This window comes from Nelumbo lutea, chromosome 2, assembly GCF_056320005.1.
Source record: "Nelumbo lutea isolate HS-2025 chromosome 2, American lotus-T2T, whole genome shotgun sequence".
NCBI lineage: Eukaryota > Viridiplantae > Streptophyta > Magnoliopsida > Proteales > Nelumbonaceae > Nelumbo > Nelumbo lutea.
In genome coordinates this window covers 20,190,357-20,262,445 of record NC_142685.1, presented here as the reverse complement: position 1 = coordinate 20,262,445, position 72,089 = coordinate 20,190,357, and the positions used below count along the sequence as shown (strand labels likewise).

Below are 72,089 nucleotides of genomic sequence, written 5' to 3'. Positions count from 1 at the left end.
AAAAGTTTGATTTCTAGGTTGACATTAAATTTTGTATTACATTTCCATTATTGATAAAATTATATCTTATGTATAATACTTATTTTTGTTCAATATAATAAATGCATAATATTATAGATGTATCCCATATTTTATTTTTTATAAATATGTAACATTATATCTTATGTACAAAATTTATTTTTGTAATTCTTTGTGTTTTTTAGTTTTCAAAATTTTATTATTTGACAATGACATCATTTCATTTATAGGTTGATTTTAAGTTTAGCATTCCATTTTCTTCATTTATAAAAATATTTCTTACATTTCACACTTATTTTTATTTAGTATAATGAATATACAATATTAGTGACGTGCCCAATTCTTTTTATTTTTTATAATATATAATTTATTTTTTATTATTTAATTATGGAATTATTTATTAACGCGTTTGACCCCAAATGGTTGAATTGCTTACCCACTATCGAGAGGGAAGAAAATTGTTTTGTTTTCAAAATATTTATTTTTGTATTATTAAAATTAATGTTGTGGATTTAATTAGTAGAATTTAATAATGAGAATTTAAATTTTACATTCCATTTCCATCATTAATAAAAAACATTTCTTATTTTTCATCAATGTTTTCAACACGTTGTTGACCTGGATGATTGAACCGTTCGAATCGTCACTCGGCCTTGATCTTAGGTTTGATTTTGTTGCACCCCTCCTCCCAGTTAAAAATTCTCTAACCCAGGCAGTTCAACCATTTCCCTGTTCGACACAATAACCAAGTTGCAGGTTGCGCACTTAATTATGTTATAACATTTGAAAGCCATAATTTTGCACTCCATGTTTGATTGGGATTATCTTTTTTATTTTATTTTGAGTAACGTTTCATGATCTATACGTTCCAAGGGTCTTAGGCGCCTTGCCTTGTTATTTTCATGAAAAAAACTCATTTTTTGACCCCAAATTGCAATTTTAGTATTTTTTTATAAATAAAAATTTTAAATCTAATTAAAAAAACATAAATAAATGTTATATAATACATATATTATATGTAATATATGTAAAACATAATTATATTTATTGATAAAATATGTATTTTTACACACAAACACATATAGAGTTAACGTAAAGCAGTTTGACTCATTTGACCTTTATAGTCGAACCAATGACTTCTGCCCCGAAGGCAAAAGCGGGTCTACTTCCTAGTTGGCTTTTAAAATATTTTTTTTATCATACTTATTATTGTTTAGTATGTCAAACATATGATGTTAAAAATGTTCATATTTTTTAAATTTTTAAATTTTTTGCATTTTATATATTTTTAAATTTTATTATTTAATTGTGGCAACATGGATTGGCCCATTTGACCCAAATGGTTTAAAAGTATAAGTTTTACCACCATCTAGACGAAAACACTATTTTTTTTTTCCAGGTAGATATTAAAAGTATAAGTTTTATGTTATTGAAACTATTAATTTATTGTGTATGGATTTAATTATAGAATTTAATGATGAGAAAAAACAAAAAAAAAGCCTTAAATATATGATTCAATGAAAGTGAATGCAAATTAATACCTTAAATGTTAGATTTAATGAGGGAGAATTGAATGCATTGAAAATCTTAAAATTACCTCTTTTCAATTCATTTAATATCAATAAACAACTATCCTATTTGCCCACATTTTTTATCATTAAATTTAAATATAGAGGGGTAAGTTTTGTCTTCAAAAAATTCCAGAAATATTTATTCGTACTTTCTAAAGTAGTATATATATGTAAATATGTGTGCAAAATATGTATATAAGTAAACATGTATACAAATGTGTGTGTGCGTGTGTATATACACATGTATACACTATGTATATATGTTAATTTTGCATACATATTTACATATATATACATACATAGTTGGGTCGGGCTTGGACCGGGTTCGGGTTACCTAAGGGCTAGGCTCGAGCCCAACCTGAATAATAAAAAAAGCCCAAATTCTTGGGCTTGAGTCCAACTCAAAGACCGAAAATCCAAGCCTAGGCCCGTATAAAAATTCGGATTGGGCCCGCCCAAGTTGCACCCCTACTATTTATTGACTAATTTAATACATTTTTATAAATAGTTTATTTATTGTATTCTTATTAATTATTTATTATATTTTCATTATCAATATATTTTCAATAATTGTGTATTTTTGCTATAAATTTCTAATAGTTATTAGAGATTAAACAATTGTGTTTTATTAGAGATTAGATTACTAATTTAGTTGAAATTAGGAGTGCTCACGAGTTGGTTTGGCTTAGTTATAGGATGTTTGGCCAACCAAATCAACCTGGTTAGGTTGGGGAGTTGGTCACCCAAAATCAACCATTAGTGAAAACTGGCCAACTCGAATTGTTTCAGTTTGGTCAGTCAATTAAAATGATTTAAACTTTAAATTTAAATTTAAATTAAAAAAAAATTATAGTGTCATTATTAAAAATAAATGTAAAAATTAAAGTTATGATATAAAATATGTTAGACTAAGAAGGAATTCTACTATTTTCCTATATTAAAAATTATATATATAGGTTAGGTTATTGGATTTTGGTCGATTTACCAATGGCCAAATCAAAACTGATCCAACCTGATCAAATTGGAAAATTATTGAAGCAAAGCCAATCAAAAATACTAGAAAACTGACCAACTGGGTCAAGTTTGTCGGGTTGGTCAATTTCATCAATTTTATGAACAACCCTAGCTGAAATTAATTATTGTTGTTTTTGTATTGTAAAAAAGTGATTAAAATAGTATACAAAATATAAAAAATTATTAATTATTTAAAAAAATTAAAATATAAAACAATTATATACTCTTCTATGTTTCTATTGTTTAGATTTCGCTTAACAAATCCTGTGCATTGCACAGATCTCCACTAGTTAGAGATACTGAAATACTGATGCCTTTGTATTTTCTCCCAATCTTAAAAGAACATCTAATCACCCACTTGATGACCCCAAGAACCAATGCGGTGGTATTCAACAAAGTTTTTTGTTTCATAAATAGCCATGCATGTGCATTTTAGAGTTAAATGCTATTTGGCTGAATTTGCAGTAGTTTTAATGGGTCCACCATGTATTCTTATTCGGCTGACTATGCATGTATTTAAAGATTCGGCTGACTATGCATGTATTCTTATCCCGTTGAGAATGCTCTCTTTGAAAATACTTCTCGTGTAATTTTAAGGAAGTGTTGTTGAATGTGTGACACCTAATTTAAATAGAATTAAAGCAATTTAAGTATGTGGGTTTTTTCTTTGAAAATGGGAAGAGCCCAAATACTTTTTCATGAACACTATATGGTATAGGGGCATGCATATATGATATTATATTAATCTGTTTTTCTATAACTATGAACATAAAGTTAAATTAAAATTTTAAAATTTAGGGAAATTTATAATTTGCTTCTCCTTTAAAATTTATATTGGTCTTCTGAATGTATTGTTTTACACCCTCATATGTTATAGATTTTTCCATTTGTCATTGTTCACAGTTGTATAAGACCTATAAAAATTTATGAGGTTGAAGAATCTATAAAACCCCTTAATTTCAATTTATATGGGCCAGGATGTCCGGTTCAGCTTAAGATTGGGCCAGACATGTAATATCAAGCTCTGCGTGTGGGCTAGGCCAGACTTGGGCAAGCCTTAATGCTGTTGATACCCTATAAAAACCTGGCCCATGATGATTCCTATTTGCAACCCTATTTGGCCTCGAACCTTTGCATTAGATCCATTTAAATTTTGACAAAAACCCAAGCAAGTCTGTACAAATTGCACTTTTAATTTACGATTGAAAATCAAGGGTTATGGGTTGGGGATGGGCTACCCCTGTTATGTAGCCCTTAAAAAAAACAGTTAAAAAGATAATGAAGTTCATTTAAATAATAATAATAATAATAATAAAAAAGGATTCAACTACAAGACTTGATATTTGAAAAACTTGTGATCAATCAACCGATATAATGAAATGGTATTTATCAAAATTCACGAGTGGATTTTGATTGATCAAAAACTCCTTCGTACCGTGTCCTTCTGGCATTATAGATCTTTCCCAATCAGAGAAGATTGTTCGATCTGGAAATGGACAGAGGACAATAAACTATCATCACTAAAATCAAATACAAATTATACGAGTCGTACGTCCTCTTCTCACATGATTGGTCTTTGTATTGTTACGAGCTATCACCATCTAAATCATCAATTGTCTTTGGTGATATTTATGTCCCTATTCACCTAATCAAATAGCAAATTGCTTTCAAGGGACGACAGCATACATCTCCCCACAAACATGAAGATAAAATCATGCCAAGATGCCTTTCTTTTGGCAATGGTTAAATCTGTGATAGATGGTTACAACTAAAGGGAAACCAAGTTGAAGCGTTTGGCAGAGGCTGGTGAACGTCTGGCATAAGATTCTTCAACAGCATCCTTTCATCTCTGACATAAGATAAACACCAATGGGATTATAATGCTCTGTTTGCAAGATTTTGATTTAAATTTAAATGGTAGATCCAAGTTGTCATCTTTCATCTAAAAAGCTAAATTTGGGAATGCTTATTAATTCGAAAAACAAGTGCTTATAAGCATTTTGTAAGAAAGCATTTATTTTCAACAGGGGTAGTATAGGTGTTTTCAAAATTATGGAACGGATCAAAATCGGTCAGAAAGGAAATAAACACTAAAAATTAAGCTCAAAATTTGAGCTTTTTAAAATAAATACTTATTTTTTAAACACAAATAAATGCTTATTGATATAATCCCGACCCAAAATAAATGCTTATTTTAAACACTCCAATCCCCAGCCCAACTATATGGGGTTGATTACATGAACTCCATTTTGCTATTTTGCTAAGTATGAATGATTGAATCATTTATTATTACTTCCACATGCGAAATGATAGGTCTAAATATGTTTTTTTCTCTTCATCGTTATCTTTTAGAGATAGGTTCCTCCTCATCAATTCGTCTATATGATTTGCCCCTTATCTTTTAGAGATAGGTTCCTCCTCAAGCGAATCTGTAGGCTCCACTACACTGAAATTCTATTCTATTTATTTATATGATGGAAACGACTTATAGTTATCCAACTAAGCAAGTTTTTGTTTGTTATCTCTCAAAAAAAAAGTGTCCTACAATTCAGCTACCTTTTCCACTAGTTATTATCACATAAAAGAATAAAGTGCACCATTTCCATTTTAAAGGGTAAAATACAAAAACCTCCCCTCAAGTTTCTAATAATCATAAAAACCTCTCTTATAGTTTCATTTTAGTAAAAACCTCCCTTCTATTTTTTAAAAATTCAATAAATGCCTCCCTTCCGTTAATGACCAAGACAGAAAATGTTAAAGAGATGATATTTTTTTCAAAATACCTATTTTACCCTTTTAGTAATTAATGTGCATCTGGAATACTATTCATTTTCTTCCTCACGATGCATAATGGCAGAATGGCAGTGCACTCCCCCCTCAAACCTTCCATCTTCTTTAATTTCCCTATGATTCTCTCTCTCTCTCTCTCTCTCTCTCTCTCCACCAACACGGAATAACACTATTCATCATTCCCCTCTCTCTCTCTATCATTATTCAGTCCTCATCAATGGCACCTCTATGTCTCCTCTTGCTCTCCCTCTTCTTCTTCTTCTTCTTCTTCTTTTCTTTGTTTGAGGCTTCCCCACCAGCCACTTTGTTCCTCCCCATCACGAAAGATAGTGCAATCCACCAATATCTGACAACGTCCTACTACTGGTAATGGAGATAGTCCAAGGAGATGATATGGGACTATCGCTTAAACTCAATGGCTTCTTGGATGGAATACGTTTGGGTGGAGCAGCCATCCTTGAACTAATGTTCGTCGACAATGGCGAACCAGGGTCTTGTAAGCACCGCAACCGACTATTTGCTTCCTGCCAAAACCTAGCAGGGACACTAATTCCACAAGGCCCAATTCGAGCTTGAGAAACCCTGTTGCACTCCTGTACTCCAGAAGTTCTACTAGAGGAGACACTCTCAATATCAGATGCAATGAGATCGGAGGGAACTGATGACCCATTTGTGGAATTGGCATCCATTGCAAACTAGTTCCTGTAAGCCAAAGTAGTGGTAAGGAGATTAACAGAATTTGAATCGGCAAAGAGAAATGAAGAAATAGAAAGCGACATGAAGAACTATAAAAATGGCAAGAGCGAGATCGAACACTGTTACTGTCTTCAATTTTTCTTACGTCCTTTACCTGAGGACTCGTACAAGATAAGAAACTCATTTGTATAATAAAAACTTTGCAAGGAAAAAAAAGGGGGATGCAAGGACCCTAGATCAAACTCTCAAAAAAAAAAACAAAATCTGCTAGACAAATCAAAAGAGAAAATTCAAGACGAAGAATGCAGTTTTGTTCTCCTCCCAGAAAGAGAAATCAAATCAAGGTCTTAAAGGACCAGATTTAGCTGGAAATAGAATATTGGAATGAAAACAAAAGGAGAGAGTTAGAGAGATTGCCGAGAAAAGAATTAATTGTGATTTTAATTTAACAAACCCCCTTGTAATTTTGAAAAAAAAAAAAAACTTGCGGTTACAAACCTCAGCAGGAGGTTTGTGGAATTGGCATCCATTGCATGTTGAACAGTCTTTACAAAGTTGGCAATGCTTGAATCCCGATGTAATCTACCATCAAATGATGCCCTCCTACCTTCATCAACCATTGATTGCTGCATTGCATGAACCACGGTTCCAGATCCAATGAGTTTTTTCTTGTCAACAGTGTAATATGAACTTCTTGTTAAAGGATTTACCATTCTAGTTCTACTCGGTCAATGTGTTGATCAATGAGTTTTATGTTCTCCATCTGATCTATTCCTCTAGGACCATCAATCTTCCCTCTCAATGGTGTCGTCCTCTTCTTCTCTGGTGTAGCCTTTCTCATATTACTCAAATTGAGTGTTGGAGAGGTCTTCATCTTACTAATTGGAAGTGAGAACGATTCCCCTTGAAACAAAACTGATAAACTCCGCATAGAAGTGAGCAACATTTTTGAAGCTACTGAAACTTTGGCAATATTTCTTGTCCTCGTCAAATCAGGCAAGTGACGTGGTGGGTCAAGGGGTGACTATATGCTTTCACTTGATAGACTGAGACCGTTTGATCAAAGAAGACAATGGTGCTGAAGCGGTTGTCGAGGTAGTGGGCCTCGAAACAAGAGGAGGTGGGCATCATCTAGAAGAAGAGGAGGAAATAGAAGAGGTGGAAGTGGAAGGGTACATGTACTTAGAAGTGATTTCTCTGGATTTTGATAGTTGAGAACCAACAACGCCATTTGTCCTTTTTAGAAGGTAATAAGGGAGGCCTTTTTTGGATTTCGATGAATATCTTCTTGTTATGAGGAGGTAAGCAGAGTGCCTTGATGGAGAGGTCTACTGCAATCTTCTAGAGGAGGGGGGGGGGGGGCGGGGAATGCATCCCCATTCTGCCACAGTGCGTGTGAGGAAGAAGATGAGCAGTGTTTGTTGAAAAATATAATCTTTTTGAAAAAATATAATCTCTTTAACATTTTCTGTCTTGGTCATTGACGGAAGGGGGTATTTGTTGAATTTTTAAAAAATAGAGGGGAGGTTCTTGCTAAAATGAAACTATAGGGGAGACTTTTATGATTGTCTAAACTTCAAGGGAGGGTTTTGTATTTTACCCTATTTTAAAATGCAGTTATCCACATCAGACTTCTCATCTTGCTTCTTAATCTTTCTTAAAATTTTGTACTTTAATGAAATTTTTAGAAATAAAAAATACATGGGCCTATTTAAACTGAGTATGGATATCTTGCCCGCAAAAACTCTGCCCATGTCTATCCACATAACACCACAACTACACATGAAGAACATCTCATCCTCCTACATAGTATTATGCAGGGAAGATGCTCCCAATTCACGAGGGATAGTGTGTTGTGGGTAGACATGGACAGAATTCTCATAGGGAGGAGATCTAGAATCGTTTAAACTCGCCGGCAATGGCAACCATTCAATTAAGAAACTGAATATAAAATAAGCAGTTTTATCTAACAAATTTATAACAAAGCAATGACTCTCATAAATAAAATGTTTGGTTTCAAAAATGTTTTAATCACTATATATAGGAGGTAAAATTCATTGCCCATATTTTAATTGACAAATATGAAAGGATATGATATGGCCGTTGGCCAAATCTAGGCTATTCCTAAAATAGGAGAAAATTGAATCCTGTCACAATCTGTATTTTGTAAGGCTTAGCTTAGAATCACCATGTACCCAACCCAGCTGGGGTGTGAGCAAAAATAGGGTTTTAAACGTAAAGAGCACTTTTGTTAATTAGGAGAAATTAAGATGGGGGTTTATTCAATGGTCATTTCATTATTGAATATTGATGACTGGGTACTGACTGTGGTGGTACAAAGACAAACAGCAGGTAGAGATGGATGTTCCATTGTTATTTTAATTTGCTTTAATGAATGTTTCAGTGTTAATTTTCGAGGCGTCGCTTCACGGAAGTTGAAACTTGAAACCGTCCATCCAGGACCAGACCATAAGAAGGCACAGTCCACAACATATCGTCTGTTCAGTTGGTCGGATTTTTAATTGATAAACCTCCGACCATTGGTCGGACAGGTGGCATTCGTCCGGTATTCATATTAATTATTTCTCTCTCTCATATTATTTTTATCTGTCTAACTGTACATGGCTCACGGGAACACAACTTGTCCGCCTAATGGTACTAGAACTTGTTCAATAATGAGGCCTTGTTCATTGCAGCCCTATTCATCCAAAGTACCTGGTCCACATTGTCTCCTTCATTCAATTCTCATTTATTCATCTATTTAACCCATATATAAATGATTTTTTTAGTTAACTATCTTTATGTCTATAATAATAATAATAATAATAATAATAATAATAATAATAATAATATGAAGATAAGAACAAGACCACATGAATCAATTATTGATAAGAAGATCACATAAAATAATTAGTCCACCTAGTCCCATCTACAATGCAATTCATAATGCCCTCACACACATTGTGGCCGGCTAAGATATGTTTCGCTTGTTTTATATAAATCAAAAAATTTAAATATGTGGCTTGCCTATTTGAACAATTCTATTTCTGCCATGTGGAGGGTTGACGTGGCCGATTGAAGTCATCACCAAATAGGTGGCATTTCAAATAGGGGTGGATTCGAGTTGAGCTGAGCTGAATATTTGCTTATTCGAGCTTAGTTCACAGTCAGGCTTGAGCTCGAGTTCAGGCCATAATTCGCAAGTTCAAGTTTGGCTCAGTTCAATCTCGACTATAAGTTAAGTTTTTATTTTGAAAAATAAAAATTATATGTATAAATTTATTTTTTTATTTTTCAGACAAAAAATTAAGAATATACATGTATATATCTATATATGTATAATAAAAATTATTTATTTAATATTAAGCTCATGAGCCGAGTTTCACTGGGCTTGAGCTCGTCTCGATTAGCAAACGAACTTATATATCAGGCTCGATGTTTGGTTTAAACTGAGCCGAGCCAAGCTTTCAACAAGTTGGGCCCGAATAACTCTTGAAAACTCAACTCGTGGCCACCCCTAATTTCAAAGGAGTGTTCAATAGTATGGTTTCTATAAGGTGTGGTGTGTTTGAGTTGAATTTATTGGGCCCTATTGGGGTTTCTATAAGGTGTGGTCTTGGTGCGAAAGTGAAATCACAATATATTTATTTCAAATACCACGCCCTTGTGAGAATACCTCAATGGGTGTGGTGTGTTTCAAAAGCAAACAATCACAAGAAAGAAAAAACGCCACAGTTCAGAACACCCCAAACCATCTGTTGAATCTCCATTCCACATCTCTGCTGCTATTGCTAACATGGTTTCAAAATCCATTATCATCATATGATCTGTTTTTTTTTTTTTTATTTCCATTGTCACTGGCATGTCGTTGCAACTCCCAATACATGTTGAAATACCAACAATTAAGCAGAACGATTAAATTCAAAACATCATATGAACTATTTTTAATTTCCGTCGTTGGGGTACGTGTCCATGTTTGATTGGGGCTGCAAGATTGCAGCAGATGTGAACTATATACAAGGAAAAGTCATCAAGTCAATCGGCCGGGTTGAGAAATTTGTTTCGTTCAAGCACACTAGGCTACACTAGGTTAGGCTGGAGTCTGGACGATAGAAACCAACTTATATAGCACTTAGTAGCAGCCAGCAGCTTCCTTTATTATTAATATATAAGCAACCTAGCTATAATATTATTAGTTTCATCACGTGTATGATCACTTGGATCTAAAAGACGAGCAACGTGGTCACTTGTTTGTCCATTAATGTAAGATCATATTGATCTAGCAACTGCACGACAAAAGTGATAAGATCATCTACCTAGATCTGACCTGTACCTATCCTTATCAACCAATTTCAAACAGTTTTTTTTTTTGTATGAATGGGTGGTTTTAATTAATATATTAGCGGGGACCAGTGCAATGTATGAGATTTATTAATTAAAGATATATAATATAAATATATAAGAGTATACTATTTATATAATAATTAATAATTATTTATATTTTGTATACCATTTTTACTAATTTTTTTATAATACGATAATAATAATTAATTTTAAATAGAGTTGTTTATTAAACTTAAGGATAGCAATTTTTCTCATTTTTTCGATTCCCGTGAAAATTTACCCTGAATGGAGCAGGGATATGGGATGGTTTTCCCTCTGCGGGGACGACGATGAGAAATTTTCATCCCCATTGGCAGGGACGGTGGGAGACGGGGAGATCACTCCCTGCCCCACGCGGACCCCGACCCCTGCTAATATACATGTGTATATATGTATACGTTTTTATATGTATATATGTACACATACATTTATATGTTAATATTTTTAAAAATATGGTTGAATATATTTGAATCTTTTCTAATAGGATTGTAAATTTTAATTATTTTATTTTTATTTTTAAATAAAATAAAAAACAAAAACATAATGGCAAGCATTATAAAGAATCATGGGGAGTAGGGATCCTCGCGGAATGTAGATCCAAATGGAAACAGGGATGGGGATAATTTTGTCCCCATTAGCAGGATGTGGATGAGGTCATGGATCGCGATTTTCATGGGGACAGGGATAGGGAGAGGCTCCTCATCCCCGCCCTGCACCATTGCCATTCCGAATCAAACTAATCAAACTGACCAACCAAGTCAGCTTTTGTTTAACAATTTCCCAACCCAATTAGGTCGGATCTGTTTCGCTTTGGCCATTTGTAAATTGACTAAAATCGAATGACCCAATCATAGATATATATTAATATTTTACATTTTAAATATATTTTTAAATACAAGAGAGTGGAAAATACTAATATTTCTTAGGTTAAAACAATTTATATCATAAATTTAATATTTAAATTTATTTTTTTAATAATGATATTATAACTTCTTTAAATTTATTTTTTTTAGTTTAAATCTTTTAAATTGACCAACCAAACCAAAAATGGACCGAAACCAATACAACCTTAGTAACCAACCCCCCAACCTGACCCAGTTGATTTGATTGGCCAAACAACCTACAACTGAACCGAACCAACCCGTGAACAATATCTTAATCTCCAATAATTATTAAAAATTTATAGCAAAAATACACAATAAATTAAATTTAAAAATCTAAATAACAATAAATTAATTCTATTAAATAACAAAACAAAATTAGATTTATACATAAATTATTGAAACTATATTTATCAAAAAATAATAAATAACTACTTTAATACAATAAGTATTAATTTTAGTATATATAAATATATAATAAATAAATATTAAGTTTTTAAATTTATTATTAATAAACAATAAGTTTTTGAAAGTTATTTTCTAGAATTATTAATTGGTATAAATGAAATTAGCTATTTACAATATTATTTATTTTTTGAAATAATATCATTATTTAAATTTTAAAATATTAATTACATGTTGAATTTAATAATCCATACAATTATAGTACTATTAATACATAATTTTGTAATTTTAACTATTTAAAATATATTTATGTTAAACATTCCATTATTTAAAATATTTAGTTATTTAAATAAATATTTAAAATATAAATCTATTTATTATAATTAAATTTTATTCAGTAACTATTTAAAATATATTATTAATTGATTTAAAATACTAATTTTAATATTTTGTTATTTAATATATTTAGTTATTGAAATATTTAAATAATAGTTCATTTTTAAAGTTAGATTTTATTATTTGAATAACATTTAGATTGAATAATACAGAAAATCATAATTTATATTGTTTGTACATAATTTCGTGATAAATTTTGTAAAAATATATAATTATTAATAATATGAATATTATTAAATTGATTATAGTTATTTTTGTTTTTTTAATAAATATTTTAAAGTTATTATATAATTTTGTTAGAATAATTAAATAATTCTTAAATTTTTTTAATTCAACCTTTTTTAGATAGATGTAGATAAAAAGTGAGGTGAAGATAAATAAGAATTAGAGATAATTTAAGAGAGAAACTCTTTACTAAATTGGAGATAACTTAGGAGAAAGTTAAGGATAGTGGGGGAGGTTGTCTGGGAGTAATTTTACGATATTAGATTATTTAGGTTATTGGAACGTGTGGGAGAGAGAGAGAGAGAGAGAGAGAGAGAGAGAGAGAGAGAGAGCGAGAGAGAGATTTTAGGTAAAAGTCAAACCAGAGTTGAAAAAGTCAAACCCTATACTTAAAGAAAAATGTCTAGCGTTAATAAAGGGGTATGGCAATGATATTGGAAAGACGGTATAAAAAAAAAATTATGACCAATCAACCGATATCATAAATATGTTAACCAATCGGCTGAAATTTATTACAATTTACAGGTGGGTTTTGATTGGTCAAAACTCTTCTGATACCATGTCTTTCTAGCATCATGGATTTTCCTTTAAGATTAATAAAGAAATAAAACCAGCTAAAGCAAGTGGGTAGGAGAAACCCTAATTCAAATGTTCAATGACATAAAAAACAATAACCATAGCTAAGGTTTGTAACAGTTGATTGACAAATAGTGAAAAATTGGCAAGGATCTTCCTTAAATGTCGACTCAATACATCAAAACATGTAAATTTTGTGTGCTTGATAAAAGGCTACGTTTGTTTAATTACTTTTTGACAACAAGCTATCTATTTTGCTTTTTGACTGGTTTTTACTTTGGATTCTACATATAAGCCATTATAATTTGTGAACTTGTCATCCTCCAAAACAAGAGGCATATATAAGAATAAGATGAAACCTAGGGCCGTAGGTTTTCTGTGGTGTGCAAGTGGGCCTCAGATGCCACTCTGGATCTGTTACCCATTATTTGTTCCCACATTTATACCCACAGAACACTACTGCCATGTAGTGAGAATATCTCCCTATATTCTCAATGCACAGCTGCTTATCACGTGGATAAAGATGTAGGAACAACTAGTGGGTAGCAGATCTGAGCCCCTCACATGCACCCTGTTCTCAGCACTGTCCGCCCCCGATATTCGTGTATATATTGTAGAATCATGTTTTATCTCTAAGTGAATTTAGACTTTTTTTTTTATAATAATAACAAATAGCGGGGAACCGTGCGGTGCACGAGATTTATTAAGCAAAAGCTAAATAATAGAAATGGTCATTTATTGAAATAGCCCTTAGAGTTTTATGGATTGATTAAAATCTACCCTATAGTTAGCATTTTACTAAAACACCACTTATAATTTGCAATGGATTTAATCAATCTTCCATTAGATGGCAATAAAAAATAACAGATCATAATGTTCATTAAAATAAATTTAATCAAAAGAAAAAAAATAAAAATAACATATTTGCCTTTAATAAGACACATACAACCACTCTATTGGCTATACTTAGTCAATTTTGTTTTCTATACAAAGAAAAAAAAGTGTCAAGGGTATTTTTTGAATAAAAAAATATGGGCCTAATGGCAAAATGAACACTCCTTAATGAAAGGTTGATTAAGTAAATAAGTTGTAAAATATATGGGATGTTTTAGTAAAATGAAAACTATAAAGTAGGTTTAAGTAAATATGGAAAACTATAAGGTGTGTATGAATGACAATGGGCAGGTTCGGGGGTGGGGATCAAGTTCCCCATCCCCGACGCCAATTCTGAAATTAACCCCCTTCCCCGATCCCCAACGGGGATGGGTTCCTTGTGGGGACCCGAATCCCCAAAATATTTTTAGATAATAGTATTTTTCAAATAAATTTATTTAAAAAAAACAAATTATAAATAATGTTTTAAATATGTTTTGATATATATATATATAATATAAATATAATAGTGTATTTAATATAAATAACATTTAATATATATATATATATATATATATATATATATATATATATATATATATATATATATATATATATATATATATATATATATATATATAATTGGGGTTAGGGTAGGGCAGGACCTCAATCCCCATCCCCAACCCTGACCCCGACCGAGGATTCCTATTAAATCCTGCCCCCACCCCTCCAAATAGGGGTGAACAAAAAACCAAAAAACCGAACTGACTGAAAGTGAACCAGAAAATCGGTTAACCGAACATTTCGGTCGACATTTTCAAAAAACCGACAGTTTCGGTTTGGTTTCAGTTAACCATTTAAAAAAAATGGTGGTTAACCGAACCAACCAATATATATACAATAATGTATATTTATATAGTATTATGTATTATATTTTATTTTGTTTTTGAAAATCTAATAAATGCCCAACAGCGAACTGAGATTTTTTAGTTCGCCAGTCTGGCGAAGCCGAATAGCCAGACTTTTTTGGCTTTTCCCTTTCTTCCCCTCTCTCTCTCTCTCTCTCTCTCTCTCTCTCTCTCTCTCTCTCTGAATCCTACTCTCCCAGTCCCAGTTCTTCCCCAACAGACCAATGGGCGACGGCCTTCGGCAGTCCGCCCTTCGATTGAATCATTGATGCCCTCCGGTGATCCCTCTTGCTTCGGCGACACTAGCGATCCTTCTTGCTTCCACAACAGCCTAACACCTTTCCCTCTCTCTCTAAGCTCTCTCTCTTTCGGACTCTCACTCTCTCAAACTCCCACTCTCCCAGTTTTCTTCATTCTTCCCCAACGGACCGACGCCCACGGCCTTCGGCGCTTCACCCTCCGACATAGGAGGCGATCCCTCCTGCTTTGGCGACACTCTCTTAGACTCCAAATCTCCCTGTCTCGCAACTCCCTTTTTTTTTTTTAATTTTGAGGGCAGAAAAAAACCAAAAAATTAATCGTGGTTAATCGGTCCACCGATTAATTGGTTGCATCAGTTTGGTTAATTGGTTGCATCAATTTAATTTTGAGGGCAGAAAAAAACCGAATAAATCGGTTCAGCCCAGAAAATCACCCAACGACTCGGTTAACTGAACCGTGAGCACCCCTACTGCCAAAACAATCCCAATTCTTGGCCCTATCGAGTCGAGGAAGTCGGGTCCCTGTCGGGGATGGGGAAACCGACCAGCCCGATTAACTTGACCCAAGTTGGCTGGTTTTCTAGTATTTTAGGTTGGCTTTGGTTAAAAAAATTCCCAATTTGGCCATTTGTAAACCGACCAAAATCGAATGGCCTAACCGTGGATATATATTAAAATTTTATATTTTAAATATAACTTTTAGTATAAAAAGTGGAAAATTTCCCATATTTCTTAGTCTAAAATGCTTTATATCATAAATATATTTTTTAATAATTGCACTGAAATTTTTAAAATTAAATTAAATTTTTAAGTTTAAATCTTTTGAACTGACTCACCAAACCAAGAAAATCAACTAAAAAAGAAACAAATAATAGTTTAATCTCTAATAAATATTACTCAATAAGTTATAACAAAAATATAATAAATACAATAAGTACAAAAAATTAAATTTAAAAATTTCAATAATAGTAGTTTAATCTCGAATAATTCTTGAAAGTTTTTTGTTACATAAAAAACAAAATAAATCTATACTTAATCATTTAAAATACATTTATCACAAAAAACAATTAATCATTACTGAAATACAATAAATATTAATTTTAGTAAATATATATATATAATAAATACATATTAAGAGTTTAAAATTATTATTAATAAATATTCATTTTATTAAGTTATTTTCTCAAATTATTACTTGATATAACTGAAATTAGGTATTTACAATATTATGCAAAAATATTAAATTATTATTAATTTCAATATTATGTTATAAATATTTTTTCTAGTTTTTAGATTTTTTTAATTTATTATATAATTTACTTATTTTAACTATTTAAAATCTAGTTATGTTAAATATTTTGTTATTTAAATATATAAATAATATGTAAAATATTTAAATTTTAAAATATTAATTATTTATCGAATTCAATTATCCATAAAATCATAATTTATACTATTATTACATAATTTCATCATTAATTTTGTAATATATTAAATTATTATTAATTTCAATATTATGTTATAATTATTTTTCTACTTTGAAGAAAATTTTTAAATTTATTACATAATTTCGTTATTTTAATTATTTAAAATCTGGTTATGATAAATATTTAGTTATTTAAATATTTAAATTTTTTTTGTTTTTTGAATTTTATTTATTTAAAGCTATTACATATTCTTATATATTTGAAAAAATTTTAAATTGAAAATCTGGAAAAACATAATTTAAATTGTTAGTACATAATTTTGTGATATATTTTGTAAAAACATAAAATTATTTTTTGTGTTTTTAATAAATATTTTAAATTTATTATATAATTTTGTTAGAATATTTAAATAATTCTTAAATTTTTTAATCCAAACTTTATTTAGATAGATATAGATAAAAAGTAGGGGAGAGGATAAATGGGAATTAGAGATAATTTAGGAGAGAAACTCCCTACTAAATTAGAGATAATTTTGGAGATAAATAGGAATTAGAGATAATTTTGGAGAAAGTGGGGGAGGTAGTTTAGGAGAATAGATTAATTAGGTTATTGGAAAAGTGCATATCATTGGTTGTCTTAAAAATGACATGGAATAAAAAAATTCAAAAATAGAAGAAAATTTCTTCATCGGTTTGTTTCATATCAACCACATGCCCAAATTGTATGTATCTTGGATGGTAACTGATCAATTTTTTGTTGTTAGAAATCACGAATGCTTGAGCCTGGTCCCATAGAATTTTGTCCATTTATCATGCAATACTATGCATCACCACTGATGAATATAGTTTTTCATTGTTCTTTGAAATTATATCCAACTTCTGGTTATGGGTTTAATCCATGAAACAAGTGCTTTAGGTGGTGTTATGAAATATGACAAAGATCAAGATTTGGTGTACTCGGTTGCAGGGGCGGAGCTAGGATTTTATGTCAAATACTAATGAATATAGTTTGGGTGATTGGGGGCCAAAAGTATAAGTGAATATAGTTTGAACCTTGAATGATACCGATTTCAGTGATTTTTTAGATGAAAATCGTTCAGGCTCAATGAAATTGAAACACATTCTCTAAAATGTGATCTCTAGACTATGCTTTAAATTATACCACTCCCAAAATGAAATATTTCTCCGATTTTGAAATCAACACTTTGATGCTTTCTAAGTCAGCAACTGATTTCACTGTGGACCAATATCACTCTCTTGCCGACCTTTTGCTGATATAATGTGTGGGATAAATTAAAACCATTCTTTGGGCCCAATCTCAGGAAAATCACACCATAGAAATTGTTTATGTTGGCAAAAAAGCCAAAACCCCCCATTGCAATCTTGCTAGGGTTTATTCAGATTAGCATTGTGGTAGATGGTAGGATCCATACAGACGAATATGATATAAGTTAATAATATAGTTTAATTAATAGTAAATGCTTGTCTCCTCGCCCAAAGTGGTTTGAATGCCAGTTCATCAATTATGAATCTAGTCAATTGATGATAATTGTGTCTTTTCTCCAATTTAAAAGGTCCTAAGATTTTTTTTTTTTTTATTTAATATTGGTTTCTTATCTATGATGAGGGCTCATTTTCAAATTAGTGGATTGAATATGCTTTTGTTAGTTCTTTTGTGCCAAGAGCATCTACTAAATGAGTAGTACTTATTAATTATTTGACTACAACATGAATTTTGCATGCAACTAATTGCCAAAAAAAATTAATAAATTTTCCCCACTTGCAGTTAAAGTCTAAATTTGATTATCCATGGAAAGAGTTAGTGAAAGGAGTTTCAATGTAAACTGATATTATGTATAAAACTTTATCAAAGTTGTAAAACTGTGATCATTAGCAACAATTCTACAACAGTCTTTATTATAACCATCCATGTTATTGTTAATTTAATAAATCAAAACCCTACTTTAAAACCTATTGAAATTATTTGTAGCAAACTACACAATTAGACAGGATAAAACCAGTGGAAGGGATACTAGTTTAATGGGGTAGTCTTCTACTTTAAGATCTTTCTATGTAGCTAGGGTGGTATAGAATGGTCAGTAAGTTGTATTATGCATTAATGTTTGTACTATTATTTGATTTTTGAGCCATTAAAATTGTGCAAAATTATGAAAAATGAGAGAAAAGGGTAAACATATTAAGATTGCCATGTAATGGTGGGAAATTTGCAAATTTAGGTTGCTTTTCCTATCTTTCTTTGTTAGATAGTTTTGTATGCCCTTAGCTTCAATCAGAATGATGTACTTTATGAGTTTATTGTAAATGAATAAAAGCACATATTTGGTTCATGTTCCCTTGGTATGTTTCTGTGTAATACCCTTAAACTGGACCCTTAATGAGACTCGTGTTAGTTTAGAATGCTCACAGTCAGTGGGTTGATCTGGGGAGACCTATCCTGATAAGGCTGACACTGTGGTGGCCTGTCTCAGCTACTAGGGTGAGACCCTAGGCACATACAGTGTAGGATAAATTGAAATTTTGAACTGGACCAGATTTCCAGTATTGCCATGGACCTTGGAGATTAATGGGCAAAACTGGAATGTTACACCCGACCCGTAGACTCGATTATGATACTGCACTGGGTGTCGGATTGGGCTGTCTTTGATGTACCAATCAGTGAGATCCTTAACGGGGTCAAAACTTGGGTACGTTGGGACAGTCTGAGAATTCATCTGAGTGGATGATCGTAGTGACAGGATCAGCCCATTTGTCAGACCAAGGTAATGATCGGGGATGCACTCTCACTGATGGAAGCCAAGACTGCCGACAGCCGATTTCAATCGTTGATATTTGTTTTGCAAAGTATATTTTATATGAGAAATAAAAGTATATATATTATGGTTTCTAAAATGTTTCCAATAAGGTTTTAATTCCTGGGATCCATATAAGTAGAAAGTGCAACACTGTTCCTTGCAGCCGAGGGAGAGGCCATCTCTTGTCGGGCAGTGTATGATCATTATGGGCTAAGAGGTTATGTGTAAGACCATTGAGGGTAATACCTGATGGGCTAATCTTGCATCTACCCATAGTCCCTGGGTGTTACAAGGTGGCTTGGCCTAGGGACCACTTAGGGTAAGTGTTGGGCCCATAAAGCCCATTTGATGGGTTTCAGGGGGTGCACTATCCATAACAGTGTATTCGGCTAGGCCTTGTAACAAAGGTTGGGTGAACCCATGTAGCTGATGTGTAGATCAATACTTGGGTTCCACGCCATACAAGGAAGCCCAACTGGGCAGCAGTTAGGAGGGTTAAGTGAGCACATAAGCTTAATGGGCCTAAAGCCCATTTCGAACTGGGCTATTTAATTAGTTAATTATGGGGCGAATTCTGAGATGGATTAGCAGATAGGATAGGGTCTTGACCCTATCCACTCAAAGAGTTCATATCTGAATGTGATTTAGATCTAGAAACCTCCTAATGAGATTAGGAGAAAGCTAATCTAATCTACAAATAAGATAAGGGTTTATCCTTATCACCTAAAGAGAGGGCTGATCCAAATATGATTTGGATAAGCAGCTCCTAATTGGATTAGGAGCTGATCTTTTAGGTTAACAAAAGAAGGAGGGGGCGGCAGCCTTTAGAAGACACACATAATCAAATCCTCTTCAGAGCTGAAATCACAGAAGAAAGAATTAAGCAACCCTGCAGAATTCTTTCTTGCCGCCTCCTTGTTCTTGCTGCCCTGTTTGCCAGTTCGATCTCCAGTTGTGGGAGAAGTCAAGATTCGATCTTGACATCAGTTCTTTGAGAAAGAATTGATAGGAAGCTGTGCTCACGTGTCATCCTGTTGTTTCTTGCGAAGGACAGAATTCTTGGAGAAGAATACTACTGATTCTGCTCCATCCTGCACTGCGCCATCTTCTTGGGGGATACTATTTCTCTGTATCAGGTATAATTCTCTCCTACTCCTTTTGGTTTAGATCTGGTTCAGTTTATGGTTCAAGAATGATCATTGAAAATATGATTTTCTAAATAGGGAATGCGATTCCCAGTTGAAGGGAGAGAAATTTTTTTGAAATTCACCCCCTTTATTCTGCAAGATTTGGGCATCCATACGATGGATCTTTCATGCCTTCATTCTTTTCCTTGTTTGGGGTTTATTGGGAGTGAAGAAGGGTCAAGGTTTAAAGATCAAAATCAATATTGAAGAAGAACAAAAGGCAATTTATATAACAAAATTGCTCAGAACCCGCATAGAGAATATATAATAGGTTGTAAAGAGAAGCCATCAATTGTGAAGGTGTTTGAAGTGGCTGCTGTTTTTGCCTTCTTGGTGTTGTCATTTTGCCTTGATAAGCAGCACAACACCAATAAAGTTGTAGCCACATACATTTCTAGTAGAAACCTGTTTGGAAAAGGCAATGTTGATGTAGCATTAAAGTGTTTGTCCTTTTTAAGAGAACCATAAAGTTGTGTTTGGAAAGCATTGCAAAACGTTATCAATGTAAAAATTTATGTCGGTTCAGTATTGTCGACATTTTGATGGAGTGTAAATCAAGATCGATGTAAAACTCCACTCCAGTTTACATTTGTCAGTGTTTGGATGGAATGGAGTTTTACGTTGTAAATCGATGTAAAACCTCAACAAAAGTAAAAATTTACATTGATTATTGATGTAAAACTACATGATAAAATTGATGTAAAAACTCTACGCTTTTCTTCATGCTTTTCGAAGCTCAATGGTAACTTTTTTACGGTTCGGAACCTCATCAATGCACTTTTGCATCGATGACGTTTTGCATCACTTATAAACGTAGCTTAAGGGTTGGAGTAGAGAGGTGAAGGCAGGAATTGATCCCAAGCCAATGGGAATTACGTACACACACCAATTACAAGGTGAGCCAGCATCTACAGTATTCTGGTTTTTCTACAATTAGGTTGTTGACAACTCAATGAAGTCATTGTTTGGTGGTTCAGTACTTGCTCATTAAACCAAGTTAGAAGAGATTGTCAAAAGACTCAAAACAACAGAAAGTTGTTTCCTTCAACATCCCTAGCACTTAGAGCATTTGGTGAAAAAACACTTATTTTAAATAGGGGTTTAGCACCTATTTTTTGCCCGGTCCCTTCACTCCACCTCTTGGTACCCTCCTCTTAGACTCCAGATACTTAGAAACATAACCAGATCAGCACGAGACTTCCCAAAATCCAAAATACCCTCCTCTGACACAACCCACAAGACAAATAAGAGCCTTGAGATCAATATCAACATCCAATCAGACATCATCCCTAGACTTTGAAAAGTACAACCTAGTTACACATCAATTTTCATGACTAAACTCTAAAGATCCACTATTCATCACACCAAATTCCCTTCTAATGGCCCTGATCTATGCGATATCCAAATCCCAACTCCTCCAAAATCAAATCCAACATATCCATCACCCCAAGATCATTAGGAAGTAACCAACTAGCGAATCCCACCACAAATCTACCAAGATCCCATGACCCTGAATGATGACCAAGATTGACCTTATCCTTTTCAGATCAGAACCATCCAGTTGAATCCTCCCCTTAATCCATGCCTACCCACTAAATTGTAGCTCAAGATTCCCTCATTTAACCCCCCATCGAGCCTAAATCCTATTCCAACAAATCTCATTAATTAGAGCCTACCAACCATAATCCCAACTTCACATGAAAAATCAGACCTTACCTTTGCGTTCAAAAACCCAAACACTTTCATTTGACCATTAAAAAAATAAGATTCCACTTCGAACCCTCTCGTTGATTGGAAAACCATAAGCTAAGACCATGATCTGAACTAAATCAATCAATCTACATCTCTGATTAAAGATCCATCACTTTCATTAGATTCAGGATGATCAAAAGTGCCAACCCACCAAATTTCATCCCAAAATTCCCCCATTTGACCTTTCATCAAACAATGATTCTGTTTCAACAAATCTCATTAATCCAAACTTTTTAGCCATAGATCTCAATCATCCCAACCCCATTTGTCCAATCAGACCTCACCACTGTGTTCAGACCAGGACGCCAAATTTCTTGACCAGACTCATTCGTTTGACCTTTAAACTAAAAAGATGTTGTTTCGACGCACCAGATTAAATCGCCATGTCATCTAGCACAACCTGAAGACTTATATGGGTGATGGCTGACGTCAGACCCATTCTTGACCCATTATAACACTTGGACCAATGAAATAGAGCCTAATCGGCTTAAAAAACCCAAAATACTAAATAGGCCCCTACTTAAAACCAAGAAAAGACAAAATCACTTTAAAAAGTTCATCAAATTTATATTTTCTACCACTAACAGTTAGGGGTGTAAACGGATCGAATTCGAATTGGATCAGGCAATATCCAAATTCGAATCCAATTAGAAAATCCGATATCCGAATTTGATTCAATATCCGACGGATATTGAAAATTAATATCTGAATTCGAATCTGATTAAATATTCGAATATTCAATTCGATTCGAATTTGATTAATTAATTAATTATTTTAGATAATTAATACATATATAAAATAAATATTTTATTGATATAAAGTATATAAATTATTTATATAACTTAATTATTATATATTATACATAAGAATTAAATAATCAATCGAATTCGAATATTAAAGTTGTTCATAACAAGACCCAAACCGACCAACCCGATCTGATCCAACCCAAGTTGGCCAGTTTTTCTTTAGCACCGGTCAGTTTTAGGTTACAAAAAAACATAAATCGATGGTTCAGTTCGGTTTCAGTTTTCATGTGTGAAAACTGAAACCGAACCGACCCAAACTGACAGATATTATATATATATATAAATATTTCAGTTTTAATATATATTTGTGGAAATATATATATTTCAGCTTTATTTCAGAAATATACATATTGTATATAAAATTTCTTATATATAAAATATCAGTTTTAATCCATCAAATCATTTTTAATTTCCAGGCATCCAGCCTTTGCTTTCTTAGACTTGAATCCTTTACCGTTCACACCAAGAGAATCATTCACGAAATCGACCCATACTGATTCAAACCGACTAGGTCGGTTTCGGTTTCATTTCTAGGTAACCCGACCAGGTCGGGTCGATTGGAAAAATGCCAGTAAACCGACCCAACCCGACCCGTGAACAACCCTATCGGATATTTATCGAATTGAATCAGGTCATATCCGAATTCAAATCCGATTAACTATTCGGTAAGAATAGGATATCCGAATTTGACCGATTAGATATTCGAATTATCCGAATTCGATTCAATTATGTCGAATATCAAATTCGAAATCGGATTTTCAAATACCGTTGACACCCTTATTGACAGCCCCAAATATGAGACTGTAGCGTCTAGTACACCCTCAGCTCCCATTGGCTACACAAAACCCAGGAAAACCACCTCCAAATCAAAGAAAATGTTTCACCAAATAAGAAAGCTTGACTGGGCACCCATTTCTTTGAAAGAATCTTGCCTATTTCAATGAAAGAACTCTGCTCAACCATAGACATTGTACTGTAGCTGAGCGAATTTCATACCATTTTCTCTATAAATAGAGACCCAACTCGAGATTGAGAAGGGGGGGGGACCGAGGAGGTAACCTGAGGAAGGGACAGAAGAGAGAAAACCTGAGGGAGTTCCCTAGAGAGAGAGAGAGAGAGAGAGAGAGAGAGAGAGGAGATTTCTTCCAACCCATATTTCCTCTTGTTCACCCGAAACTCGGAAGTAATCTAAACCCCATATTCCAAATTTGTCTCATCCATTTTCAAGCAGAAGTTGTCGCAACCGAAAACACTCCCTAGTTCAAGAACCCATTCAAGCTTCATTCTACCTCATTTCGAGTTGTTGGAAAACTCCCGTCAAGGCACATACGAAAGGTAAGTCTTTTTTAGTTTTTCTGCGTTGCTTGAGGTTCTGAAATGTTGGAGAACCATTACTTACAATTTCTTCTTAACTGAGAGTAGAGGCCAAGAGGCGAGGGTCTTAAGGAAATCAGTACCTTAGACCCAATAACATTACCTCAAAATCGGTCTTAGGAGGAGTTGAAAGCATGTTCCTCCAGATTTAAGAAACTCTTGCAACCAATTTTGTTTTCTCTAAAAAGAAACTGAGCCTGGACAACTCCCATTTTGGGCTACAAACAACAGTTTGGAGAGAGGGGTGCATAGCACCTTCCCTCTCCCAATTCTTGGGATTCGAATCTCTTGGCTGTGTGCCTTTCCCATGAAAAACGGAATCACTATCAAAGACTTAGATCGATTTTTCACAACTAAAAATGAGGGCCCATTTCCTCTAAAAAATGGGTGGTGACTCTAAATCCTCTGAGTCACAAGGGATAATATAGGTATTTTTGAAATGGCGTGGCAGACCAAGACAGATTAGAAAGGAAATAAGTGCTTATTGAATAAGGACTTAAAAAATAAGGCTGAATTTTGAGCTTTTCAAATAATCACTTATTCTTATTTAGGACTTATTTCCCAAATGCCAATAAATGATTATTGGTGTGGTCCTGGCCCAAAATAAGTGCTTGTTTGAGTAAACACTTATTTTTAAGCACTCCCAGGCCAGCATACTAAAAGTAGTTAACTCTTGCAATGCTATAATTCAAAAACACATTTGGCATAGTGTGGATTCTAGTGGCAATTAATATTATCTCCTCCAATCATGTGTTTAGGGATGTTAATAAGCTTGCTCATTTTTGGCAAATTTGGACAATGTCTCGAATTCTATATAAGGTTTAGAAATAGAAGTATGGACCATATAAAAGAATTTGTAATGAATATTTTTGCATTTTCTCTCTTCCCAAATAGAGTCTTGATGCTTCAATCATCTTTGCATACTTTTGCCAATTTGTCCTTGGCTCAATTTGAAAAGAGTATAAATACAAATATATACAAGATAATACAAAATACAAGGTTTTATATTCTATATATTTGTATTCATACTCCTTCCAAACTGAGCTTTAACAATCCTTAATAGTAGATCCAATTCCGGCATCATGTAGAATTAAGATCTTATGTACCTGACTACCTTAAAACTTTGTCAAAGAGACCTTGGGGAGGAAACCCAACGAAAGAAAATCTATCAATTACTAACATGACACATGCCACGATCCCACTAGAAAAGATAAAAAGAAGAAAAAGGCCTCCGCGGACTTTGATTTTAATTTTAGGTGGTGATTGGTTGGAAGTTTTTCCCGATATCATGTGGATTCAATAAAAATAAAAATAAAAAAAGTTAAAAAACACAATTTTGCCAAACAACACCTAAGATTACACCAATTCGAACTGGGATTGCACCCACCTCACGACACTTCCAGCCGTGAAGGATTCCACCAATTCACTTAAACTGTATGGGCTGCCACAAGCGCTCCTCACGCACTCCCTACAGAACATCCCAACCACGAATTAGGAACATCTCCCTTACCGCTGTAATGTTGGGATGTGGAGTGGGGAGCCTATCCGATGTCCAATTCGCTGCCAACGTTCCCGTGTATTACGTAAGTAGGCCGTAACCCCCTTCCATGAATGTTCAAGAGTGACTGGGAGACTGAGTCTGAGTGAGAGACGAAGAACGGAAGAACGATTAAGATATAAATAAACGATTCGCTGAATACTGAAGATTGTGGAAGAGTGGATTGTGGAGACCCGAGACGATTGAACAAAGCTCTCCGGTAGAACACCATAAAACTACTCAGTACTCAGTAGTCCGTGAGAGAAGAAGAGAGCTGCTTCCCGATTTTCAAGATACCGACGCTCTGATAAGGTTATAGCTTCGATAAGCACGATTTACATTATTTGTTGCTTTCATAGCCTCTTCCGATCTTTTATTGGCATTTATTCTTTCCTTTTCGAAATGCAGATTTTCTGTAGATCTGTATCCCGATATCTCTGCCTCAAAATCTGACGTGCTATATCCATACTACCCTTTTATTCTCTTGAAATCTTTAGCTTCTTCTCTAGAATCTTTTGCTCTTCTTGAGATTTTGTTTCTATTTCGAGTTCCTGTCCCCGTGAACTACTGATTTTGTCTTGTGTTCTAAGATCGTCGATCTCTCCTTCTTTGTTAATTGTCGATGTCTGATTTTAGTATAATTTTTACAGTTTTACCAGGTTTCTCTAGGCTATAATCAATCCAGGAAAGCTTCCAGAACGACTTGATCGTAGAGAGATTGAAGCAAGACTCTAAAAGGTCGGCCAGATCTAAAAGCTCTTGAGTATCTATTTGGAGTTCTTCGGTGATATTCGATTGCCGAAGCTTTCTGTTACAACTTCAGAGCACAGTTTCTAGTTTCTACGGTGTTTTGGTCCATTTCCCTCCACTTTTGGTTTTAACTCCAAGAAATTGAAGTCAAGAGCAGTCTTAAGAACTTAATTTCGTTAGTAAATTCTTTCTTCCATTAACACAGAGTCGGATGAAGTTCCATATAAGGACTAAAAAAGCTTAGGATCTTTTGCAGGGAAAACGACCTTATCAAAGAGTAAGAAATGAAAAATTCTGTTTCAGAGCAGAGCTTCTACGTTGAGAGTGAAGATGAAGACGAAGAGAAGGCATATACCAAGGGAGCTGACGACGGCAATGATTCAGATTCATCCGATGCTTCATCGGTTGGAAGCCAACAGCAAAACAGGCCCAGTTCTTACAACACTACCTGGCCACAGAGTTACAGGTACTTCGGTAGATGTCTCATTGCATCCACTCTTGGTTCCATCCAACCTGGATATTCTTCCAAATCCAACGACCAGGATGGCTGCCATGTAGGAAGACAGGATCATTCCCTATCGACCATGGATGCAGGACTCATCAATTCTTTTTGTTTTGGATCAGATTTGTTCAATCAATGCCACTTTTCTTCACTGAATAGTTAATGTAATGACACTATTAATGTTTGCTCTTGGTTAATTTCCAGGCAATCTATGGATATTTACAGCAGCGTGACTTCACCCAATATTGGGTTTCTGGGAACTCCTACATTGTCCAGTTTAAGCAGTTCTTTCCTTTCATCCTCGCTAAAAAGGAGACACACGCCTGAGATACTATCCACCTTGGTGAAGCCTCTGTTACCCACAGTAACTGATTACCAGCAACAACAATTACAACAGCAGAGGCAGAGCTCTCACTCTCTACTTCCTCCTATTCCTACAAAGAAACCTTCTGCAAAGAAAATAACCCCCGATCAGAAACCCCACAAGGTCTCACATGAAACCTCTGCTCCTCGCCAGTGCTCCTACGGACAATCTGTGCTCAATGGTAAGCGGCCTGACGCTCTATCCAACTATATTTACAAACATTTTTTCTATGCATGCGGTAGATAGTAAGTCCTCGTTCATTCAGTCCTTCTCACGGCAGCCGGGACCGCTTGCTTGTGCCCACGTGCCATGTGCCATGTGCCGTGAGTGTGATGGATGGGAGCCGGGACGGACTGACTGAATGAGGACTTACTAAGCACCCAGTCAGCAGCCCTCTTCCTAGCTCAACTCCGAGTCGAGTCCGGATCTGCTCCCAAGTTGGAGCGGTGACGGGATCTGCTCACAACAAAAGCTGTCCCAAGTCCCAAGACACTTCCAACAAGATTGGTGCCTGCACCAAGAGACTGGAAGTCTGGAACCCACCTTATCTGTCATGTGAGCACAGATCATGTTGGAACGGTTTGAAACATTTTTTCTATAGTTGGCCTCCGAGTGCCATTGGAATTTAGATCAACTACCAACACAGTCCCAACAATGTTCCAACCAACCATCATAGTTGTACATTGGGAATGGCTAGGGATCTGCAACCAATATAATGCTCCCAACCCTGTTCCAACAGGCAACTGCATTCACAGATGAGGAACACCTCCCTTGTCATATATGGGGAGATCTTTCCGATGAGTGGTTGTAGGGCCTTGTTGGGACAGTGTTTGGTGCATTTACTGGTAGCAGATCCAAATTCACTGGAAACATCTTTTCATGAATGGCAAGGGAAAGGAGGCATTCCTAATGTATGGACTGTTGGGATAGTGTTGGGGAGCGTTTTATTAGTAGCAGATACCAATTATGAAGTATGTGGATATAGTACTGCAACCATGCAAAACTACATAAGCCAATTACTACTAACTCCACTCCTCAACTCTACTTTCTATAAAGGGTAAATTGCTGAAACCTCTCTTGTATCCCTGCTTTATGCTAATAACAATGTTCTCCCTTGAACTTTCTAACATTGTTACATCTACACCCCTCTTTTATCTTGAGATGATAAAAGGAGGTTATCAAAATATCCAACTTTGACCATTTCAATGATAAATTGGATTCTACACTTGTCCTTCCTTTTCTACAATTTTTGTATAGTTTGTTGAATTATATATAACTATTGAATTTATGAATTTTATGTATTTTCTACATTTTCTACTTTTTATTTTAATATATATTTTTGAGTTTTTTATCATTTTTGTTTCTTTTCTATAGGTTTTGCCATTTTACTGGAGATATATATATATTTTTTGAAAATTTTATCATTTTATTTACTTTTTTCTGCAAGTTTGATTTTTTGGTTGAAATATATTATTGAAAAAACATATCATTTTTATGCTTTTTTTTAATTTGAATTTTTTGTTATATACTCTTAAATTTTTATCAATTTTTGTGTTTTGAGAAAAATATTAAATGTGGTGGATATACAGATCAAAGCAGGTGGGCTGATGTGGGTTAGGGTAGATTCTAACCCACTATTGAAGCAGGATGTAAATGACTCTTTGCAATCTTGACATTTAAAAATGTTGAGATGATGATATCATCAATTTCAATTAACACTCTAATGTTGAGTTATAGATGCAGCAATGAAGTTGAGGGGAAAACAGTACTATCAATACAAAGTAGGGTACTGAACTTGACGCAGGTGGAAGCAATAAACCGGGCTGGCTACGCAATCACCGGGCAACCAAGCTTCTAGCGAAGCAAGAAAGAAAGAAAATCTCTAGGAGATAAAAAAGGTGGCGAGAATTGAAGAGAAATCTGAAGTGTGTATTAACTGGAAAATAGCAGTATTTATAATACATCTGGAAATTGTAAAAGAACTAGGAAAGAACAATTAGGATAGACCCAAACATCCAATCTGCTAGGATCGAACTCTTCTTGGCTTGATTTCCACCATCCGATCTCCCTTGATGCATGAATCTTGGGAACCTTGGATTATCTTGAATTCTTGGAAATCTTGATGGGTCTTGAATTCTTGAATTCCTGATGAATCTTGAATTCTTGAATTATCCTTGGATTCTTGAATTATCCTTTCTTGAATTATCTTTTCTTGAATGATCCTTATCCTATGGGCTGCCGCCCTTATGGTGAGATGGGCCTTGGGATGGGCCTCCATCATTCTCCCGCACTTGGAAAGAACTCGGCCCCGAGTCATGACTAGGATAGGCAAGTGTCATCTCTGGTAGGTAGCGGTGAAGGTCGGCAACATTAAAGGTCTTAGAGATACCCATATGATCTGGGAGGTCCATGACATAGGCATTGTCATTGATTTTCCTCATGATCTTGTATGGGCCGTACTTCCGAGGCTGTAATTTGTTGTATTTTCCCACGAGAATCCTTTCCTTCCTCAAGAACACCATAACTTTGTCACCGACGTCAAATACTTGGGGTCGACAATGCTTGTCTGCTGCCAACTTGTATTTGGCATTGATTTGCTCTAGCTACTGCTTCACTGCTTCTTGGACGGACTGGATTTGGTCTGCCATCTGTTCTGCGGAGGTATTGGTACTGGGTACTCTGGGTAGTTTTACTATGTCCAGTGCATGATTAGCAACCTTCATGTAGACAATGGAGAATGGAGATCTACATGTAGAATTGTTTACTGCATTATTATAGGCGAACTCAGCCTGTGCAATGGTGAAATCCCATTGTTTTGGTTTCTCCCGACATATGCTGCGAATCAAATTGCCCAGGGTCCGATTCACCACCCCGGTTTGTCCGTCTGTCTATGGATGGGCCGTGCTGTTGAAATTTAGTGATGAGTCAAATAACCTCCACAGGGTCATCCAAGAGTGGCTTAGGAACCTTGTGTCTCGATCTAATGTAATAGTCTTGGGTACCCCGTGTAGACGGACAATCTCCCTAAAAAATAATTTGGCTGTCGCTAATGCATCTGCTGTTTTCTTGCAAGGGAGGAAGTGAGCCATTTTTGAGAACCTGTCAACCACCACGAAGACGGAGTCCATGTTCCTTTGGGTCTTTGGCAAGCCTAGCACAAAATCCATGGGCAGGTCTTCCCAAATAGTAGTAGGAACGGGTAGGAGCATGTAGATACCAGTATTTTGGGTTTGTCCCTTAGTCGTCTGACAAATATAACATCTACTCACAATGGTGGACACATCCCTTCTTAATTTTGGCCAGTAATAATGCCCCTGAACTGCTTCAATTGTCTTATCCCTTCCCAAGTGTCCTACTAATCCACCCCCATGCAGATCCCTGATGATCTTTTCGCGGAGGGAGGTGCAAGGGATGCACACTTGTTCCCCTTTCATAAGGAACCCATCATAAATGTAGAAATCATCTGTTGGCTGCCGATTCACACATTTCTCCCACACCTGTTGGAAGTCCTCATCCTGGGCGTATACTGAGGGTCTTGATGAGGGCTACACGTCTGCTAAGGACATCGGCCACCTTATTCTGTTGTTCAGCCTTGTACACAATTTTGTATGGGAATTTGTCAAGGAAAGCAGACCATCTAGCATGCAAATCACTCATTAATTGTTTTTGCCCACTGAGATATTTTAGGGCCTGGTGGTCAGTGTAAAGAACAAATTCCTTTGCAATTAAATAGTGTTCCCATGTTTTGAAGGCTCTTACCACAGCATAGAACTCTTTGTCATAATTAGACCACTTTCTCATGGCTTCACATAATTTTTCATTGAAGAAAGCAATAGGTCTCTTTTCTTGGGACAATACAGTCCCTATGCCAACTCCACTAGCATCACATTCAACTTCAAATAATTTATCAAAATTTGGCAAGGCAAGGACATGAGCAGTACATAACTTCTCTTTTATGAGAGCAAAACTTTGCTCTTGTTCTTTTCCCCATTGAAATTTTTCCTTTTTAGAACATTCAGTGATGGGAGCTACAATACTGCTAAAGTGTTTAATAAATCGCTTGTAGAAAGTTGCTAACCCATGGAAGCATCTCACATCTATGACATTTGATGGGGTTGGCCACTCCCTAATGGCTTTCACTTTTTCTTCATCTACTTTAATTCCTTCCTTGCTCACAATGAATCACAGGAATAATAAATTATCACTCATAAAAGTGCATTTCTTCAAATTAGTATATAATTTATTTTCCCTCAATGCTTTTAGGACCTTCCTAATATGTCACATATGCTCAGTGATAGATTTGTTGTAAATTAAAATATCATCAAAATATACCACAACAAATTTACCAGTAAAGGGACGTAGTACCTGGTTCATCAGCCTCATGAATGTGCTGGGTGTGTTGGTTAGTCCAAAGGGCATGACTAACCATTCGAACAGGCAATCTCTAGTCTTGAAGGTTGTCTTCCATTCATCCCCGGGGTGGATTCTGATCTGATGGTATCCACTCCTGAGATCGATTTTTGAGAAAACCACAACCCCATTAAGCTAATCTAGCATGTTGTCCAGCCTAGGAATAGGGAATTTATATCCAATAGTAATTTTGTTGATAGCCTTGTTGTCGACACACATTCTCCAACTGCCATCCTTCTTGGGTGTTAGCAAAGCTGGTATTGTACAATGACTCATACTGACTTGAATGTGTCCATTTTTCAATATTTCTTCTACCTTCTCCTGTAAAATTTCGTTCTCCTTGGGACTCGTCCTGTAATGTGGGAGGCTAGGTAGACTAGCACCTGGAACAAAGTCAATATGATGTTGTACATCTCTCATGGGAGGGAGTTCATTTGGTAATTCATTTGGAATTACATCATGGAATTCATCTAGTAGTCCCTACACTTCCACTAGAATTTTATTTTCCTCCAGGGTCTCATTCATATGTTCTCCATTTACTACTAACAAATATACCTTATGGGTATCCTTACATTCTTTCATAAATTCAGCATGATGATGGGTAATAGTAAGAAAATTCTTCTCATTTGTTTTTGGGCCTTAGGAATATTCTTTTCAGCCATGGGTAACAAGGTGTAGCGTATACCTTTCTTTTCAAGTTGGTAGGTATTCTTCCTACCCATGTGCCTTGCATTTGTATCAAATTGCCAATGCCTACCCAACAAAATATGGCAAGCATCCATGTCTACAATATCACAATATACTTCATCATTATACTTACCAAAAGGAAATGGTACCTTGCAGCCTTCCTCCACTCGTACGCTGCCTCCTTCCTTAATCCACCCAATTGTGTATGGGTTTGGATGTTTTTCAGGAAGTAATTGTAACCTTTGTATGACATCCCTGCAAATAATATTTTCTTGGCTGCCACTATCAATAATTAAATCAAATAATTTACCCTTAACAGTACATCTAGTACAGAACAATCTATGCCTTTGAGAGGTATCTTGATTTTTTTGGGACAACATTAATTTTCTCACAATATAAGTATACTCTTCATGTTCGTATGGACCCTCTTCATCTTTCCCATCAAGTCCACAGTATACTTCATCCTCCACATCTTCTTCCTCCTCCCTTTCTACCATATTAACTGCCTTCCTTTTGGGACAGTCACTGGATCTATGCCCAACCTCATTACATTTAAAGCATTTAAAAGGAGCAGGCTTTGCATAGGGATTACTGGGTTTAGGAGGGTTGGAAGGGTTACTTTAAGTATGTCCTCCTGTGATAACCTTACCGGCGTTAGCTGTACTTGTCGGGTGAAAAAGTTGTACTGCCAGGACTGATTTGTTCTTGTCGACAGTTGCCGGTCTGTTGTCGCCCCCTTTGTACCGGCGATAATTATCACTACGTGCCTTGTCTTGGAACATCAATTCTGCTTTCAAGGCTAGGTTCCTTGCTTTCTGCATACTAAGAACCATCTGTACACCAATTTTATCTCTGATGGACGGTCTCAAACCGCTCAGATAACGGGTTGTCTGCTGGTTATCACTTTCAGATAAGTGATTTCTTTCAACTAATATCAAAAATTCAGATGTATATTCATTAACACTACGGGAAACCTACACACACCGTTGGTAAGATTCAAACATGTATTGTTCATAATCTGGGGGTAAAAATCTACCTCTTATAAGCTGTTTCATGTGCCTCCAAGTTCGAACAGGATCCCTTCCTTCTCTGATCCGGGTCTCTCTCAGGCGTCCCCACCAAATAGATGTGCCCCCCTTCAATCGGAAAGCTACCAATTTTACCCTTCGTTCCTCTTGTATCTCCATGTACTCAAAGAAACGATCAACTTCTGTGATCCAATCTAGAAGTCCCTCTATGCCAAGATCTCCACTAAAAGTAGGAATATCTACATTGAGTTTAAATTCATCATTATTCCTACGGGGATTGAAATTACTTTGATTGTGCCAATTTTTGTCGTTTTTGTCGTTGCCAGGAAGAACTGGAGCACCACCAAATTCTAGCTCATCATCATTGTCGTCGTCAAGCACTGGACGTCGGAACGCAGCATTGACGGGTTGCCTGTCGTGGTCATCTCCTTCGATTGGATGTGGATTTTCCCGCTTTCGTGGAACAATCTCCTGTAACAAGGTTTGCAGTTGTTCAACCATTTCTGCCAACTATTGTTCGATGTTACGTGTGGCCGTGCGCTGCTCTTCGATTTCTCTCCAAACAGCTAGGAACCCCTGATCTCCGTCACGAGGTGGGTTGTGACTGCTGCCATCTTGGTTGGCCATCTGACTGGGCGAACTCCCTGCTCTGATACCACCTGACGCAGCGTGGAAGCAATAAACCAGGCTGGCTATGCAAGCATCGGGCGACCAAGCTTTTTGCGAAGCAAGAAAGAAAGAAAATCTCTAGGAGATAGAAAAGGTGGCGAGAATTGAAGAGAAATCTGAAGTGTGTATTAACTGGAAAATAGCAGTATTTATAATACATCTGGAAATTGTAAAAGAACTAGGAAAGAACAACTATGATAGATCCAAACATTTAATCTGCTAGGATTGAACTCTTCTTGGCTTGATCTCCACCGTCCAATCTCCCTTGATGCATGAATCTTAGGAACCTTGGATTATCTTGAATTATTGGAAATCTCGATGGGTCTTCAATTCTTGAATTCCTTATGGATCTTGAATTCTTGAATTCTTGATGAGTCTTGAATTCTTGAATTATCCTTGGATTCTTGAATTATCCTTTCTTGAATTATCTTTTCTTGAATGATCTTTATCCTTATCCTATGAACTGTCGCCCTTATGGTGAGATGGGCGTTGGGATGGGACTCCTTCAGAACTAAAGAATGTTTGCTTTATACCTCATTTAAGCACATGGTCCATGAGGGCCATGTCCTCCGACCAGGTAGAGGCCAAAGTTACCTTAATTTACAGGGTGCTCTGGAACTAGGGGTGATGATTTCATGATCATAGGTACATGCTCTTGTGACGGATGTTATTAGCATCAGTCCTCCTAACTCTTAATAAGGTTGCAAAAGGATCCGAGTGAATCGGATATGCGTAGTTACATAGGACTTGGATTGGATAAATTAAAAATAACTTTAGTATTAGACTTACAAGTTTCCAATAAATATACAGCATTCAAATTGACTTTATGCATTTCAAAAAAACGTCTTTACTATTAATTATATACATATAATAGTCGAAATTCTCATTATGTACAAATTTGCATATCGAGAGTATCATACAGGATGATTATATGTAATTTACCCTGTATTTGTATAAATATTATCAGTGGTTAATATTGTCCTAGAATTAGATGAATATGTGAATAAAACATATTTGATTATTCCCCACCCCCAAAATAAATAAATAAATAAAAGTTAATATGAATTTCTAAGTTGCCATATTTAATTAGCAGAAAATGGAGGGGCACATTACTGGACTTGGAAAGTAAAAGAAAAAATAAAAAATTTAGACTCAGTTCATTTGTATGTGAATTTGATTTGCATCACTGGAAATGAATGGGAGTGCAAATAGGCTGAATAAATTATGGTTTACTTCTGCTAACTTCATATTTGATTTTGTCTTACTTATTATGGTAAATAAAATAGGAAGACACATGATAATGTCCCCACTTTTGTATGAAAGAGAATGTAGGTAGGAGGGAGCTCCCATGAACAATTCAGCAACCCCCAGTGAACAATTCGATTTATTTCTGCTAACTTTATATTTGATTTTGTCTTATTTAAAGTAGGAAGCCAAATGGTACGATCGCCACCTTATATGAAAGAGAATGTAGGTAGGAGGGACGAGGGAGCTCTCATGAACAATCAGTGACATCCGTGAAAAACAAATACACCACCATTTGTAATAAATTGATTAAATTCAATACATTACATTGGTTGATTTTTTTTAATTTCAAATGGTGGCATGTTCCCCAGGAGGTCACTGAATTGTTCTGCAACAATGGTCACAGTTAATGTTATTATGGTAGGAGGAGGGTTTTTTTTTTTTTGTATTACAGTGAATAGGAACCAAGATGATTTAATCCCCACTTTATATGAGAAGGAATTAAATAAGATAAAAATTGTGCAAATTTTGTATTCATTCAGAGTTACACCACAAACAAATGCCTTAAGAAACATCTTCAGATATGAGGGTTTGATTCTTCAGTTAACCAATTTACCTTCTGCTGAGGCCTGATCGCGTTGGTTAGGTATTTAAGGGCCTGTAGGCCGTCCCAAAATTTTTACTTTTACATGTTCAAAGTATAATATATGACAAAGTTCTCAGTCTCACTGTTAAGAATTAACAACAGTAGCATATCATTTGAACTATGGGCTATAGATTTGGAATATTAAACCAATTCAATTATGGCATGGGCGTTGGGCTTGCTTTATCATTTCCTGCTAGGTATTAGTAGCGATACTATCGTTTTCATTATATTTGCTAATTTTTCCACAAATGTAAAATGCAGGCATTAATGTTCTTTGCGGGGTTGGAATCCTGTCTACTCCTTATGCAGCCAAGGAAGGAGGTTGGCTTGGCCTCTCTATACTGTTCATAATTGCCATGCTCTCCTGGTATACTGGAATCCTGTTACGCAAATGCCTAGACAGCGAACCTGGACTTGAGACATATCCGGACATTGGCCAGGCGGCTTTTGGTACCGTCGGCCGTTTGTTTATATCCGTAAGTTTCTGTTTTTTGCAATTTAACCAAGTTTTGTCTGTCTTGGGCCTAACCCACGGAACCATTTTTCCACTCAAACCGTTCCAAAATTCTAACGGCGCGTTCTAACTTCTACCCACCAGGGTTGCAAATCGGCGGGCTGGCTTGGTTTGAGTTCAACCCAGACCCAACTCTAAGAATTGGATATAAGGACCGAGTCCAATGTCAAGTCTAAACTGAAATTTGATGAACTTACGCTGGGTTTGGGCCTTGGCTGGGATTGGATTGGTCAATCAGTCAATGCTAAAATTTGATATAAACATATGTTTGTATATTACTTACGCATATATACAATGTATGCATGCATATATATATTTATATATGTATGTATATACATAGTCAGGCCGGATACAGACTACCTCAAACCTAAAGTCTAGGCCCGGACCCAACTCAAAATATAAAAAATCCAAACTTTTGGGTCCAGGCCCAACTCAAGGACAAAAATCCAAATCCAATTCATATAAAATTGCAGACTGGGTCAGTCCAGATTGAGTTGGACCCGTCAAGTTGCACCCCTACTAACCACACCACATGCTTATACCAATATTCTGGGTCGGGTAGGACCTATATAGCTGTAGGCTCAAAGTTTTAGCAATCTCAAAAATTCTTTCCAGTGAAGAATGTTTTACTCCATGTTTGCAATGTGAACTCATTTTTATTAATACAATTATATGCGAGTGCAAATAAGAATATAGATCCTAATTTGCTCTTGCTTCATGTTTTACTTTACTTTGCTTCTAGTTCTAGCCTTCATTTTTGCAAATAAACAAACAAAGTAAAACCTGCAACAAAAATAAAACAATAACTGCTCTCAATCTCATTTACACTCAGTAAATGAAATTGCACTGCAAACAAGCAAAAGTGGCTATCACAACAGCATGCCATTCAGCCATCAAGGAACTCTCCTTATGAAACAACTTATTCAAGCAAAGACAAAGTAGTGATTCAGTTGAACCTATTCAACCATTATCAAACGATAGGAGATGCCCACTGAAAGTCAGAGATATTTACGGGGTCTAATATGAGGGGTTCACACATAATAAAACCTGATGGCTAGCGTCTGATGCTCCGTTGCATCTTGCATGTTGTAAAGCCTATAAGAGTTAGGGGCAAGGTCAAAAAAGACATGAATCGAATATTGAAGTACTAAGGAAAGATTTGAAGACCCATAATTTTACGATGGACATAAGCTGAACAGAACCATTTCCCTAGGATTAGTTTTTTGTTGAGTGTATGATGCACTTTTAGCACCTATGACTAAACTTAGCTTGCTTACAGAGAAATTTTTTTGTGAATTTTGTGACACGAAGAATAATTTTATATTTAGATTTTATGACAACTCAATTCAGAAAATGTTATCATTTGTACTATTTGAACAAAATGGCTGACGCTTCTTTTATGTTTTGGGTGCCAGATAGTTCTATACGTGGAACTTTACGTAAGTACTGCTTCTTTTCAACTGATTCATTGTTTCTACGCATGTTTAGTTCTTTACCTCTTAGAATAGTCCTAATATGAGAACAATTGTGGTCTCTGACGTTACAGGCTTGCTGCGTCGAGTACGTCATTTTGGAAAGCGATAATTTATCGTCGTTTTTCCCAAACGCACATTTAAGTTTTGGCGGGTTGCAGTTGGACTCTTACCATCTTTTTGCGTTAATATTCATCCTTGCAGTTCTTCCTACTGTGTGGCTTCGAGACCTTAGTGTTCTTAGTTACATCTCAGGTGAGAGCTATTTACGATTCGTCCCGGTTCTGATGAATACTGAATTTTTCAGAGCTTAGTGTTCTCAGGTGAGAGCTATTTTACAGCATTGCAAATGGTGTACATCTCTTAAGTCTTATCTACGTAGTCAGAAACTGTGCTTACCAGAAGGAAGAACAACGTTTGATTAATAGACATAATCAAACATATTGGTTCTAGGAATGGTCGGTCGTTTTCATCACTAATGAAAAAATATATATAATAACAAAGCTGTAAAAAAGAATGAGCAAATCCAATAGAGAACTGCTCAAATTTAATTCCTTGTTACCCATTTTTTGCTCCTGTAGACGCCTCACGGAATCTCTTTACTACATAGGATATGGCTGAGTCCCGTTTTATTTTGGTAAAATTAAAGCAACTGCACAATCTGAGTGAATTGATAGATTATCTGAACTACAATGTAAAATGAGTATTGTCCCAACAAAAACAAGTAGACTTATAGAGTACTTGTTGCCTGTTTATGTTAATACTAATAGTACAATAACAGTGATGGCCCTTGGAAACTTTGATTGGTGTTTTCTTTTCTCTCACTTTGCCCTTTTTATTCTTTACAGCTGGGGGAGTCATTGCATCGATATTGGTGGTTCTCTGCTTGTTCTGGATTGGGCTGGTGGATCAAGTTGGCTTTCATAACAAAGGGACTACACTGAATCTGACAACCCTTCCAGTTGCCATTGGGCTCTATGGCTACTGCTACTCTGGACATGCTGTCTTCCCAAACATCTACACTTCAATGGCCAAACCAAGCCAATACCCATCAGTCCTCTTGACAACGTAAGTTGAATAATTTGCATTATCTTTACTCTTCAAATTTAAAACTGCACTTTGTTAGATGGTTTTGCTTTCATATAAGCTTTTCGGCTTTCAGGTTTACTTTCTGTCCTTGTGTGCAATCCCGGTGTCATAACCAAATCTTATACAACCATTAAAAATTTATAATTCTGTATAAAGGTTTTCTACCACAAAACCAAATATTTGCAGATTCCACAGCTTTATGATATCTCGACCAGGTTGATATTTGACTAATCACCACTTTTTATCAGAACCAGGAGTACTAATCAAACCTTCCCATTTAATCAAGTATTCTCCTTTTACGGAGAAAGATGTTCTTTGTTATTTTTCCGTTTTTGGTAGTAGCTATTGTCCACTATTTTTAAATTTTCATGACATTCTCATGTAATTCCTTCTAAAGTCCTAATTTCTTAAGTTGTTTTGCAGGTTTACCATTTGCACTTTGTTGTATGCCGGAGCTGCTCTGATTGGATATACAATGTTTGGGGAAACAACAGAGTCACAGTTCACTCTTAACATGCCCCATGATTTAGTAGCTTCAAAAATAGCTGTCTGGACTACGGTATAACACTAAAATCCTTACTAAAACAATTTTTTATTCTTAATTAAAGTCTTTGATTAGAACATTTCTCACCTCCTCCTCTTCTCTTGTTATTATTTTTCCTCTTCATTTAGATATAATGTAGGTTTTTGTGCCTTAGATAGGTTTACTTTGGAGTATAATTGGTGCTACTGTAATTGAGTAGATATTTTCACCTTTGCATTCTGATGAACAGTTGTATAGTTTACCATCATAATGGCTAAGATCACAGGTTAATGTGTATTTCCTTCTTCAATGTCTAATAGCCACTTGTGTTTTAGAATAAAAGAAAATTTTCCTTCCTCCAAATGCTAAATTTTAATTTGCAGATTATATGCTGTAACAACTAACAAGTAGTTCTTTAAATTAAGAATTTCGTTATATGCCAATCAAGAATATATTTTGTATTCCTCTTGAAATGTTTTGAACAAGTATAAGATCACAACTAGATTACTTAAAATGATATATATATTAGTATTAAAAAATAAATATAGAATTCCGTGGGTTTAATGTCTGTCATTTTCATTCTTTTGCAGGTGGTTAATCCATTCACCAAATATCCTTTTTCCTGAGATTATTGGATCATATACAATACTTATGTGGGTAACATAGTTAAATTCTTATGCAAGACAAAAGTAAAATTCTCATATAGGAATAATTAATCCCGTTATATTAGTTGTAGTTGGTTGGATTATCATGGTTCTTACTTACAAACATAGGTAAAGGTTTACTGATGATAATTGGCTTTTAATTGCTGAAAAATCTTCTAAGTCGTATTATTTCTTTTTGAATATTCCATGTTTGTGTGTGTGAAAGAAAAGTGTTTTTTCCCTTAATTGCAATTCACGTATGCATTAACCATGATGCCGGTGGCATTGAGTCTCGAGGAATTGATACCCTCAGTCCATCTCAAATCTCACATGTACGCAATCCTCATTAGAACAGCTTTGGTGATATCTACCTTGCTGGTGGCTCTCAGCGTCCCTTTCTTCGGTATGCCTTACAACATTATTGATAAATTTAGTATACCTATCTCTGCATTAGCAATGATTCTATCTGTTTGTCCTCTTTGGTGAAGACAGAGTGGAGTCCCTTCAGGTCCAGTTATAGCCTTATAGCTTAACTGTTCGGACAGGGTCCTGCCTCCTTTGCCACTGAGTCTGTCCCTCCCAGGGGTGTAACATATGATCCATGAAACTATAATATAATGGGGGCAGTGCACCCACCATTTTAATGTGTCCCACCCGAAGATAGGTGAAAAGCATATCGTGGTAACTGGACCAAATGTAGGGTTATAGTTGATCTCATAGGCCAGTAGTTTCAAACATGTCTTGCATTTTAGCAACCAAAAGCATATTTGGATCAATTTTCAGCTAATTCCATTTTTATCACCTTCAGGTTTCGTGATGGCACTAGTTGGATCTTTATTCACCATGCTTGTTGTAAGTTCTCTATTAATTTTTTTTCAATTTCTTGTTATTAAAATTTTTGCTTAATGTTTGGCGTTAAAAAAAAAAAAAGAAGATTACTCATTGCTTAATGTCTGGCAGTCTTTGATACTTCCTTGTGCTTGCTTTTTGAGGATCTTGAGGGGTAAAGTGACCCTGTTTCAGGTATGTTCTAACACTCCCTGTATCCAAATTAGTATTTGTTTTATCTTTAGCTTAATTGTGTTGCCCTCCTTCTTTCAAATCTTACTTTGATGGCTGGCTATATATATTATTATGAGACATTTTTTAATCAAGAAATATGTCTTAATCAAATTGAATAACTTCTGCTTCAGGTTTGAACTCAGGAGATTATTCAGTAGATTATTTCTTGTTAACGTGTGCCATTTCTTTATGGAATGAAAAGACTGTTTTTATTTCCCCCTGCTGTGAATTAACGTAAGAAGTAGATGTCAAGAACCTCTATAGCCAGAGCTCAAGTCCATGGAGCAGCAGTTACATAAACTTAATAGCAATAAGAAAAATATTTTTTTTTCTTTTTATTTATTTTTTCGTTTGATGATTATCTTTTGAGTTGGTTAATTGTTCCTTTCCCTGATTGTCAGTACATATTAACATCTTTTTTATTTTTTGTAGGGATCAATGTGTATTTTGATTATTATAGTAGGTGTCATATGTTCTGGCTATGGAACATTTTCAGCCCTCTCTAAAATTATAGAGAATTTGAGCTAAAGCATGGAGGTTCCCAACAAACAGAAAAGATATCATGATTGTGTACACCATATTTAGTAGTCCTCCCTTTTCCTTTTTTTTATTTTTTGTTCATTCAATTTTCTCTATTCATTTTCAATGCCTATTAAGTTGATTCCATAGTAGACGTGAGCAATATTGTAATTTTATTTTTGATAAGTGAGCAATATTGTAGTTGGACCCTTTATTTGAATAGGCATGCTGATCAATAAAAGAGGACTGTTAGTTAGAAGCGTTTTTTAGACATTAGCATGTTTATAATTATCACCATCATTTGGGATTGGCTACATTTATCTTGTTTTGCCATTCTGTTTTATTTAATGTCATATCCATTGTAAAATTATGAGCGTTTAACTCATTTCTTATTCCTCCAAGTCAACTTCGTTTAGGTTTGTCTATAACCCTTTTAGCCCCTTCAACTTATTATAGATTGCTTCTTCATATAGGTGCTGTAAGTGGTCTTTTAGTACATGGCCAAACTATCATAGTCTAATTTCTCTCATTTCTTCAATTATTGGAGCTACTCCTAGATTTTTCAAATGACTTCATGTTTGTCTTATCCATTCTATTTTTCTCACTTATCCATGTCAGCATATAGCTATATACATTTCTGCCACAGTTTTCTTTTTAATATGTTATTTGCTCGTTATACCAACTAGCGATCCTTGAAGAACATACAGTATTAAAATTAAATAAATGTTATTGCATGAACATAAGCAAAGATAAAATTTCAGCATGCCTTGTAAGTAAATACAAGACCCATCAATAGATGAGTCTCATCTAAGACAGCGCCAAAACCAAATATTATGTCAAGATCATAGTAACTGATTTTCATATCCTATGTTTAACCATGGTTGCAATCACAGAGGTAGGTGAGTCCGGATCTCTAAACGATGACTCTACCCACATGAGATCGCAGCCACACATGAAGAACATTTCATGCTCTTGCATGTTGTTATGCATGGAGAGATATTATCAATACATGGATGTAGTGTTTTGTGGGTAGGTGTGGGGTAGAGTTCTTGTGGGCAAGTGATCCAAAGTCGAGGTAGGGTCGTAGAGATGATCATTTCTACCCTGTTCAAGAGAATCCAACCCACAAAGTTTTAGGCTTGAGCCTACGTTTTGTATCGAGGCCCATTTGTACTCACATCAGGCCAAAATATTTGCCATCAGGCTCACCCAAAAATATACATATATTTTTATTTAGGGTAAAATACAAATACCTCCCCTGAAGTTTTTGACAATCAAAAAAACCTTTCCTGTAGTTTTGCTTTAGCAAAAACCTCTCCTGAACTTTTAAAGATCTCGACAAAAACCTCTCTTCCGTTAGTGATTCAGACAGAAAACTGATAAAATTGCTCCTGATTAATTGTTAGGGAATCAATAAAATATTTTGAAATGTTGGAATCAACTCAGCGGAAGAGAGTGGGGACAATGAGGATGGAGAAGAGAGAGAGAAGGGGAAGTAGGGGCAATTCTGACATTTTAAAATATTTTATTGACTCCCTGACAATTAATCAGGGGAATTTCATATTTTTATCAGTTTTTCGTCTGAATCACTGACGGAAGGTTTTTGTCAAGATCTTTAAAAATTCAGGGGAGGTTTTTACTAAAGTAAAACTACAGGGTTTTTGTATTTTAGCCTTTTATTTATTAGACTATTTATAATTATTTATACATTTAATATTTTACTAAGTGTATATTATATGTTGTATAATTATTATATAATATATTCAAGGGAAAATTTCTTAAACCTCCCATCTATTTTTATTTTGACCTTTTGTAAAAACCGTCTATCATGTTTCAAATAAATATGCAAACACACCCTTTCATTAGTTGTCTAGTTGAAAATTTGCTTATATAATTCTTTAATGTTTTCAAAACCCCGTTTTTACCAGTGAAAAATTGTATTGAGACTTATTAAATTACCCCCAAAAGGTGATTCATTAGGCTTCATTGTTCACTTAATCAATCGAATGAACAACTAAGGCCAGGTTGAGGTTGAATTTAAACCTGCGTCTTATTAATAGAAACACTATACTAGTACAATCTAAAGAGGATAGGATTGTTCATTGTTCATATTCATGATGAAGGGTTTTGCAAGATAGTTAATGGAAGGGGCGCTTTTGATTACTTATTTTAAACTAGAAAAAAAAAATGTTTTTTAGAAAATCCGATCTGCTACCCAGAAGAACTACCAACATGCTACTCACAACACACAATACAGCCACTGACCCTTATACGAACATCTTTCACCAAGGAAAGCAAGTACAATAGTGGTCTCCCATGTACAGCTATGCATGGCAAATCCAGACTCTAATCGCAAAGAGAAGTTTAATTATTTGCTAAAGCCAAAAAAGAGGTTTAACCTTTTAAGTAATTTTTCAGTTCCATATGCTGCATTTGGATGCGATCTAAATTTTACACCGGTTTGGTTTTATATGCCATTCGGAAAGATGGTGTAATTATTATCAACATAAGACTATAATCCGGTTCAAATTTGCATGCATTTGGATGGAGTACAGTTTTACATTGATAATAGATAATAGATGTAAAACTTCGTTACTTTTAAAGTTTTACATCGATAATCAATATAAAAACTACATCAGTTTTATCGATGTAAAACTTTATTCTTCCACCCATCACTATTTTCAAAAATGTAACGGCCATTTTCTGGTTCAGTGTAAAATGTCATCAGTGCTTTTTTATACTGATGACGTTTTACACTGATTCCAAACGCTGCCTTATATTTGGAGTTTATTACACCCAAAATCACAATTCCAGTTAGTGTAACAATTAGTGGTGTTCACAGTCCAATTTGGTGTGGTTTGAAAAGATCTTAGACAAGATAAGTAAATTATGATTTGAAAATTTTTTAAACCAAACCAAACTGTTTTGGTATGGAAACAAAATCAGACCAAACTGTTTTATTATTGTGTGGTGCAGTTCTTAATACAGTTTGAGGACTTTGGACCATTTTATTATTCAATTGTGCTTAACCTAATTAGAAAACCCAAATAGCATCTCTAAAAATTAAAATTTAAAACTTTTATTTTATTATTTTATATAAAACAAAAGAGTATTATATAATTATAATTTTATACATCCGACTTAAATATTATATATAATATTTATAAACTATATATTGTATATATAATTTTGGTTTACAATTTAGTTTGATTTATAAAATCTAATAAACCAAATCAAAACCATAAATTACAATTCAACAAAACATCAAAATGAGTCAAACCAGGTACAGATCAAATCAAACCACAAATTTAGTTTAATTTAGTTCGATTTTACGATTTGAACCTTCCAATCTAACACCCCTAATAACAACTGATCATAGGCATAGGCAAAGCCAAGGACTCCGGGAGCCTCAGCCTCCCTATGTCCCGGAATCTCACTATTATGGATCGTTGCCCTGACCCTGACGTGACTCCGTCTATGTTCATCTGTCCCTTACACACGAACAAAAAATAAAAATAAGGGGTTTTAATGATTCCGTCCACCTCTAGGTGAAATTAGGATTTCTTAGGGGTGGATTGAATTTTATCTAATTTACGGGCAGGATGTGATTTATAGAGAAGGCTAGTAATAGAATAAGAGGGAGAAAAAATTTTCTGAAAATCTCCAACTCCATCCATGCAACTGATGCTTCCTCGGCTCAGTTTTTAGCTGGATTTAGAGACATAAGATCAAATCCCGTTGGGGGGTATGGGTTTGGGGGACGGGGTACCCCATTGTGTAGCCCATGAACCAACACAAACAATGATAGCATGCATTGTCCATATTTGTATTAACTGAGCAAAAAACAAACTAAAATCTAGGCAGTGTAGGACAAAGCCCGAGCTTACTGCTTATACTTCAAGCCGGCTGGGCCCGGTCCGGGTTAGCATGACGCATCATAAGTCATATAACACGATAGCACCTATCATATGCCCAAGATCAAGTTCACAAACGCTTAAGAGCCGTTGATATGACGAATCAGATGGGATCAAGACACGCAGCCGAGCTAAAAAAACTACGTCGTTTTCACCTTTGACCGTATAAGAACTAAGAAGGGATCAAGAGTTCAAGACATGCGCACCCGGCACCCGAGCTAGAAATTAGAACTCTAGAGCCTTGCGGGGTTTGAGAGAGAGAGAGAGATTTCCGATTTCAACTGCCCGTCTGCCCCTAGATTCTCTGCCAATTTTCTTCTTTCAATTTTTAATAATCCTTTTGGAAATGTCAGGCACCCTTTCGATCTCTCCATGCATCCAATCTTCGCAGCTAAGAAAACCATATGAGTCCTCATCTGAGCATGTGAGGTTTCTTCATCATTTCTCAATCTCAGAAACCGAAATAGCTGCTTTTACTAAATTTTCTTTGGGTCTTCCCGATATGACCAACAAATTTGAAAGGAAGATTACAATGCCAACTGTCTGGACCGCGGAGGGTCCTTTGCAGGAGGACCTCGATGCACCCGTTTCAATCCAGCTCCAGCCCATCGTCAGCGAAGAGCAGTTTGACCAGATCATTGCCGAGGCGCAACAGCTCGAAGAATCGGTTATTATTGTCTGGTTCGTTTCATTTTCTAGCTGATTAAAACAACTTGGTGAGAGATATTTTTTTCTACCTGAAAAGTTTTGGGTTGATTGATACAAATTGCTGCTTATACTATAAACTTGAATGGTCAGTCCCACACATACATTTTTCTAGCTGAAGTGACTCTCATTTGTGATGTGACAATTACATATTGCTCACCAATTTGTACCCAAAATGTTAATTCGGCTTTTGGGTTGGCGAATGTGAAATTCGGTTTAGTTAATTTGATGTTTGAGGGGTTATCTTGAATGAGAATTTTGGCTTAAATTCTTAAGACTTTTTAGAAGAACTATGTACCCAAAAATAATAAAAAATAACTTCTTAGAAAATTAGTAGAAATTCAATAAGTGGACCACCTGAAATATTCTTACATATCTGACTACTGTGTTTAACTTCAAGCTCTTTGCTAGAAGTTGGACCTGAACATTGATATCTATACCCGATCATTGCACACGAGCAAGATTCTTTAGCACTATGCAAGGGCCGCCATACTTAGGAGTTGTGGTGTGTACCTAACTCCATGATTTTTTGAAAACAATAGTCAGGACCCAAATGCCTTCGTTGACTTATGTACGGTGAGAGTGGCTCATTGATGATGATTAAGGAGTTCAAAGGAATCTCGATGTACTCTATCTTGAGAGGTTGCTCTGGTGGATGGTTTTCTCCTGAAGGACTGGTTCTTCTTCAGCCACGGGAGGCGCTTGAGATGGGGAAAATAAAATATGACTTCCTTGGAAGAAGATAAGAGTATAGATTTGTATAAACTATAAAGTATAAACGAAGTACGAAACTGACTAGGACAAGTACACCAGCCCCATGTACACCAAGGAACTGTACAATGGGAATGTACAAAATTCTATATCATGTCCTCCCCGTTGTTTATACAGAAAGATTTCCTGTACCAAAATAAGAATTGTATGGTTTTCCCCTGAATAGTTTCCTTGTCACTATTTGTTTTGATTCTTGCTTATTATATAAAAAATCTGAGTGTTTCTTTTAGTCTGTGGTACAAAAAAACAGCAAAAGGGGCTATCTTCAAAGCGTTATCCCCTGCTTTGCCTTTGATCAAGCCTTTCAATTGCCAGCTTTGAAAGAAGGTTTCAACCAATTCTAGAGTACATCCTTCCACACCAAACAAACCTTCATCCAAGTCCATAGCCTCTCAGAAAATTGCAGTGAAAAACAGATGATTTACTGATTCTGTACAGGCATTCCATAACACAAATATCACTATTCAGCCCCACAACCCTCCTTTGCAATTTGTCCTTATTCAAGCATCTGTTGAGTATAGCTGTCCAAAATCCAAACAAGAAAAAGACACCTTTGAGGTACTGCCGAACACCAGATTTCTGAGGTTGAAAAGTTGCTAGGTGTTGTAGTAGAAAGATCTTACTAAGATACCAGATTTCTCCCACGCAACCTGGGGAAATATGGTGTGGGGACCGGGGAGTACTTTTACAGATCATGCTGGAAATATAGTATTTAAGTTTTTGAGGCCCCTGTTGAGTAGTTCCTTGAGGGCTGAGTTTCTTGCATTTCTTCAAGGATTTAAACTAGCACATGCTGCAATTTGGAGCTGCATTTTAGTTGGAAGATATTGCAAAGTAGCTATAATCCAGTTCTTTGTAGGGATTAAATGACCATGGTCACTAAGGTCTGTGACAAGTAAAGACATCGGCCTCTCAATTGAATTGTGCATTCAGGTGGATACCCGAATCATCAGAAATGAGTTGAAATGGGATCATCAGGCCTGGGAAGAAACATGTTATTCACTGTAATTCTATAGTGCTGGTTGTGACAGCTGCCACTGTTTGTTATGCTTTTCAACCTTCGATTCCAAGTAAATTTGAAACGTGTTTTATGACTATGTATCCTTATAATTAATAAAATCCATCTTATGTTACTGATCATAAAAAAGGCCTTTCTGTGTACTTGAACTTTAGAAAAGATTATTTGGCTTTATCTGAAAAGAGATCCCATGATTAATGTGCAATGTAGTCCCTAGTACATTATTTGATGATTTTTGAAATAATGCAGTTTTTTTCAAAGATCTAATTCAGTTGGCTTCTTAATAACATTATATGGACATGTAGGATGGCAAGCTGGTGCAGAAAATTTATATATTTGAAACCCAAGTTGGAAAAATTGGCAGCATATTACCATTCAAGGTTGGAGCTACTTTTCAGTTTCCTCTGTTAACCATTTAGTACCTTTTATTTATCAATAACAGTGAATTTTATTAACGGATTGAAAATTACAAAGCAAAGGAGCTAAACATTCTTAACTCCCGAATACATCCAATGTACACCCAAAATTAAAGCAATTACAACATAGCCCAAAAAATAGAGTTTCTATTCACCCCTCGCCTAGCTAGACCATCTGCCAATGAATTTGCACTTCTCTTTACCCATGTACACTGAATTTCAATGTCCTTAGTCGGCCACTTAAATTTCCTTTTTTCATTGTTGTAATTCCAGAGCCTAGAGTTGTCCTCTTTTAGCCAGTTCACCACAATTTTAGAGTCTCCTTCTATGATCAATTTATTAATATGCATGTCCTTGACCCTTTTTACCCCTTCAATAGCTACTAGTATCTCAGCCCTCAAGGAATCTCCCACCCCAATTGGACCAGAATACATAGCTAACATATTCCCTTGTTCATCTCTTATAACTCCCCCTATTCCAGAGGACCCTGGATTGCCCATTTTGTTGCCATCGAAATTCAGTTTAGTCAAACTGTGAGGTGGAGGGGTCTAGCAAGAACTTAAACCTTCTTAGCCAAAGTTGATTCTGCAATCTCCTTCCAATTTCTTAGCAACTCATCAACTGAGAAATCTGCAAACATGTCCAAAGTTTTCAACCAATATATCACCCTAATATGAATGACCTCCGATATTACTTCCAAGCTTCTCTCCTTATTTGAAAAAATCTGTGAATTTCTCTCTTCCCAAGCAATCCAACAAACTACAGCCCTAGCACATCTCCACATAATCTTAGCCCTTTTTGTTGGTCAGTTGGGCATGGAAGTGAATAAACTCTGCACATTCAATGGGGGAGTCCACCTGCACCCAAACAGAGAAGTGACCCATTCCCAAATGACTTTAGCAAACTGACAGGAAATTAATAAATGGTATCCAAACTCACCATCAGCTTTATAGAGAACACACCAGTGAGGAGACAAACAGCTATTGGGTCTTTTTCTTTGAAGTAAATCTTCTGTATTAACTCTTTCCAAAAAGGCCTCCCAACAAAAACTCTCAACCTTCGGAGGTATAGGTTGACACTATACCTCTTTAATAGGGAAGGACAGTCCAACAGAAGAAGGTTGTATTAGGGCTTTAAAGAATGAGGCACAAGTGAAGGAACCCGAGGGAATGAGTGTCCAAATTCTACTGTCCGCCTTTGTTGGCTCTAGGAAGACCCCTTGAAGGATGGATAATAAGATTGAAATATAGCCCAACTCTGTGTCCCTGATGTCTCTTCTCAAACCCAAGCTCTAGCCAAATCCAGAAGTTGAGTTAGAAGGTACAAGGAAGGAGGATACTGGTTCATTTTTAAGGGTAGAGATAGAAAAAAGAATTGGAAATTGGTCTTTTAAAGAGGAATCCCCAACCCAAACATGTTCCCAAAATTTAATGAGGTTTCTTGAGTGCAAGTCATACCTAATCCAGGAAGAGAACAAGGGAAAAATAACTTGAATAATAGCTTTCCAGGGAGATGCTCTTGTAGTCCTTGCTAGAATCCCAAAGTCCCATCAATTGCTTGCAATCCCATGAATACTATCCACTATCTTAACCCAAAGTTTTTCTTTCTCCAATGAGAATCTCCACAGCCATTTCCCTAGTAGTGCCAAGTTCCTATTCCTTATGTTCCCCATACCTAAACCTCCCTCCTTCTTGCTCCTACACACCACCTCCCACCTATAACTCTATCGTCCTTTTTCTCCTCCCCCAGCTCCCAGAGGAAGTCTCTCATTAGTTTTTCCAACCCGCTAGCCACCCTAACTAGAATCTTAAAGACTAATAAGAAATATATAGGAAGGTTAGCTAATGTAGACCTAATTAGAGTGATTCTCCCTCCAAGAGACAAGTAATTTTTCTTCCAAGTGTCAAGTCTCATTTCAAATCTCTTCACAACCGGAACCCAAAATTCACCTTTCTAAGATTATCTCCCAATGGCAAACCAAGGTAGTTTAAAGGCCAATTAGACACTGCACACTCCAAAGTGTCTGCACAGATACCTCCCCCTCCCCCAAATTAACCCCAACTATACAACTTTTCTCGAAATTCACTTTAAGATTTGACATTTGCTCAAAGAGTTATATGATGAGCTTCAAGTTTCTGATCTTATTAAGATCCCCTCCTTCACAAAAAAGTATTGTGTCATTTGCAAATTACAAATGTGTGAGTGATATGTTCTCCCTTCCAATTCTCCACCCTCTTATTAAATCCCTAGAATCTGCTCTGGAAATTAGTCTCCCCAACACTTCTACAACCAAAGTAAATAAAAAAGGGGAGAGAGGATCTCCTTGTCTAGTCCCTCTTAAAGTTGGAAAGAAATCCACCACTGTCCCATTCGCCAAGATGGAGTAATGGCAATTCCTAATGCAACCCATTGCCCACTTGCACTAATTTTCTCCAAACCCAAAATTGATCATCACCTCCAGTAGGAAAGACCAATCAACCAAGTCATAAGCCTTTTCCAAATCCAATTTGCAGACCACCCCTTTTTTCTTGGATCTCTTGAAATACTCCAAACTTTCATTTGCTACAAGTATCTGATCTGTTATCTACCTCCCCTTCACAAAAGCTCCTTGGTTATTTGCTATGATTGCTGGGATCACCTTTCTAATTCTAATTGACAGCACCTTAGTGATAATCTTATAAAGGTTGTTAACTAGGCAGATCAGCTTATAATCCCTCAGATGGTTTGCATTTCTTTTCTTGGGTACCAAGGCAATGAATGTGGAATTTAGCCTAGGGTTAATCACTCTAGTATGGAATTCATCAAATACCAACCAGCCTTAGGTCCTTTAATATCTCCCAACAATCCTAATAAAAAGCAATCGTAAAACCATCTGGGCCCAATGCCTTTGATCTATCCATAGAAAACACCGCCTCCTTTATCTCTTCCAAATCAAATTTCCTTTCTAGCCACTCCCTATCCTCTAGCTTCAATGTTGGCCATTCCGACCCCTCAAGCCACACCCTATTGTTTAGGGGTCTTCTAAATATAGACCTAAAATAATCCACAAAGGCCCCTGCAATCTCTCTTTGAATGGAAACTGTTGCCCCTTCAATCTCTAGAATTGAGATAAAATTTCTTCTCCTTCTTCCACTTGCCACAACATGAAAAAACTTGGTATTCCTATCCCCCTCTTTCAGCCATTTGCATATTGACTTTTGCCTCCAACTTATTTCCTCCTAAAGAAGATAGTCCTCTAATTGTCTACGCAGTTTCCATCTTTGTTTCTTATCCTCTTTTGTAAGGCATCCCCTCCCTTCTTTGCTATCCAGGATTTCAATTTGTGCAGTCATAGTTTGCTTCCTTTCCTCTAATATCCCGGACTCTAAGAGATTCCATTCCTTGATTCTAACTTTCAAATATTGGAGCTTTTTGTGAAACCGCATTCCACTCCATTCCACTGTTGGATTGTTTTCTAACCACCACTCTTTAACTTTCTAAATGATGCCCGGGTGTCTTAACGTGTTTTCGAATCTAAATGGTGCAGGTCCTGCATTTCTCACCTCCTCCTTATAAATTACAATAGGCCAATGGTCGGAGGTCACCCTTGGAAGTGCTCTAGAGGTTAAATTCCCCCAATGTTCTTCCCAATCATTTGAAAATAAGAATCTGTCCAACTTGGAGCAAATTGGATTCACCTAGATACTGGACCAAGTAAAACAGGTGTGTGACAATGGAATCTCTTTAAGTTCATAGGCATCCACAAATTGATTAAATTTCCTCATACTCGTAGTGGACCTCTGCCTAGGATTGTTTGTTTCTTCCAAGAATCTGATTACATTGAAGTCACCTTCTAAACACTATGGTCCTTCCCACAACCCCCTTATATCCACCAGTTCTTCCCTTAACTTCCTCTTTTCTCTATAATCATTTAACCCAAAAACATTGGTTAACACCCATTCAAATCCATCCTCCACTTGCCTAAACTTCAAGGAAATTGAAAATTGTCCTATCAACTCCTCCATACCTACAAGTACATCATTCTTCCACATTGTCACAACATCTCCTACGAATCCCAGAAAGGCAGGGCCGCCCAACTAATCCCCCTACCTCTCCATACACTCCTTACCCACTTGATGCCAAATTCTGCTCTTTTGGTCTCCTACAACATTACTACATCTGGATCTATTTTCTTAATGGCCTCTTTTATTACTACTCTCTTTTTTGCACTTCCCAATCCTCTAATATTCCAACTTATGATCCTCATTTATTTCTATTTTCCACCCCTTACACCTATTGCCCTCACTTAGTACCTTTCCTCCTTTCCCCTTTAACACCAAAACTTTTTTCTCCTTCCACATCTTTCATCAGTCTTTCAGCCTCACTCAATTTTCTCCTTTTTACCTTAACGTCTTCTCTCTTTTTTTTGTAGAAACACTTTGAGGTCATTTGGATCTTTCAATTTACACCCAACTTCTGCACAAAGGTTGCCACAGAATCATCACTAGTCAGCTCTCTTTTGTCCAACTTTCTATTCCTTTCTTCCTGGCTTGTTTCCCCACCTCTACCTCCTTCCTCCTCATTTCTTTCTATACTAACCCCCTCTGCCCCTTCCTTCTGTAAATTATTCTTCTCAACTTCAGTTAACAGGCTCTCAAGGATTTTCCAGGATTCTTTTAATTCTTTTTACTTCCTCCTCTCTTCCTACCTCCCTCTCCTGACCCTCCCTATCTCTACTTCTATCTCTTACCCCTTCCTCTCCTACACAGGCTGCAACCATTGGACTGGGATCGGTATCCCTGGCCCTTCCACTCTCAAGTAGTATTTTCTTCGCTTCGATATTCAATTCAGACTTTCACCTGAAAATCTTCGTCGCTTTGTCACTCCGTCTGGGAACTTTGGGTTAACCATCTAGTACTTAGACTTGCTAACGTGTACATAATCGGAACCTATCCTTCATCAAAACTTTAAATTGAAATCATTTTCATTTTATCATGAGACAACCTGCATATAAAACCAAGATGACTTGGTACCAAATTGGCTGTCACTGACTCACTGCAATATGAGTACAACTGGACCACCTGGTGGATCTCACAATGCTAAAAAATGACTTCAAAAGGTTGACCTCAATAGAACCCAATAATTTACCTGTTCTCATATAGTTCAGTAGTTCACATATGATTAGTGTCATTTTATTGGGTCAGTTTTGGCACAAAAGGTCCACCTCAATAGAACCCAATAAATTCCTGGAGCTCTCCTCTCACACACAGGCTACCTGTGAGGAATTGCCCTAACACCACTTTCTAGTGGGACATTGGTATACCATCATTGCAGTCTATTTGGCAGGCACTTAAAATCAGATTATTCTTTAATATGGATTGGTCATGATGTGATTGAGAATAGATCTATTCTATGTCATGATGCAGAATCCGGTTCTATTGTGTTGATGTCAACATCATCCCATACAGACTTGTGGCTCATGCAGGAATCACAGTAAGACTCTTTAAATGTGTGTCAAGTCTATATTTTCTGTTTCTGGTATGTGAACAAATAATACTATTGTGATCTCATATGCATTGCTTTTTATTTATGAATGATCAATTCAGTTTCCTTACAAGTTACAACCAACTACTTTTCTTTACATGACGGATCACCAGTTCCAAAAAAATGTAAAGAACTACTATTGTAAGATCCTGTAATGCATACTATCAGTCCAGTATTCATATATAAATGGTAATGGATTATAAGTAAATGTATATTTCCTTTCTCCAAAAGTCATAATGTAGTAGACTTGCAATAATGAATTAATCTCTCACAAATAGCAATGGAACACATACAGAATTGAGAAAAGAAGATAGATATAGGAGTCATTCCTATCTCGGTCAAAAAGAATTCTTGAGCAGTACACTCAAAGGCAAGAAGAACTAATGTAGCAAAGATAAGACATTGGAAAAATTAAGAAAATTTGTTGAGCATCATACTCAAACAGCATAAGCCAAAAGGTAAAAATCTCAATCTTACAATTCTCTTTTTCAATGATATTATAAGCCTTATATAGATATATTCCCCAATTTAAAGACTCCTAACACTCTTCACCTCATACCTATTAGATGCAATGACTTCAAAACCAAGTAAAGCTCCTAAAATTTGACCTATTACCTCTTTGACATGAATCAGGAATAAATGTTCCCTGTAGAGAAGCCTATAGGTTATATAGGTGCCATTATGTCTGGATATTACTCTTCATACTTTGTTACCAAACCAACGGGGAATTAACCAACTGACGGGTAGCCCAGTTGGTGCGCTTGATGAATTGCCCCAGCGGTGGTCCGGTTTCAAATCCCGCTATTATCATCTTTGTAAGAAAAGAATTGTGCGATTACTTGAGGCAGTTGTTGTGATGTTGTACTCTAAAATTAAAAGAGTAGAGACCCCTATACGGGTGTCGAGCAGTGATTAATACCAAAAAAACCAACGGAGAATTTTCCATAGGTATCATTTTTCCATCAATTAAAGATGGTAAGGTAACTTTTCCTGCTGCTCTAGCTTCATCCTTCTGAATCTGAATTTTATGAAGCATTCATTTATTGCAAACCTGTAGCATGTGAAAGTAGTAAACCCCTTTCGGCTCTTTCTTTTTCAACCAAATAAGAAAATCTTTTTTGTATTGTATTAATCTCTGCTGAAAATACAAGTATCTTTCAAGCATGCTCCATGTACAGCTAGCAACTAAGAAAATCTATTCAACGATTTTATCTCGAGTTCTGAAAAAATAATTATTTGTCACTTAGTCTAAAAATCGTATTTGACAATTTCTGTGCTGTTTCATGTTATCTCAAACTTGGGGACCTGGAAAACCTATCTAGAAAATGCCAACCATACAGGTACCATATGCATATATTTGTCACATTTGTTTGCTGGTTGTCTATGTCAATATTTTTCTTCTTAATGCTAATAGAGATGACTCGTAACAGTTGTGGAAGGATAGCAAGAAGCAAGCTGAGGTTTTTGGAGGCCACAAAGCACATTTGGTGGTTAACGATGTTCATGAAATAATTGAGAATGAGTTGGGCATAAATTTTGCTGTTTGATTCACTTTTTCATGTTTACACTATTATTTGTTTTGTACATTGAACTTGTGAATATCCATGTAAATCTGCTTCTCCTTACAAAGAGAATTTAAGAAACCAAACATGGAAGTAAAGCAATAAGCAAGATGAGGTTTTTGGAGGCCACAAAGCACATTTGATGGTTTGCGAGGTTCATGAAACAATGAGAATGAGTTATTCACACAAATATTTGTTTCACACTGAACTTGTAAAAATATCTACATAAATTTGCTTTCTTTACAAAGGGAAAATAAAATAAGAACCAAGGAGCCATGTCTATTGTGATAGATTCTGGACAATAAATACTTTCCGTTGAAAACAAGAAAACTAATGAAATACATGTGGAGATTAAATGTAGGGAAAGCTTGATTTCTGAAAGCCTCCATATACAAATGAGAAACCTTTTTATTCTCCACCAATATCTTCGAGAAACTTAACCACCTCCAGCATGGATGGCCTCTTCATTGGATCCTCACTTGTGCAGACGAGTCCAAGATGCAGCACCTCAACCATCTGGGCAACCCAAATACTTCCATTGGAGACTCTTCCATCTAAACTTTCTACACTCTTTCCTCTTGTCACCATTTCTCTAACCCAGCCTACCAGATTTCCCCCTTCAACATCCTTAAAACAGATACCAGTTGGCTCTTTTCCTGTAACCATCTCCAATAGTATAACCCCAAAACTGTACACATCCCCCTTTGTTGTGGACCTCCAGCTCTGAGCATATTCTGGTGCAATATACCCAAATGTGCCAGCTATTTCAGTGGTCACATGGGTGTCATATGCACTTACTACTCTTGCCAACCCAAAGTCTGAGACCCGTGCTTCAAAATTTTGATCCAGAAGAATGTTACTGGCCTTCACATCCCGGTGAATAACACGTGGGATAACACCATGGTGCAGAAAAGCTAGCCCTCTTGCTGTTCCTGTTGTAATTTTTAATCTTTTGTTCCAACTTAATACATTCAGTGATTCACATTTATTCCTTAACCAGGACTCCAAGCTTCCATTTGCCATGAATTCATATATCAGAATCTTGTTGTCTTCAAAAGAACAGTATCCCAGCAAGGGGACTAGATTTCTATGTTTCACTTTTCCTATTGCCTCCATTTCTGCTTGGAATTCTCTGCTTCCTTGGTCCCGTGCCTTCCCAAGCTTCTTGATTGCAACCATCCTCCCATCTGGAAGGATTCCTCTATATACAGTTCCTGATCCACCATCACCAATCACATTCAATTTGGAGAAATTGTTTGTGATATGAAGGATGTCTGAGAGTGTCAGCTGGAGAAGAGGCTGCTCAAAACTGGTTCCTATGTCATTCATGGTTGCCACTCTGGTTTTCGCCATGCTCTTTGGAAGAGGCTTCATGCTATCCTGGAAGAGAGTCTTCCATTTGAGGAAGACAATAAACAAGCAGAAAACGGAAAAAGAGGTACTCAGTGATAGAATCAAGATGGCAGGTGTGTCAAGCAACCGTCTCCTCTGTCTTCGTCCAAATTTGCAAATACGCCCTACTGAAGCTCCACAGAGATCACTGTTGTTCAGAAATGATCTACCTGTAAACTTCCCACAATTCAGAACTGGGCCCCATAGCTGATTGTTTGAAAGACTAAGAAAGTTAAGATCAGTAATGTCACATAGCTCCTGTGGAATTTGCCCATGAAATAAGTTGTTGGACATGTCCAGGTACATAAGCTGTGAAAGATTGCCGAAGTATCTGGTAATTGTTCCAGTGAACCTGTTGTTATGCAGATCCAGGTAATTTAGATATGACAGGTTTGCTATTGAGCTTGGAACTTCACCAGATAACAAGTTCAAACTCAGGTTCAAGGTCTGAATTTGTCGCCATGAACCACTCTGCATTAGCACTCCATTGATGTCACCTGTGATCTGGTTCTGTTGCAAGTACAGGCCAACAATTTTTGTCAACATGGAAAGGGATAGTGGTAGCATACCAGAGAGATGATTGTTGCTGAGGTCCAGATCAGAAAGAGTTCCAAGATTGCCAATCGAAGCAGGAATAGATCCTGTCAACAGGTTCCCTGACAGATTCAATTTAACCAGATTCTTGAGCTTTCCGATCTCAGTCGGGATCTCACCATGAAAACGGTTGTATGCCAAATCTAGACCTTGAAGCTTATAGGGATCACCAACTTCATTTGGAATCTTCCCTTCCAGTTGATTTGAAGAAAGATCAATGGAAGTGAGGTTTGGGAGATTGAAAATGGATGGTGGAATATCACCGGAGAAGTTGTTATTACCAAGTATCAGGTCTACAATCACAATGCAGTTACCTAGTTGTTGAGGAATCTTGCCAGAAAACAAGTTCCCAGAGAGATCAAAGACTCCGCGGTGCTGGAAGTAGCTTGTTTCAGGAATTGAGGGTTGGCGGAAACCTTCAGTTATTCCAAGGGGAAGGTCACCTGAAAGATGGTTGTGGGAAAGAACTAGGAATTCCAGCTGTGTCAGATTTCTTATCTCTCTTGGAATACTTCCATTGAGTTTGTTGAACCCGAGATCTAAGCTCATCAGAGACCTGCATCTGAATAGTTCTTGAGGGATCTCTCCTGATAGCTGGTTGTGGTTCAATGACAGCACTAACAGGTCCCGAAGTTCCCCAATCTCCTTCGGTATTCTTCCTTCCAATCTGTTGTCATTCAGGATAAGACGTTGAAGGGTAACAAGGCCACCAATCCTTCGAGACAATGTTCCCCCGAGGAAGTTAAAGCCTGCGCTGAACTCCATCAAGGAGTTTGAACTCCATATCTCCACTGGAATTTCTCCATAAAATTTGTTATAATCGAGTTCAAGACTCAGAAGTGGAAGATCAGATAAATATGCTGGAATAGCCCCAGTAAGCCTGTTCTGAACTAGAATAAGCTGGGTAAGGTTTTGACAATATCGAAATGTGTCATTGATCATCCCAGTGAGGAGATTGTTCTCAAGGTCAAGCTCTGACAAGAACTTGCAGTTGCAGAGATCTGAAGGAATGTTACCTGTTAATTGATTATGACTGAGGGTGAGATAAGTCAGCGATGAACAGTTGCCAAATTCCGGTGGGATCGTGCCATGGAATTCATTAGACGCCAACAAGATCGAATCAGCCAAAACCCATCTTCCAAACCAAGGTGGAAGCTGTCCTGAAATGTGATTCCGTTCAATGCTGAATGAGATGATAGAATCTGACAGGCCTGCAAGATTATCTGGCAGAGGTCCGGAGAGGTCATTGAAGGTAAGGATCACGGTTTTTAATTTCCGGCAGTTCCCAAGTTCTGGTGGTATTGACCCATTGATTGCTGCACTAATCAAGTTTAGAATTGTCAGATTTTGTAGTTTTCCAATGGACGGGGGGATTTGTGACTGTAATGGATTAATTGAGAGGTCAAGCATCTCAAGGCTCTGTAGGTTGCCAATTTCATCAGGAATAGGGCCTGTGAGCCCACAAGAAGGTGCATCCAAGTTGCGCAAGTTTTTCAAATTGCCAACATCACGAGGCAAGGCACCCTCGAACCTGTTATGACCTACATGGAGATCCCCCAGTGCTGACAGTCTGCCAATAATTGAAGGAATCGGTCCACTAATTGAGTTGTTAGATAGATCCAGTGACTGCAACTTTTCCAGCTGCCAGAGACTGGTGGGAATGGTTCCAGAAAGAAAACCATCGCCAAGGTCGAGAAAAACAAGATTGAAAAGCTCACCAATGGACGATGGAATTGGACCAGAAAGCCCATTTCCACCCAAAACCAGCACCTGTAATTTAGACAGATATGATAACTGATTTGGGATTTCCCCAGTGAAGGAATTTGCACCTAAATCCAAAATTTCAAGGCTTAAACAAGAACAAATAGCTGGGTCCAATTTGCCTGACAAACTGTTGGATCCAAGGATCAGTTTCTGCAAATGTTCTAGGTTTTGGACATCAGAAGAAAGGGTCCCATTTAGGAGATTGAAGCTCAGGTTAAGCGTTTTAAGCTTTTTGAGCTTCCAGAGCTGAGGAGGAAGTGGACCAGAGAATTCATTATCCGCAAGGTCAAGTAGCTCAAGGTTTGACAGTGATCCCAGCTCTGGAGGAAGAGTGCCTTGCAGACCCAGACGAGGCAAAGAAATGGAAACAACACTGCCGTTTCGGCAAGTGATCCCTGTCCAAGTACAAGGGGAAGGACCCTCTCCCCAATCAGCTATTCCTTCTGGGTTCCTTAGAACCGATTTAAATGCCATCAGTGCCTGCAAATCTGAAGCACTGGCTGATAATAGTTCTGAAGAGCACAGCAATATCACCAAGAAAAGGCTCAGCATGGAACTTGCAGAAGCCATTTTGAAGCTTAATAAAAACAGATTTACCTGCATTAAGTTCCGCAAATTAATCTGCAGTAGGAAACAAACTCCATAAAGTTTTCATGACAGAATGAAAAGTAAGAAATGGTAAAGGAGGATTCAGAGTATTAAACGCATCATGTTATATCACAAGTATACTGTAATGTCAACATTAACAACAATACAGCCATCGTCAAGAGAACCTCACAAGAAAAAGAAAATGAAAAGAAAGAGGTATTAAGCCCAGCTACGGAGCAACTTACTGGTGGGAAGACAATAGGAGAGTGGTGGTCATGCAGAGAAACCCATATTTCAGCAAACTGCGTGAGGATCACTCAAGGACGAGCCTAGAATCTGTGGGAAACTCGCTTGGATTGTCGGAACAACTTCGCAGTGTTCAAATAAAAGCTCGTCATGTAAAGCTAACTAGACAATGTAAGGCACAGCCAAGCAGCGGGGCAGTGCATGGGAGATGGGGGATCAAAGCAGAAGTGTCTCAGCTCAATGTGAGTCAGAAAGACAAGCTCAACTTATATTACCAAAGATTCTCCGGTAAGAGTGTAGCATTACTGTTGTGCAAGAAAATAAATAAAACAGAGTTTTTAGTTGCTAAATGCTAATGAATGAGAGAGAGAGAGAGAGAGAGAGAGAGAGAGAGAGGAGGGGGTGGGGGGGTTGGCAAGAAAAGACGAAAGATGTCACCATTGCTGCTGCAGAGAGGGAAGGAGTTGTGTCTTGTGTTGTCAGTAGTGGTGGTGCTACTTTTGAGAGTTTTTAGCTTTGACAGACCCTTTAATTTATTCCCTTTTCTGATTAGCTGGGGCCCCCAAGTTTCTTCGTTTGGATAAATGGGACCCCAATAACGAGACACTGGTGGCCCCTACAGTCCTGGTGAACATGACCCCCAATAAATTGTAATATGCACAGTATAAAGTTCACAAAGCCCTTGTCTCAAAAGAGGGAAAAAGGAATAAAGATGATCACTAATAAGTTTCCCTACTGCTTGTTCTGTGGTCTGTACTAATTAGCCCTCTCCAACTTCACGTGGAGATGGCCTCTACCCATCCATTTTAAGCTTCCAACCCATTCAAATGATGCCGTTCACTGTTCTAGCTACCCAGTTCCATACAAACCAAGGGTCTTGTTTCTTTGGGAAATGACCCGAGGGGACTTGTGATCGTATTGGGTACTTGTTGTAGGGACTAGAGATCATGATAACAGCAAATGGGGAACCCTTTGGAGATTATATGGGTAGTTGGGTAGCCCTAGTTAGGGACAGAACAAAAGAAAACACAAGGTTCTGAAAACAAAAATAAGAAATAATGGTTTTGTGCTAAAATAAACACGACCAAGGCTTCTCTAACGACTAAATGGGTGTTACTGTTAGCACTGATGAGTAGGTGGTACTGGTAAAAATAAAAGAGAAGTGTTGCAAAGCTCTAGCTAAAATGAGTGACTATAACTTAGCTATAGACCTTACATTACCAATGCAATAAAGAATGATGACCCACCATTTAATAGGTCTCAGCTAAGAGATTGCATCTATAAAAAAAAAAAAAAAAAGCTAAGAGATGGGGCTCCTCTTTTTGTTTCTTCAATTTTAATATAATTTTCAAATATGTGCTTTGATCTATAAAAAAAAAAAAAAAAGAAAAGAGCTAAGAGGTTATTGCATGCGCAAAGAATTAGCAATTGTTAGACTAATTTTATCGCTCTCATTTTGTGGGTGTAGTTTTGCAGTTGTAGTAGCTATTTTTAAACCACCCAAATAATTATAGTAAACTAATAGGTTACAGTCATGCAATCAATTTGTCAAGATCCACTTCTTGCTTATTTGAATGAAATGGTGGGTCCTGATCCTCTGTTAAATGTATGAATCAATGGTTTTATTGAAAGTAGTTGTCAAGTTCCACTTCTTCTTGCTTATTTGAAGGCATGGTTAATCTATTAGTAAGAGAGCGCCTAAATATTTAAATTTCAGTAGTTCAAACGTGGTCAATATGGCCTTTTCAATTGTTACTGACTACGCCTGTGTACTGGTGCTGATTTCCAAATCTAATAGACACAGACGTCACGGAGAGAGAGAGAGAGAGAGAGAGAGAAATGGGGTTGGCATGAAGAAGAGTAAATATTAGGTGGTACATTACATCACAACAGTAGCTCATAACGATTGCACGCACAACGCCACAGTAGAAGTAGCAGCAAGCAGCAGCTCATAAACTCTGGATTTAAAACGATTGCACGCACACAAGTGGGTGGTGGTTACTTCACTTATTAACGAATCCCTCGGTTTCCGTTTCTATGTCTCTGACAGTGGGTGGTCCGTACATCCAATGCCTGTTTGACGCGTATGCGCGTGCGGCTGGCAAGGGCAGACAGGCATGGCGATTCGATTCCGTGGATCCTGAGTTTTTCTTCTTTATCGGGAATTGAGACTTATTGCATCGTGATTCGTGATTCGTGATCTTGATCTCCCCTCCCTCATTCTTTCTCCTTCTCTTCTCGGCAATCTCGGGTCGCGTTGCCCTGCTCCACTCCTGAGTCCTGACTCCTAAGTCCTAAACAAGATGACCAACCAGAGCTTTTCCTTTTCTTCTTCGACTTTCCTCCTCCTCTTTCAAGTGCTAAAACCGTTGGATGGGAATCTGAGTGGATGATAGCGTCGGATGACCGATAAGCAGCAGTAGTCAAACAACGTGTAGCTAAATAAATAATCTCCTGTGCTGCAACATCTTCTCCCGAGGGCCGAGGCTGGTGTTGGGTTTCACCGACGGACAAGCTATCGTTTGCTTGTGTTGGAGGAAGAAAAGACGCGCACCCGTCCCCGCTTCGTTAACGTGCAAAAGCAACTCCCCAGGCCCCAGCGCAGCGCCGAATGCTCGAATCTTGATCCAACTGTTCCCTCTCCCTCAGAGCATTTTAGTGATGATAATGGCGTCATGCTTGCACTCGCCGAACAAGGCAGCCAGCCGAGCGGGAGGATGGGGATCTTTGAATTGATTGGTCACTTCTCGCATCACGGAGGGTAGTCTGTCTGTCTCTATCGCTCTGGCTCTTAATTAATTGGACTATTGGACTATTGAAGTGGGTCGTCGAGCTATTATCTATCTATCAATGGAGATTGGAGAATGGACGTTGATGAGCTTCCTTCTGCTGCTTGATGAGTAGCAGTACTTGCCTCATGTCTGTCATTCAGGGAGTTTCTGAGTGGGATTATTAATTCACTGCTTATAGATCACATTCTTTGCACGTAAAATTAGTGTTCTGATCACTTACTCACAATAACGCTACCCACACCTACATACATATCACTATATCACTACAGCCGCATGTTAAGAACATCTCCGCGCGATATTCTCGATGTACGGCTGTAGTGTTGTATAGATACGTATAGGTAGGATTCTTGTGGATTGGAGATCTGATCGGTAAAATTAAGGGGAGTTGGTAGAGGGTGCAAGTAGGGCGAATTAGATGGGGTTTATAATCAATTTACATCCAATCCTAAAATTTGGGTTTAAGGCGTGTATGTATGTATCTATATATATGTATGAGTATAGTTGCGCCAAGTTTGTATTAGTTAAAGAGACCTAACATTAAAATTAAAAAAGTCCAAATTCTGGAATTCGGAGCCGGAGATTTTTATTGAAAGTTCTTTTTAATTTGGCCTCGGAATTTTTTTTTTAGCTAAATGTTAAAAGTTCTTTTGGTTTGGAGTATTTTAGGTAACTCCTCTCTCTTTCAAAACTGCAAGCGAGATTTTTATTAAAAAGAAACCTTAGAGGGACGGTTTTATATTTTACCCTAAAATTAATGAAGAAAATGGCATCCATTAGGGCTGTTCACGGGTCGGGTTGGGTGAGTTTACTGTGGTTTTTCCAACCAACCCGATTTGGTCAGGTTACCTGACATAGAAACCAAAACCAACCCAGTGTTAAGCAAAACTGACCTGGTCGGTTTGAGTCGGGTTGGGTCGGTTTGGGCCGATTTCGGTTTTAAGTTCATCCTTGTGATAAAACCTTTCTAATTTTAAAAATAGTCATAAATTGAACATCATTTTAGCCATCTCCTATGATAAAATTTAAATGAAAAGTTAATCACAAAAGTTGTTCATTAATCACTATACACTAATCAAAAGTTTCTTGCAACCATTCAAAAACTAGGTGGCATAATGGGCTTTGGAACTTCATGTTTGAACTAGGAACTAAGTCGGTTTGGTTCGGTTCGAGTCGGTTTCAGTTTTCTTGTGTGAATGCCAAAACCGACCCAAATCATCGGTTTAAGAATTTGCACAATTCGAAACCGACCCATACTGATGAAAACCCAGCCGACTCGGGTTGGGTTGGTCCAAGTTGGTCGATTTGATCGGGTTGGGCCTTCTTATGAGCAGCCCTAGCATCCATATCTCCCATGACCTCCAGAGCAAGCCTGAATGCCTGAGTCTTTAGAAGAAAACACAAATTACCAAAAAATAAATAAATAATGAAACAGAAATTACAAATATATATATATATATATATATATATATATATATATAAAAGAAGGAAACACAATCAGTAGTCTCTTGCAGGAAAATGTTTGTTTTACATAACTATTCTACGCCATCGAATAGAATTTTTTACGAAAAATATATATTCGTGTTTGTTCATTATATGTGCAATCAATAGTCTGAGTTGAATTATAATATAGAAAAAAAAAGTTCTTTTTTTCTGCTTGGCGTTGAGCCATAATTGTTTCGTGAATCCTCTTTTTCATTTTTTGTTAAAACGAAATTAATTGATGATTAACAGAAACAGGAGTACGCATAACATCACTTCTCACATGTCTGGATGAATCCTCCCAGCTTTTATTCGAGCCATCTAGGAGGGGAAGACCACCAAACACACGGAGGATTATATTGCAAAATTTAAGTTGTGTTTGCTTTGAAGAAAAATGTAGGAAAAGGAAAGAAGGCATATGAAAACCTATTCAAGGTTTGAATAGATTTGCATAGGCTTCATACCTAACATTTTCTTTCCTTACATTTCCTTTTTCTTTCCTTTTCCTAAAAGGAGAATGCTATGGCCATATGATCCGATGAACATCATTGTTAGGCATGCCCCAACCATGCGGCATAATGATCAGTTAAAGTGGAATGATATTTTAAGGGTTGCATAACTCACTTTGGTTGAACTAATACACCAAACAGGCTTTTCATTCAGGCAGCTTCATGCCCTATATTTAAGCCAATTAAAGACAACAATCCACATTTAGTAACCAAATTCCTGTGGTATATGGTAGCCTTGGTAGGGTATTTTCTATCATAAGAAATCATGCTTGAAATAGTAAATTTGGTAAATAATAAATAAGATGATATTAGTTAAAAATGTTTAACTTATTAACATAAAAATAAATTAGTATTATTTTGACTATTGTTTTCAATATAATGAGGTCTATGATTTGATCCCAATTAAATAATCGGTTCAAGACTGGTTCTACGTGGTTGTTTATTATTCATAATAATATAGTTATAGTTATTTTATTTTAAAAAATATAACCTAATTTATTATTGTATCTCCCATGATTTTTTAATCGTTGTTGACCTGGATGGTCGGACCGTTCAGCCCGGGAACTGTTTAGGCAACCGATTCCATTTTACCCCAAACCCGGTCCTTGACCAAAAACCATTCAATCAGTTAACGACCCCTTGACCCGGGTGATCAAACCGTCGATTCATTGACCCATTCAACAATTTTTTGCCATTTTTTATTTTTTATTTTTTTGTCAGAACGGACCATTTGTTCAAATCAGATAGTCAAACCATCAACCCAAAAGCTTATGGCCAAAAAGGTTCCATTTCTGGGTCATTTTTTAAAACCATGGTATCTCTCCAAATAGGCATAAAAAAATGTATCTCCACATGGCATTTTTAAATTTTGCTCCTGCGAGGGGCTTCCCCGCTAGTCTATATTATAAGCAAAGAATTGAATGGGGGTACTGTGCCGCATACACGAAAAAACTCCCAAACAACTAAAGTTTTGCGGAAGCTAGCTTACACAACCTGGTGAACTTCATGGACCCATATTTACAGAAAGACAAAAACACTCTCTAGAGGAGCCATTACGCAATGTTGGTCCTGGCCTTCTGGTTGGCCAATGATCATGAGATGGATGGCTGGGGATATGGATCAATTCTTTAACGTTTTATTTGCACAAAGTGACCACTTCCAGACTTGAACCAGCGTTCTCACACTTGTCAGCCAAGATTTTACTATTGCATCAATAAATCCCTCAAAGATTTAAGTTAACTGTAGTTTACCAAGACTTATCTTGGTTAAGAGCTCCAATGAATAATTTAGAGAAGCATTGTTGGGTTCATAGGAATGAGAAATTTCATATATACAATAGTTAACATACAACAAATTCAACTTCAACCATACTGAAGAAGTCTCCATTCTGGTCATTTCCAAAACCAACTTCACAGCTGAGCAGCATGGCTGTAAAAATTTGTACTTTCAAAGAAGCAAATCTAGAAAAGCACTAACACCTTGGCTTGAGAGGCACTGCTTGAGTTTGTGTAGTGTGCAGCCTCTCTAGTTGTCGTATCCTTTCCTTTGACAACCCAAACAGAGACTCGATTTATGCCAATGATTTCTATTCATTGCCTCCAATTCCATATCTCATTTGAATTACCCGCCTCTCCTTTAAGGGGAGAATACTTAGAAGTTTGAGTGTGTGCTGCCTCATTAGTTGCTTTGCAACAAATAGGCTTAGAATCTCCACCTCTATATCTGCACTGATCGCCCTAGAGCACAAACAAACAATGAAAATATTCAGGTTTAGTTTTAGAGTCATTAGACCTACTACATACAACATACATTTAACCCATTTGAAGAAACCCCACAAATATAATACACCCCAAACCCAAAAACAATCCAATCATATAATCTATCTTTTTAATAGTCATAGAAACAATAATTGAATACACTCTTGCATTTCGTTGGTAGAGTCCCGTGGTGCCGATAGTCAACGAACAATTCGATCCAGCTCGATTCCGTAGCTAAAATGGAAGCGACCTCTTTTGCCGCATTTTCTATGTTAGGTCATGGTAGGTCTTTAATGTAGACTGCACTCTTCATAATGTTCATTGCACCGACTAGCTTCGAGAGCACATCGGCCTCGGTGTTTTTGGACCTCAAAACTTGTTGGATGTACTAAGAGTGGAAGTCAGACAGAAGCTCTCTAACCTTGGCCAACTATGCCAACATGGCAGGCCGTTGGTGTTTTTGGCCTCGGTGTTTTTGGACCTCATTCACTTGGTTCACCACTAATTAAGTCGTTGCACACTACAAGATGTTTCACGCCGACCTCCTTTGCTAGTGATAGCCAGGTTATTGGAACCTCATACTCAGCTTCATTGTTCGAATCTTGGAATGTGAAGCGTACTCCAACTTCACCTCACTAGGTCTATAGAGGATCAGCGCAGCTCCACTTCCGTGCTGGTTGGACAAGCCATCCACATGAAGGATCCAGGGCTCCTTATCCCAAGTCGGGTCTGGTGCCGCACTAGTAGATGCCTCCAAGGTGGTCATGGGCTTGACTACTTTTGTGTTGAATGTGCACTTGGCGATGAAGTCTGCTAGGATCTGGGCCTTGATCGCTAGGCGTAGCTCAAATTAGATGTCGTACTTGCTAAGCTGGATTGCCCATTTTGTTAACCTTCCTGAGACTTTGCCTCAGAGGTTGATCGGTCAGGACCACAATAGTATGAGCCTGAAAGTAAGGGCACAGTTTACAAGCTTCTAAAACTAACGAGAATGCCAACTTTTCGATATTCGGGTACATCATCTTGGCAGCATGAAGGACTTTACTTGCATGGTAGACAGGTCACTTCACCCTATCCACCTTGCAAATTAAAATTGAGCTGACTACCTCATCACTCGTTGAGAGGTAGAGTTTTAGTTCGTCTTTGGGCTCTGGTCTAATTAGAAAGGGTGGTGAACTCGAGTACCTTTTTGGCTCATCAAATGCGAGATGACACTCTTGGGTTGTCTTTATTTGCATTAGAATTTCTCCCCTCTTCGTGTTAAGTGCTGTGTAGTTGCGATTTTGGACTGGAGGGGTGCAAGAATGTTGGCCTGAGGATGTGCTACCTCTGTAAGGGGACTTGCCCCTTTTTCATGGCGACTTACTAAAACGGCTACGTAGGGACCTGTTGCATCTTGGCGACTTTCTCTTTTGTCATTGCTTGTTGCTTCCGGATTCAATCTTCCAATCTCTTTCGCTTACCACTCAGCTCTAACCGAAACCCAAGCACTTTTTTGGCCTTCGTGAACTTGGCAACCCAGTTAAGGAACTCCTCCATAGAGGTCGGAGGGTTCAAACCTCCCAACATAAGTCAAGATGTCAGACACCATTGATTGCCACAACGAGCTATATAACAGAGTCAAGGTTAGGTATCTGAAGCCACTCCAGGTTGAACCGCTTGATGTAGTCCCGAAGCTTCTCATCGGGTCACTCGATGACGTTCAGTAAACAGATCACCAACTTCGGGCACCGCTTGCTTGTCGTGAAGTGAGTGGTGAAGAGGTCGGCAAATTGACTCAAACTCCTAATGGAGCCCACAACCAGCCCCGAGTATTGAAGGGATGAGAGATTCATCATATGGATGACCGAACCCTGCAGGAAGGTTGGGTGAATTTTTAAAAATTTCTCTCTTTTCCATATGGAAATCACATTTTCTATTTTAGAAAATTGCATTTTCAAGGATCAATCTTGAAACCAAACCGGACCAAATCTGAAACCAAAAGGTAGGAGAGGGATATACCTGATATGGAGTAACAGTAACTCCCAATGAATGTGTTCACACCCAAGGAAAAAACCAAAGACTGCTCCCACTGAAGATGACATAGTGTGAGGTGGAGCAGAATCAATAGGATGGCTCTTCAGCAATAACCAAATTCTTTAGCAAGAATGTGATGGAGGGCTGGTGAGCACGACTTCAAATTACCTTTTCTACCAAAAGGTAATATCAAGAACCTTTCTTGATCACTCCCACAGGTAGAGATCAAATTGACAGGGGTGGCAAAAGCAGGGAAGAGCACAAGACAGGAGCAGTCAAACTGCAGATTCTTCTCTCTGTGTAATCTGCGAACTGAGTATTGTGTTTTGGAGGTTCACTCTGCTCCTCTATTTATAGCCTTTAAAGAGTTCTAATCCCATTAGGAGTTTCCTAATCCAAATCTTTTATTTGGATCTGAACCCTCTTTAAGAGATAAGAATAATCTCTTATCTTATCAGTAGATAAAGATCAGCCTTCTTAATCAAATTAGGAGTTTCCTGATCCAAATCTTTATTTGGATCTGGACTCTTTGAGTTATAGGGATAATCCCTTATTCTATCTACTAATCTAAATCCCAGAACCACCCTCTTTTAATTAATCTTATTAAGCTAATTCGAATTGGGCTTTAGGCCCATTAAGTCTATGTGCTCACTAGCCCCTCAATCTGCTGCCCAGTTGGTTATCCTTGTATGGCGTGGGACCCAAACATTGATCTACACATCAGCCATATGGGTTCAGCCCAGCCTCTGTTACAAGGCCTGGCCGAATTCACTGTAGGAGACAGTGAACCCCTGAGCCCATCACCATGGGCTTTTAATGGGTCCAACATTTACACTAAATGGTCCTTGGGTCAAGCCATCTTATAAAAACCCAAGGACTGTGGGTAGATGCAAGATTAGCCCATCAGGTATTACCCTCAAAGGTCTTACACTTAACCTCTCAGTCCATAATGATCAAACACTGCTCGACAAAAGAGGACCTCTCCCTCGACTACAAAGTACAGTATTGCACTCTCTAGTCACATGGATCCCGAGAATTAAAACCTTTTGTAAACATTTTGAAACCATGATAGATATGTATATCTCTATATAAATATATTTTGCAAAACGATTTTTAATGGTTGAAATCAACTACCGGCAGTTTAGGTTTCCATCAGAGAGAGTGCATCCCCGATCATTCACTTTGTCTGACAAAGAGGTTGGTACTGTCACTATGATCACCCACTCAGATGAATTCTTCGTCTATCCCATTATACCCAGGTTTTGACCCCCTCTAAGGATCTCACTGATTAGTATATCAAAGACAGCCCAATCCGACACCCAATGCAGTATCATAAGTCTAGGGATCAGGTGTAACAATCCAGTTTTGCCCATCTGTCTCCAATGTCTAGGGTAATACTGGAATTTTGGTCCGGTTCAAGGTTTCAAGAAAACCCACACTACATGTACCTCAGGTCTCACCCTAGCAGATGAGACAAGCCACCCAACCAACTTGGTGGCACATCAGTGTCAGCCTTGGTAAGATAAATCTCCCTAGATCTATCTAATGGTTGTGAAAATTCTAAACTAACACGAGTCTCATATGTGTCCAATTTAAGGGTATTACACAGAAACACACCATAACAACATGAATCAAATATGTACTTTATTCATTTACAATAAATGTCATAATATACATCATTCTGAGTGGAGCTAAGGGCATACACTATCTAACAAGTACCACATCCGAGTTGTGCCCCGAAAGGTGGTCGGGAAGGCCATTCAAAGGCTCGCATCGTTGGCCTCGTGTAGTTGCATTAAGGCCTAGAAGCTATCAAGGTAGTCGACTGGGTCGGTGGTTCCATCATAGGACTCCAGGATGGGAGCCTTGAAATCCTTAGGCCGAGGGGCCATGAGGATTTTCGCGGCTAGTGGCGAGGTGCGAGTCACCGACTGCACTGATGAGGTGGTGATCCATCTCACCTCTTTCTTGTCTTCATCCTTCTTGTCCACCTCCTCGTTGTCACTCGGAGCGATGCAGATCTTCCCCACATTGAGTTTTATAACGCCTCCTTCGGGACCCCTTAGTGGAGCTAGTGGCCTTGGACGCCACAACTCGTGTTGATTTCATGACAGGAACCTGATTATGGTCATCGTGGTGGTGAGGTGGGTCTAGTAGCTGATTCTGGTATCCGAGTTGCTGATTCTGATGGACGTTCTGCCCGACGATCTACTATTGTTTTTGTTGTTGTTATTGCTGCTATTGCTGCATCCTTGCTAATGCAACAAAACAACATTCCCACGTTCTCATATGTAGGTCAATCCCGTGAATGAATTGCACTAGCTCGTTGAACCGGTGACAATCAATTCCGACGGGAACCACTGAAGGCTCGATTGGTGGAAGAGGTGTGTTCACGGTGGGTAGAGGGCGGTTTGGGTTTTGCGTCATAGGGACCCCAGGTAAGGTCAGGGGCAGAGTGAATTGCCCGATAGACGATAGTGACAGAGGGGACGCCAATATGCATGGCGTGCTAGTCTTGCCCCCCTATGACTATTCCGTCAGCATGTACGTTGTTAACGGGGGTGTTGTTGGAAGATGCCATTGAACTTGTGATTAAATAGAGAGTGTGAGAATACGACTTTTGTGTAGCATTCCCACAGACGGTGCCAATTGATGGTGTGCGATCTGGTGCTCCCTATTGGCAAATAGCTCGAACGCCGGACTTAGTAGGTCGTTTGGTCGAGTTACAAGAAAGTGATTATCAGAGTGTCTGTAAGAAAGCAAGAGGGCTAGAGAATTGTGAGAGCTAAATCACGCATCCCTTGTGAAGTTGGAGGTGAGGCCCTTATATAGGTGAGTTGCTGTGAGCCTCACAAAATGCGTCTGAGATCTCTGGCCCGTCTGATTTGAAGGTGGTTTCACGCCTGGAGGTGGACTCCGCGTAAGCAGACAACGTTTATCAAATCCCGCTTGAAGTAGGCGGGGTGATAATCAGCTCTTTTGACGTGGTGTCGTGATCCCGGGGAATTCATAGGTGATAGCCCACTTA

General features: G+C 37.1%; 3 protein-coding genes and 1 pseudogene across 8 annotated transcripts; 2 read left to right on the top strand and 2 right to left on the bottom strand.

The window, feature by feature from the left end:
* Window positions 1-5,710: 5,710 nt before the first annotated feature.
* LOC148869028 (QWRF motif-containing protein 2-like) lies at window positions 5,711-9,902 on the bottom strand (annotated as a pseudogene).
* Window positions 9,903-25,963: 16,061 nt separating this feature from the next.
* Window positions 25,964-42,271, top strand: LOC148869027 (amino acid transporter AVT1C-like). Of its 5 annotated transcripts, none has more exons than XM_088969508.1 (15): window positions 25,966-26,203; window positions 26,300-26,345; window positions 26,542-26,629; window positions 26,898-27,107; window positions 27,348-27,688; window positions 36,454-36,668; window positions 38,122-38,145; window positions 38,253-38,433; window positions 39,027-39,246; window positions 39,691-39,826; window positions 40,381-40,400; window positions 40,692-40,837; window positions 41,243-41,286; window positions 41,395-41,457; window positions 41,929-42,271. In XM_088969508.1, exons 4-15 carry the CDS (start codon window positions 26,926-26,928, stop codon window positions 42,022-42,024), a joined length of 1,668 nt encoding a protein of 555 aa, XP_088825634.1. In that variant the 5' UTR covers window positions 25,966-26,203; window positions 26,300-26,345; window positions 26,542-26,629; window positions 26,898-26,925; the 3' UTR covers window positions 42,025-42,271. The 5 variants fall into 5 exon arrangements, with proteins under 5 accessions (XP_088825633.1, XP_088825634.1, XP_088825635.1 ...); XM_088969510.1 differs by having other exon boundaries at window positions 25,968-26,203; window positions 26,542-26,816; XM_088969507.1 differs by lacking the exon at window positions 26,300-26,345 and having other exon boundaries at window positions 25,964-26,203.
* Window positions 42,272-46,122: 3,851 nt separating this feature from the next.
* LOC148869026 (thioredoxin-like 3-2, chloroplastic) lies at window positions 46,123-56,057 on the top strand. The gene is made up of 5 exons (XM_088973249.1): window positions 46,123-46,610; window positions 48,729-48,803; window positions 54,245-54,311; window positions 55,685-55,702; window positions 55,793-56,057. The coding sequence occupies exons 1-5, from the start codon at window positions 46,276-46,278 to the stop codon at window positions 55,907-55,909; spliced, it is 612 nt and encodes a 203-aa protein (XP_088829375.1). The 5' UTR covers window positions 46,123-46,275; the 3' UTR covers window positions 55,910-56,057.
* A 44-nt stretch (window positions 56,058-56,101) lies between these two features.
* Window positions 56,102-60,981, bottom strand: EMS1 (Leucine-rich repeat transmembrane protein kinase). 2 transcript variants are annotated; one of them, XM_088973247.1, is made up of 2 exons: window positions 60,508-60,981; window positions 56,102-60,271 (listed from the first exon to the last, which is right to left on the bottom strand). In XM_088973247.1, exon 2 carries the CDS (start codon window positions 60,242-60,244, stop codon window positions 56,333-56,335), a length of 3,912 nt encoding a protein of 1,303 aa, XP_088829373.1. In that variant the 5' UTR covers window positions 60,245-60,271; window positions 60,508-60,981; the 3' UTR covers window positions 56,102-56,332. The 2 variants fall into 2 exon arrangements, with proteins under 2 accessions (XP_088829373.1, XP_088829374.1); XM_088973248.1 differs by having other exon boundaries at window positions 56,102-60,295; window positions 60,508-60,750.
* Window positions 60,982-72,089: the final 11,108 nt, after the last annotated feature.

Excerpts from the sequence above, each read along its gene's own strand:
- LOC148869027 (XM_088969507.1), top strand. The coding sequence starts at position 26,926 with ATGAAAAATTCTGTTTCAGAGCAGAGCTTCTACGTTGAGAGTGAAGAT. Across the intron at positions 27,108-27,347 it reads ACCTGGCCACAGAGTTACAG|GCAATCTATGGATATTTACA; the intron begins GTACTTCGGTAG and ends GTTAATTTCCAG. Across the intron at positions 38,434-39,026 it reads TGTTCTTAGTTACATCTCAG|CTGGGGGAGTCATTGCATCG; the intron begins GTGAGAGCTATT and ends TATTCTTTACAG.
- LOC148869026 (XM_088973249.1), top strand. The coding sequence starts at position 46,276 with ATGTCAGGCACCCTTTCGATCTCTCCATGCATCCAATCTTCGCAGCTA. Across the intron at positions 46,611-48,728 it reads GAATCGGTTATTATTGTCTG|GATGGCAAGCTGGTGCAGAA; the intron begins GTTCGTTTCATT and ends ATGGACATGTAG. Across the intron at positions 48,804-54,244 it reads GCAGCATATTACCATTCAAG|AATCCGGTTCTATTGTGTTG; the intron begins GTTGGAGCTACT and ends GTCATGATGCAG.
- EMS1 (XM_088973248.1), bottom strand. The coding sequence starts at position 60,277 with ATGCAGGTAAATCTGTTTTTATTAAGCTTCAAAATGGCTTCTGCAAGT.